This window comes from Rhinopithecus roxellana, chromosome 5 (genome assembly GCF_007565055.1).
Source record: "Rhinopithecus roxellana isolate Shanxi Qingling chromosome 5, ASM756505v1, whole genome shotgun sequence".
Taxonomy (NCBI): domain Eukaryota; kingdom Metazoa; phylum Chordata; class Mammalia; order Primates; family Cercopithecidae; genus Rhinopithecus; species Rhinopithecus roxellana.
This window is the reverse complement of record NC_044553.1, coordinates 10,851,632-10,923,720: the sequence shown is the minus strand read 5'-3', so window position 1 is coordinate 10,923,720 and position 72,089 is coordinate 10,851,632. Positions and strand designations below refer to the sequence as shown.

The following is a 72,089-nucleotide window of genomic DNA, read 5'->3' as shown; positions in this document are numbered from 1 at the left end:
GGGACCCTTGAGGAATCTGTTTTCATTTTTCACTAAAGTTCTTACTATTTTGAGGATAGTTTTCAAATTGTCTTCAGTTTCTCAATTTAGAGAATTTTTTCCAGTAAAAAAGACTCCTTAAACCCAGTTTTAAGTAAATAGAATGCCACTACCCAAAGGCCATGAGCAATTTTGGTTTGTTTTTTTGAGACGGAGTTTCGCTCTTTTTGCCCAGGCTGGAGTGCAATGGCATGATCTCAGTTCACTGCAATCTCCGCCTCCTGGATTCAAGCAGTTCTCCTGCCTCAGCCTCCCGTGTGGCTGGGATTATAGGTGAGAACCACCAGGCCCATCTAATTTTATATTTTTATTTTTTTTTACTTTATTTATTTATTTATTTTTGAGACGGAGTCTTGCTCTGCCACCCGAGAACCACCAGGCCCATCTAATTTTATATATATATATATTTTTTTACTTTATTTATTTATTTATTTTTGAGACGGAGTCTTGCTCTGCCACCCAGGCTGGAGTGCAGTGGCCAGATCTCAGCTCACTGCAAGCTCCGCCTCCCGGGTTTACGCCATTCTCCTGCCTCAGCCTCCCGAGTAGCTGGGACTACAGGCGCCCGCCTCGTCGCCCGGCTAGTTTTTTGTATTTTTAAGTAGAGACAGGGTTTCACTGTATTAGCCAGGATGGTCTCGATCTCCTGAACCTCGTGATCCGCCCATCTCGGCCTCCCAAAGTGCTGGGATTACAGGCTTGAGCCACCGCGCCCGGCCTAATTTTATATTTTTAGTAGAGATGGGGTTTCACTGTGTTGGTCAGTCTGGTCTTGAACTCCTGATCTCAGGTAATCCGTCTGCCTCAGCCTCCCAAAGTGCTGGGATTACAAGTATGAGCCACCCTGCCCAGCCCTAAGCAATTGTGATTCTTATTCTTTAGGAGTTACATTGGAATGTGAATTAGACAAGCATGCTGAATCCATGAAGAAAATACATGTTTCATTGTGTTCAAATACACATAACATGAAACTTACCCTTTTCACCATTCTTAAGTATACATTCCAGTGGCATTAAGTACATTCACAATGTTGTACAATCATCACCGCAATTCACTTCCAGAACTTTTTCATCATCCCAAACGGAAACTCTGTATCCGTTAAGCAGTACCTCCCCATTCTCCCTCCTCCCAGCCCCTGACAACCACCATTCTACTTTCCGTCTCTATTAATTTGAATACTCTAGGTACCTCATGTAAGTGAAATATAATATTTGTTCTTTTGTGACTGGCTTCTTATTTCACTTCTCATAAAGTCTTCAAGGTTCATCTATGTTGTAACATGTATCAGTACCTCATTTCTTTTTCTTGTTTTTTTGAGGCAAGGTCTTGCTCTGTCACCCAGACTGGAGTGCAGTGGTACAATCATGGTTCACCGCAGCCTCGACCTCCCTGGCTCAAGCGATCCTCCCACCTCAGCCTCCCAAGTAACTAGGACTACAGGTGCATACTACTACACTCAGCTAATTATTTTTATTTTTATTTTTTGTAGAGACAAGGTCTCACTATGTTGCCCAGTCTGTCTCAAACTCCTGGCCTCAAGAAATCCTCCTACCTTAGCCTCCCAAAGTTCTGGGATGACAGGCGTGAGCCACTGTGCCTGGCCATCTTTTTTGTTTCCCCCTTTTTTAAAGAGATGGATTCTCACTGTGTTGCCCAGACTGGACTCAACTCCTGGACTCAAGTTATTCTCCCACCTCAGCCTCCTAAGTAACTGGGATTACAGGTGTGAGCCACCACACCTGGTTCCTTTTGTTGTTGTTATTGTTGTTGTCTGTATCACTTGGCCCAGTGAGTGGCACATAGAAGATACTCAATAAACTCAATTAAGTAAATGAAGACGTGCTCACCCCCCATGCAGTAATAAGCAGTGTCTGGCTGCAGGGAGTACTTCAGTCCTTTTTAAGGCAGAGTAATATTCCATGAAGAAAATTTTCGAGGCAGCTTTCTCTGGAATGGAGTCAGATGACAGAGGCTAACTAATTTTTTGGACTTGCTTTAGTCAGGGACACTGTATTTTTGACTGATTTTTAAATCAAAATTTAAATAATCAAAATAACTCAAACCAATTAACTGACACAGTTATTCAAATACAATGTAAATATAAAATGAACTACAATTTCAAACAGAAATGCAGATGGGTTCTCACTTTTTAAAAATAAGCAAATGTGTGAAGTATTAATTATGGGGTTTTTGTTTTTACAGTAGAATGTCTCATAAAGTATCATAGATAAATTTTCAAGTAAATACATTCAGAAAGTTAAATAAAAGCATTGCAAAACCACTCCTATGTAGAGGATTTATACAGGTCAGGATTACAAAAGTGGGACTTCAGATCTTGTGCAGAGATAACCTGCTCCCAGGCTGACATGAGAGAAATGAAATAAAAGTTGCTTAGACTGGAAGTCATCAAATACCTATTCTTACCTTGGTTATTGATCCAAGAATTGCTTATATCTTTTTCAACTGAAGGTGAAATGGAAATGTATCCACAGGTTGAAATAATTTAAATGCAAACAAGTACCAATCCAACATCAAGTTTTTGTAACCTAAACAAAGACCAGAATCCCCTTCCCCGAGATTTTTTTAAAAGCAACTTCTGTATGATGAGAGCATCCCACAACAGCTGGCACCGTCAGGTTTCTCCTAACCAGGCACTACTATTGGACAGGACACATGAGATTTGATATTGTTTAACTCCCATTTCCACATCCTTGGGATGTTCCCAGTCAGGACATTTATAAGAAACTGAGAGCAAATTTAAATTTTATTCCAAGATTTCTTGGAGGCTTTCTTATGCTAATGTTCATTGTGACTCTTCCGAAGAGTACACCGTGTGATCATTCTTAAGCTGACTTGAGTCCAGAATCTACATTTCACAGGTCTTCTTGTAGTGCTATTGTCACTTGGGATATATTTTGGGAAATGCTGAGTCTGATAATAGGTTATAGAAAAGCAATAAAAATGATGAAAGAATTTGGAAATTATACCTACAGTTTGATGTTTAAAAACCATGTATTTTTCAGGCAATGTAGGAAGGTGACTAGTTTTTAGAGCACAAGCTTCAGGCAAAACAAAACTGGATTCAAATCCCAACTCTGCCACCTTGTAGCTCTGTAATATGAGCTAATTATTTAACCTCATTTGGTTTCAATTTTCTGTCTACTTTAGGAAATTGTGCCAGAATTATAGGAGATAATATCTAATTATATTGATTGAAATCCAGCCAGGAGACAAAAAACACACCAATTATTTTATCAGAGATTAACACAAAGAGTTGTTAACTGAAAAGTCAAAAGGAAAACACTAAGTTATGACACTAGTAGCAATTGCAGGAAGCGGCTACCATCCACAGAGCTGGGGAAACAAAGTGAAGTTGGAATAACAAAAATGTAGAAGTTTGGAGGAGCCCGACGGATCTGAAACACTGAAACCTCTGAAGAGGGGGTGCTGCTGGGCCTGGGGTGATTGCTCACAGGAATGAGAAGCAAACAGGAAGCTCGTGGGAAACAAACAGGAAAGAGCAAATCCCTCCTTCCTCCTATCTATCTTCCAGTCTCCCTCCATTGCTCTGATTTGTAAAGCTTCATCGGAGCAGCTGGGAAAGCATAAATGTGGTTTGCAGAGTCCTAGTCCCAGCATCACTAAGCAAAGTATAGAAGGGTGGGTTTGGGGCTGACAGGTGGGTTTGGAGCTGCGCCACTGGCACAAACACAAAGTGCTTAGAGCAGAGAAAACATATGATGTCTGTTCCCCCTCCTCCTCCTAATCTGACTCATTAACTCAGTCTTACGCCTGGTACGTATCCGCAGAATTGTAGAGGACCTAGCTATGATAAAGACAGAAGAAATTAAATGCCTGGAAGTTCAACTAGTTAAATAAACGAGGTAAGCTCAACATTGCATCTCACATTTAACATGTCTGAAACTGAACACTTGATTCCTCCAAATACATTTCTTTCTCAGTCTTTTAAAAGTGGAATTCAGAAAAGGTCACTTCCAGCTTCAACTCTCCGATGTCTTCCCACTGTATAGAAGACAATGTCGACTCCTACCCACAGCCAGTAAGACCTGTCCTCTCTCCAACTCCATCCATGTTGCTCCTCCTTGTTTATTCAGTTCCAGTCACACAGGCCTCTTTTATGTTCCTCTAACACCTCAAGATCTTTTCCACTTTGCACCACTGTGCTTTATGTTCCTTCCACCCAAAATACTACAGACAGGCTCTTGACAAAGCTAGGTTTCTGTTAATCCTGAGGGCTGAGCTCAACTGAAGGCTTTTCAGAGATACCTTCCCTGACACTCTCCTATCTACAACTACTCCCTGACTTGTCTGTTTCCTTCATGGTGTCTTCATGATATTTTTTGCTTACTGTTTATTGCTAGTCTCCCCTCACCCTTACCCATCCATGTGAGTTGCTCGAGGTCCGGGACCTCTGGTATCTTGTTCATCCTCTCTCTAGCACCAAGGACAGCAGCTCATTCAAAGTAGACCTTCAAAGTATTTTCTGAATGAATGAATGAATGAGTGCTTGAATGAATGAATGAAGGGTGTTCTCAGGAGAGAGGCACAAATATGACTAAGACAGTCTTACCTTCAGGGAGCAACACTCTAATGGAAAAAGTGTACATGTGCTCCAAGGTTCACTGACTGTTATCATTCACCTTACCCAAGTCAGAAGCATAAGAATTATCCTAAGTCACTCCTCTCCATTATCAAAAATCAAGTCCTTCGGCCCTACTGTTCTTCAAGTGTATTACTGTAGTGTCATCTTGATCCTAATTTTCCTACCTCTAGTGTCCCCCAATTCAAACACTAAATTATCCTCCAAATTTGTATATTTATTTCTAAGTATTCCCCCAATTCAAATACTAAACTATCCTCCAAATTTGTACATTTGTTTATAAATGATTGACATGTCCTAAAGCTAATTGAATATTAGTAAAATTTAATTTTCTATGTAGCTAAAAATAAATATGAGTTCCAATACTTTTCCTACACATCACTTTGTAGACTGTTACACTTCAAACCACTTCCCATACTGATATTTTAAGAATACAAATCTGATTATATTGCTGTATTTAAAATTACTGCAGTGATTCCTCAATACTTTTAAGATTCATTTATTCATTTCACAAATATTTGTTAAATGGTAAACTCTGTACAAAGCAATGGGAATACATGGAGAAACAAGTCAGCTCCTAACCTAAGTAGTTTCTAGTCTACTGAGAGACAGAGAGAATTAAACAAGCAAATAACACACAATGTGATAAGTGCTAAGATGGTTTAAGCATGTTATGTTGGCCAGGCACAGTAGCTCACGCCTATAATCCCAGAACTTAGGGAGGCCAAGGCAAGAGGATCACTTGAGGCCGGGAGTCTAAGACCATCCTGGGCAACACAGCGAGATTCTGTCTCTACTAAAAAAAAAAAAAAATTAAAATAGCCAGGTGACCAGGCATGGTAGCTCACACCTGTAATCCCAGCACTTTGGGAGGCCAAGGCAGGTGGATCACCTGAGGTCAGGAGTTCAAGACCAGCCTGGCCAAAATGGTGAAACCCCATCTCTACTACAAATACAAAAATTAGCCAGGCATGGTAGCACGTGCCTGTAATTCCAGCCACTCTGGAGGCTAAGGCAGGAGAATCGCTTGAACCCGGGAGGCGGAGCTTGCAGTGAACCAAGATTGCGCCATTGCACTCCAGCCTAGGCAACAAAGTGAGACTTTGTCTCAAAAAAAAAAGAAAAAAAAAAGAAAAAAAAAAAAGCCAGGCATGGTAGCACATGCCTGTAGTCCTAGCCACTCGGGAGGCTGAGGCAGAATGATCACCTGAGCCCAGGAATTCGAGGCTGCAGTGAGCCATGACTATGACACTGCACTCCAGCCTGGGTGATAGCGCAAGACCCTGTCTCTAAAAAAAAGAAAAAAACAAATAAAAACCACGGTATGTTATGGCACATGGAAATGGTACAGACTAGCTGGAGTGTGGAGTGTGAAAGGGGAAAACAAAGGTAACGAGGCTGCAAACATAGACTGAGGCAAAATCAGAAAAGGGCTTGATAAGATTTAAACTTTTATCCAGACAGTAAATGGGAGTCACTGAAGGGTTTTAATCAGAAATAACTTGATTAGTTTTTTTATAAAGAGCTACCTGGTTGGATGTGGAGAATGAATGGGTATGATGGGAAGACTCAAACAGGAGGCCAAGAGACTGCTAGGAGATGGCTACAAAGTCATCTAATGGTGGTAGTGAGAAGCCTAGCATGGAAGTGGGGAGAGAGGCAGGGGTGAAGATAAGACTTGAAAGATATTTAGAAGAGGGTACGAAAGAGGAGTGATAAGAAATGATGGCCATGCTTCTGGTTTGGCCAACAGGGTTGGGGATGGTATCATTCATCAAGATGAGGGACTCAGGAAGCAAAACAGAGTTATGGGGAATGTGCTGAGTTGAGCTTTGGACATGTAGAGGGTTGAGGAACCTGTAAGACAGAGTGGAGATACATGGGTCTAGGGTCCAAAAGAAAGTTCTAGCCTGAAGATAGAGAGTTTAGGAATTGCCAACATGGGAATGGATGGAATCAGCCAAAGGATGGCTGGTAAAAAGATATTGCTGAGGCCTGAGCATTGAGGTACACCTACCTTTAAAGAACCAGGCTGAGGAAGGTGTAATGGACTCTAGGAGTATGGGGTAAGTCAGGTTTAGCAGGCAGGGAAAGGGGACAGACAAAGAAACTAATAATACAGGAGTGGAATCAAGATTTGCTGACTGATCGAATATTGGGGGAGAGACGAGAGGCCAGAAGAAGGGGAATGTGGGATTTTGGAAAGATAGCAATATCACTAACTCAGGAGGGCAAAGTGAGATACACAGGTTTTGTAGGACGATGTGTTCTACTTTGGACATGGTGGAGGGGCCTGTGGGAAACATGAGTGGAAACATCCACTAGCCACTTAGCAATGAAAGTTTCAAACTCAGCAGAAAGACCAAAAATAGATAAATTGATTTGAGAAGAATCAGTCTAGAAGTAAGGGCTGATTGCAATAAATAAGATACAGCATAGACAGCGCACTCTTTGAGAATAGCAGGTTTTTGCTTGACTCCTCAGTGTCTATTCCATGCACTGCCACTCTGTGGAAATGGTCCTTAACAAGGCATCCCATGAATGATGCATGAGGGGAGGCCTGTAGAGACCTAGGGAAAGATTCAATTCATGGCAGTGAGATCTGTGGACCACCTGCTTCGGGCACTTGTAATCCCAGCACTTTGGGAGGCCAAGGCAGGTAGATCACCTGAGGTTGGGAGTTCGAGACCTGCCTGACCAACATGGAGAAACCCCGTCTCTACTAAAAATACAAAATTAGCTGGCATGGTGGTGCATGCCTGTAATCCCAGCTACTCTACTCAGGAGGCTGAGGCAGGAGAATCGCTTGAACCTGGGAGGTGGTGGTTGCAGTGAGCAAAGATCGCGCCATTGCACTCCAGCCTGGGCAATAAGACTGAAACTCCATGTACAAAAAAAAAAAAAAAAAAAAAAAAAAAAAAAATCATCTGAAGGCTTGTTAGAGGGGTGATTCCTGGGTGAGATCCTAAACATATTAAATCAGAATTTTAAGATAGATAGATCTGGGGATCTGCACTTTTACCTCTCCCCTAAAAGCAGTTCTTAAGCACCATTGAAATGCAGTGGAACATGGTGACTCAGAGGCCGGGAAAAGTAACTTTCTAGGAGGAGAAAAATAGTTATGTGTAGAATCTTTCAAAGAGGGGCCATGAAGAAATGAGGAGCAAGGAAAGGTCATGGCATGGGGTAAACAGGAGCTTACTGGGCACCCTTGGGAAATCACTTTAAGTCAAATAATCAGAATATAAAAGAGGGGGCATAATTGAGAATAAGAAACAAGAAAACAAAAATGACCATAGTGTAGGGTTCAGAGGGTCCCAGACTCAGTAGTATTAGAATTACCTAGGGAACTTCTGATTCAATATGTCTAAGATCTGAGTTGTGATTCTGCTAATTACCAGCACTGGGGAATCATTGTTGCAGAATTTCTCAAGATGTCTGGAACTAAGAGAAACAGTAATAGGATGGAAGCTAAATAGGAATTATAGGGTGGAATAAGAAACAGGGTTGGGGTGGGGGAGTTCTTTAGTACTGGTAAAATCTAGCATAATTTGAAGCAGAAGGAAATAAGTTAGACTGAAGATACAAGAGAAAGGAGATATGCTAATATTCTTTTGTTCTCTCAAAGACATCACTCCTGCAATTTCTCCTAGTATCCCAGCATTATCATTCTTTCCCTCTCCACTGATTTGTTCTCATGGGCATTCAAACATGCTGCTATTTTCTCTCATCTTAAAACTAAACACTGGTAAACCCATATTGACAGTTACCACACTATTTCTGTGTTTCTCCTTATAACAAAATTCTCAAGAGAGTTGATTCTATCTTCTGCTTCCCATTCCTCTCTGCCCATACTCACTTGACTTCATTCCAAATGGGTTTTCACCACAGACATAACCAAAACTGGGCTTATCCAGGCCACACGTGACCTCTGCTGTTGCTGAATCCAATGGCTGATTCTCATATTTCACATAATCTAATGGTATCATTTGACATAGATCACTCTCTCCTCTCTGAAATACATTATTCACTTGGTGTCTAAGAAACTAAATAGTGCTGGTTTTAAAATATGGGTGAAGATTCATTTGTACTTCTTTGATCAAGAGGTGGAGTCTGTATCTGCTTTCCTTGAATCTGCATGGGCTTGTGACTGTTTGACTAACAGGGTACAATAGAAATCACACTGTGTGACTTCCAAGGGTGGGTCATTAAAGGGCCATGACCCCTTAAGATCAGGCACAAGACAAGGATGTCTATTCTGCCTATGTCTATTCAACACTGACATGTGTAAATGACATATAAGGGTAATGGAGACGAGGAGGAAAGAGTTTGACAGGAAGTTCTAGCCAGGCAAATTAGGCAAGAAAAACAAATAAAAGGTATTCAGACTGGAAAGGAAAAAGTAAAATTACTTCTGCTTGCGTATGACATGATCTTGCATATAAGTCTAAGGAATCCACTAAAAAAGTATTAAAACTAATAAACAAGTTCTAAAATTTGAAGAGTACAATATCAATATCCAAAAATCAATAATCAAAAATAAAATTATTTTTATATGCCAGTAACAGATAATTCGAAAATGAAATTAAAATAATTCTATTTACAATAGCATCAAAAAGAACAAAATGCTTTGAAATAAATTTAATAAAACGAGTAAAACTTATACTCCGAAAACTTTAAAACATTATTTTAAAAGATTAAAGAAGAGCTAAATAAACAAAAAGATATCCCATATTCATAGATTGGAAGACTTAATATTGTTAATATGGCAATATTCCCCAAATTGATCTAAAGGTTCAGTGTAATTGCTATCAAAATCCCAGTTGGCTTTTTTTTTTTTTTTGCAGACATTGACAAGCTGATCCTAAAATTCATACTAAAATTCAAAGGACCCCACATAGCCAAAACAATCTTAAAAAAGAATGAAGTTGGAGGATTTTTGCTTACCCATTTTGAAACCACAAAGCTTCTATAAGTGAGAAACTACAGTACAAGCATAAACATAGCCATATAGATCAATAGAATAGAATTGAGAGTCCCGAAATAAACCTTCAAATTTACAGTCAATTCAACAAGGGTACCAAGACAATTCAATGAAGAAAGAGTAGTCTTTTCAGCAAACAGTACTGGGATAATTAGATATCCACATGTTAAAGAATGAAGTAGAATTCACTTTCTTGCACCAAATTTAAAAATTAACTCAAAACCGATCAAAATGTAAAAGCTAAGACTATAAAACCCTTATAAAAAATACAGGTGTAAATTTTGTGACCTTGAGTTAGGCAAAGCCTTCTTAGATATGACCCCCAAAACACAAGTAACAAAAGAAATAATAGATAAGTTGGATTTCATCAAAATTGAAAACTTTTGTGCTTCAAAGGACACTATCAAGAAAGTGAAAAGATAGCTCACAGAATAGGAGAAAAATACTTGTAGATCATGTACCAAAAGGGACTTGTGTCTAGAATATATAAAGAACTCTTACAATTCAATAATAGAGAACTGTTACAACCTAATTTAAAAATGGGTTGGCCGGGTGCAGTGGCTCATGCCTGTAATCCCAGAACTTTGGGAGGCCGAGGAGGGCGGATAACGAGGTCAGGAGATCGAGACCATCCTGGCTAACACGGTGAAACCCCGTCTCTACTAAAAAATACAAAAAATTAGCCAGGCGTGGTGGCGGGCGCCTGTAGTCCCAGCTACTTGGGAGGCTGAGGCAGGAGAATGGCGTGAACCCAGGAGGCGGAGCTTGCAGTGAGTCGAGATGACGCCACTGCACTCCAGCCTGGGTGAAAAAGCGAGACTCCGTCTGAAAAACAAAAGGGTTAAAGAACTAAGTAGATCTACAAACGGTTAATAAAAACATGAAAAGATGTTCAATATCATTAACCATTAGGGAAATGCAAGTCAAAATCACAGTTATACCATAAAATGGTGGTTGTCAGGGGCTGGGGAAGAAATGGGGAGTTAATAGATACAGATTTTAGTTTGGCAAGATGAAAAACTTCTGAAGATCTATTGCACAAGAATGTGAATACACTACTGAACTGTATACTTAAAAGTGAGATGGTAACTTCTGTTATGTGTGTTTTTTCTAACCACAATTTTAAAAATACACCACAATTATACCACTTCAAGGGTATTCAAGTGTGAAGTGAGGTGGTATAGGTATCCTATCCCACTAGGATAGGATAGCTATGATTAAAAGATAGTAACAAGTGTTGGGGAGGATGTGGAGAAACTGGAACCCTCATGCATTGCTAGTAAGAACGTAAAATGGTACAGCTGCTTTGGAAAACAATTGGGAATTTCCTCAAAAGCTTCAACATAGAGTTTCCATATGAGCCAGTAATTCCACTTGTAGGTATTGAATAGGTCTGGAATAAACCGCTGTGACATAAAAATTATTTTAAGCAGAAGGTATTTGAGTTCCTGAAATCTCTTTTCTGCCTAAAAGAAGAGTCTCCCAAAAGAAGTCAAAATAACTGAAACGTCATAAATCCCCATCTCAGGAACAACCAGGGAAGATTAACTATTATCACCAGAGATAAGATGTCTCCATATCACACCTAAATAGACGTTTGTCATGAAAACTATCATATCTTCCATGTAATCTCCCAAGGGCCCATTTATCTTTCCTGAAAGTCACTGTTTTCCCACAAGTGCCCTTCTCCCTTTTGCCTTCCCCTATTATGACTATATATAAGCCCCAAATAATCACCCCTTTGAGTACCATTCCATTGTGAACTCCTGTTTGTATGTGATTAAAATGTCTTTTCTTTTGCTAATCTTTCATTTGTCAGTTTAATTTGCAGGCCTCCAATGACTGAATCTAAAAAATAGATTAAAAGTTTTTCCTTCCCCAAAATATATACCCAGAGAAATGAAAACATATGTCTCTACTAAAACTTGTACCCAAATCTTCATAGCATTATTCATAATGGCCCAAAAGTGGAAAACCCCAAGAGCCCATCAAATGCTGACTGGATAAACACACATGGTACAGCTACACAATGAAGTCTCATCCAGCAATAAAAAGGAATAAAATACTGATTCACACTACAACATGGATGAACTTTGAAAACATGCTAAGTGAAAGAAACCAGTCACAAAAATCTTATATTGTGTGATTCAATTTATGATTCTGCATTTGATTCCATTCCATGAACTATCCAGAATAGGCAAATCTATAAAGTAGGTTAGTGCTTACCTAGGGCTGGGAGGATGGAGGGCTTGGAGATGATTGCTAATAGGCACAGGGTTGCTTTTGGGGGTAATAAAAATGTTCAAAATTGATTGCGGTGATGATTATAAAATTCTGTGAGCACATTAAAACTATTGAATGGTACACTTTGAGTGGGGGAATTGTATGGTATGTAAATTAGATCTCCACAAAGCTGTTTTTAAAAAAGACAAACAAAAATGGCCATGCAGCTTTTGTTTTGTTCACTGCAAACACTTGATCTTAGAGCCCCGAGCCTCCATTAAAGAAGCCTGACTACCCTAAAGCCACCAGACTGTCACAAAACCCAAGCCACATGTAAAGGCCATGTGTTGTCCTAGCTCAGCCCAGCTTTTTCATCGTCACAGCCCAGGCACCAAATACCTGAGTAAAGAAGCCTTCAGATAATTCCAGCCTTCAGGCCTTTGGGTTACCGCACTAGCCATTCAAGTCTTCCCAAATAAGGTTCCAGACAAGCCGATCTGCACCAAAGCCTGTCCCAATACCTGACCACAGAATATCTGAGCACAATAAAATGGTGGTTGTTTTACCTATTCAATTCTGTTAAGAAATACATCACTGTAAAGACCACTCTTCTAGTTTTTCTCCTATCTCACTGTCTACTCCTCAGTCTATTGGTTCTTCCCTAATATCCCTGAATGTTGGAGTATCCCGTGTCAATCCATGGGCCACTTCTGTTCCTATGCTCACTCCCTTGGCGCTCTCACGTGGTCTTTTGCCTTTAAGTACCATGCTAATGACCCTCAAATTTACATCTTCAGCCTGGACCCCTTTTCTGAACTCTAGATTAGTATATTCACCTGCTTATTGGACATTTCTACTGGATTTCTAACTGGCATCTAAAACTTAACAAAAACACAGTTGTTCTTTTCCTCCAAACTTGCTTTTTCCAATCATCCCCATCTCAGTAAACTCCAATGCCCAGCTTTGCAGTCATTATAAGACCTCTTCACTGCAAACTGGCTTACTCCCTGGCCCCCTTCAGGTCTCCACCAAAATTCCTAAAAAGGCCTTCAAATACAGAGTAACCCAGTCTGTGTCCCTCACATTCCCTACCTACCCATCCCAGCTTTGATCTCCTCCAAAGCACTTCCACCTGATCTTTTACTAATTGGTCTCTTTCTCTCTCTACTAGAATGTAAGCTCCATGAAGGCAAGTTTTGCCTATTTTATTCATTCCTTTATCCCCAATGACCAAAGATGTGTAATATCTTTGGCACTCAATAATTATTTATTTAGTCACTGACTGAGTAATCAAATGAGTTCAGGGGCAAGCAGGGATGAAACCAAGACCATAAGTAAAGTGTTAGCCTCAAAAGGAGATATAATACATCTCTTCTCTTGGGGAAGAGAAAAAAAATGTCTACTGATTTTGAACATCTAAGCAAAGAAATGACAGTAGAACCAATCTTACATGGGGCTTACTATGGAGGTCACAAGTGTAAGCACTTTACACATATTCATGGGTGTAATCCTCTCAACTGCCTGTAGGCAGGTTATCATCATTTTATAAATAAGGAAACTGAGGCAGAGTGAGGTTAAGTAACTTCTCCAAGGTGACTAGCTATTAAGTGACGGAGCTGGAATAAAAATCGAGTTATCTGACTTCAGGGTCCATCATAACCTCCACACTGTACTATATCTTGAAGGTCCTTTACTGAGGGTGATATAATAGTGGTGGGATACAGAACTTGAAAAAAGTAGAAGAGGTCTGAAATAACTATTTGGGAGTTCAGTAGGAGTCCATTAAACTAAAGAATTGTTGAGAAGCACTGAAGACCTGGTGGAATTAAACTATATGGTTTTGCAATGGACTCCATTAAGTTGGGAAGAAAGGGCCACAGAAAGAGGAGGTGGCTACTCACCTGTCAAGTCTGCTTAGATGTTGCCCTGGTTCCAAAAGCTGCTACTTTTGAAAAATAGCATCTATATAAAGCAAACATTTTATCTAATAATCCATTGAAATAAATTTATAGTTGTTCTCACAAAATGTCACTACTCACATCTGACAAATTCTGATACAAGACCCTAGGAATCAGTATACTTATTTTTACTTGACGACCTACCAAATCCTTCGTATTTACAATTACTTCAGCTGCAACAAGAACTAAAGGCAAGTTATCTTTAAGTTATGAAAACGATGGATAAATCGATAAACAAAATGTGGCATTCACATCCAGTGGAATATTATTCAGCCTTAAAAGGAATGAAATTCTGATGTAAGCTATGACATGGATGAATGTTTAAGAAATGCTAAGTTTAGACAGACACAAAAGGATATTGTATGATTCTACTTACATGAAGTACCTAGAATAGTCAAATTCATAGGGGCAGAAAATAGAATGGTGGTTGCCAGAGACTGGCGCGGAGGGAGAATGGGTAGTTATTGTTTAATGGGCATGGGTTTCAGTTTGGGATGATGAAAAAATTCTGGAGATGGATACTGGTGAATGTTGCGAAACAATGCGAATGTAATTAATGTCAACTAATTTTACACTTAAAAATGGTTGAAAAGGAAAGTTTTATATATTTTACTACAAAAGTAGTTATGAAACATGGAATAAGAATGCAGGCTTGGTGGAATCTACTTCTGATGAGAAACCAACTATGTGTCTAGGACAGTTAAGGTACAAAGAGATCTATAGAGAGGCAGCAGAGCTAGGATGGAGTCTGAATATTCCCCCAATTTACGTGACAAAGAGAGTTTTCAAGATTGTTATACTGCTAGTTAAGAGCAGCAGGAACTGCAGGTTTGGACTACCCTGCTTCCAGTGGCAGGGTTGGAACAGTCTTAGGAACTTCTGGGTTGGGGGCGGGGGAGGCCGCAAGGCGGGGTGGAGGGGGGGTTCTAATTAGCCAGCAATGCTCTTTTTATGCTCAAATACTTGACATCAGGAGTCTTGACTGATTCTTTGTAGCCCAGACTTTCAACAAGTATCTGGCTCCTACAAGGTATTTATTACATAGCTAGTGAATGTAGATGAAAGTTTGATTTGGTTTATAAAATGGAGAAAAGATAACATCTTCTTCAGAGTGCTATACCTGGTTGGAATAGAACTATATAAAAATACAGATATAAAAGCAAGGCATTATCCTTAATACAAATAGGACAAAAAGAGGCTTGAAAAATCTCCCTGAAGGTCACAGTTTATTTGCCATGGGGATCTGCTTTCTTGGTGAGTTAGGATAATTCTCACTGAAAACATGGAAGGCTCTGATTTACCTTTTTCTTTTAGTCATCTTGGAAAGAGAAGAGGGTGGAGTCTTTCTGCCTACCAAGTTTTTCAATTCTTACAAAGACAGAACAATGGATGAACAAAGTAATTTACTATTCAGAAGGATACAGGGTTTATTTGGAATAAAAATACACTAGAAAAAATAGTTATTTGTTTTAGTGATTTTTCTAGCTCTCTAACCTTCCCCCTCCCACCTCAGTTCTGGATGGATTTGCTGTGCAGGCAGAAACCTAAGGTAAGACATGAAAGGTCTCGCAGGTCTTCCCTGGTAGATCACATTCTGCTAATCTAATCGCACTTGACTATCAACTTAATAAATTTAATTATCCAAAAAATCTCATTATCCAAATTTTATATATCTGCCTCCTATAGATGAGTACCATTTTATAATTCACTGAGAACAGTCAAGAATTATATCTTGTATTTATGATTTAAGAACGAGTATTTAAAAACTATGACCTGTATTTATGTAACTATAAGGGACATTAGATCTTAAGACTTTAACCTCCTCAAATTTTCAATGGATTGCCTTTCAGAATGATTTTTCTAATTAACGTGAGAGGAAATCTAGCTAATAAAAGGCCAAACTCAGATTCTTTTCAAGAGTTGAATGAATTTTTATGTATCAACACAGATGAATTTCAGTATTCATTTACTAAGCAGAAAGGAATAATCAATTTTTATCATCCATGTACCATACAAATATGAAGTTAAAATAGAATTTTCATTGATGGCCAATACTGTAGATTCCATGTTATAATGAATTCCAAGATCATCAATTTCTGCATCTTTAGTAGAAAGTGTACTTTTCAGTGTTACAATGTCTTCAAAGAGTCTTCGGTTTGTCTTTATCTTGCTCTTTTTGACTGCAAAGTGCAAAAGATTCCTGAACAAACTGCCTGCACATTGGGCACTGCTGAAAATACTTCACGCAGCCATCACACAGGCAGGTGTGTCTGCATGGTAAGAGCACCCAGTTCACAGTCCCATTCTGGCAAACAACACAGTCCTTGCTGTTCTCCTCCGATGGCTCAACTTCACTTTCAGAGAGTCCCACCTTTTCCAACAAACTTCTGTCTGTGTTTTTTTCTTCTGAAGAGGAATTGTTGGAGGGAGTGAAATTATTATTTGCAGACATGAAAAGTTGCTGAAAATCAAAGACATAAGTTTAAAGATTATTATAAATAACAATTACTCTTTAAAACTGGGAGTCATAAGATGCTCAAAATTTATGAGCTAGCAAATCCAATTGCAAAGAATAGTTATCTTCTATAATTATTAACTGAAAAATATAATCATCTTTTCATAAATGGCCATTCTTTGAAACTCTGTAAACAAAAGAGACAGAGATAAGACTACAGAGTACGACTTACCTTAAGATCATGAAATTGACCTTGAGCCAAGAGTAAATATTGATACAATATTCTGCAGGATAGTTTATAAGTCCTATCAGGAATATGAATCACTGACACCATGGAAATCTAAAATAAAAATTGAACACTGGTCAGTACTTAAAATCTTTACATTATTTCACAAATATGTGAAAAATGATTTTCAACTGCTTCTAGACACTTTGTCTTCTGCCAAAAAAAAAAAATGCTTCTCAAAAATAAAAGGCTGATAAATTAGAAAACTTGCATCGATCTGATTACATTATAATCACTGCAGAGGAATCGGTTACTGACATATTTTTGGTAGAGTTATTTTAATTGTACTCAAATTTACAAATTTAATGTGATCACAATGGACAAAGGAATCTTTGAGAGGACTAAAAAAGGAAATGAAGGAGAGGAATTAAAGTCAGTATTAAACAGTCTTTTAAGAAGCTTGGACGTACGGGGACCAGAGAAAACACTTTTGTTTAGAGAGCTACATGCAATGACTCTAAAATTCTCATATAGAGAAATGAATAAAAAAGAACAGCTAGAAAAATACTGAAAAGAGAGAGCTATGAGGGCGACTAGCCCCATCAGATAATAAAACAGACTACAAAGCCTTTAAAATTAAAACAGTATGGTACTGGCACATGAATAGACAGATGGATGAAACAGGATAAAGAGTCCAGAAACAGACCTAATTATGTATAAAAATATAATAAAGGTGTCATGTCAAATCACCAAAGAGCTTTTTTTTTTTTTTTTTTTTTTGTTGAGACGGAGTCTCGCTCTGTCGCCCGGGCTGGAGTGCAGTGGCCGGATCTCAGCTCACTGCAAGCTCCGCCTCCCGGGTTTATGCCATTCTCCTGCCTCAGCCTCCCGAGTAGCTGGGACTACAGGCGCCCGCCACCTCAACCGGCTAGTTTTTTGTATTTTTAGTAGAGACGGGGTTTCACCGTGTTAGCCAGGATGGTCTCCATCTCCTGACCTCGTGATCCACCCGTCTCGGCCTCCCAAAGTGCTGGGATTACAGGCTTGAGCCACCGCGCCCGGCCACCAAAGAGCTTTTTTAATAAACAGTATTGGGACAACCGGATAGCTATGGGATAATATATATAATTAGAAGCATTCCTCATAAGAATAAACTCCAGATGCATAAGAGATCTAAATGTAAAAAATAAAACTGTACAAGTACTAGAAGAAAATGAATAAATTCCATTTTAGTCTTAGTGTAAGGAAAGACATTAACTATGACTCAAAACCCAGAGTAAATACACTTGACTATATAAGAATTAAAAATATATATGATAAAAAGCACCATAAACAAAGTCAAAACACATGACGAACTAGAATATTCACAAGGTGTGTCACAGATTAAAGGTTAATATTCCTAATTTATGAAGAACTTTTAAAAACTGAAGAAAAATGGCCAAAATCCTATAGAAAACTGGGCAAAAGACATGAACAGACAATTCATAAAAAGATATAAATATGAAGCATGACCATATTAAAAGATATTTAATTAAAATTAATACTGCACCACTGTTCACTCATCAGAGTGACAAAAATTCAAAAGCTTGTCAATGAACTCTGTGGAAATACACTCTCATATATTGTTGGTGGAAATTTTTTTTACAAAAAGGTACAATTCCAATGGCAATATCTAACAAAACAACATGCATTTACACTTCAACCATACAATTCCAACAATATTAAGATATGTATATACGGATTATTCAGCATAAGATTATTTGTTACTACAGAATACTAGAAACTACCCGAATGTCCAAGCACAGGAGATTGGCAGAATAACTATGGAATATGCATAGCATACACACAGTGAGGTGCTATGCAGCTATTTAAAAAAAAAAAAGTGAAGATAATCTCTGCAAACTGGTGTGCAGTGATTTCCAGATTTTCTGAAGTGAAAAAAAGCAAAGTACAAAACAGCATACATAGCATAGAGAATGTGCTATCTTTTGTGTAAGAAAAAAGAGAAAATAAAAAATGGCGGATAAATCGGAAAACAACAATTATCTCTAAGGACTGGGGTGTGTGGGAATGGAGTGGAAGGGATACGGAAGAAAACAACATGAGTATATTTCTTGGTAAGGTTTTCTGACTTTTGAGAGAATCCAAGTAATCTATGGACACAGTTTGACTACAAACCCTCAGTTTTGGCAGGAAGCACAGGGAAATGGCAGTTTGAACACCAAAATAATTAAATTCAGTCATGAGTTATAAAACACTGGGGGAAAAATTCATGAGGCCATAGAGACAACAGATAAGCAAACAAACAAATGGGAGAGACAGGAAGTCTCTTGCTTGTTGTAGAATGCCAAGAACTGACTGGAGGGAGGGCTGGAGTTGGAAAATAATTATTTTGCAACCATCACAGTAAAGATGAAATCTGGCAAGAATCATCAATGGATGTTAAATCTAGGACAAAATTTCTTTTTTAATAAAAAGCAGGATATTTACATGATCTTACAATGCCTCCTCACAGACCAAGGGGGAGAAAAAAACAGAAGAGTGTAGAAAGCAGATAACACCTTGACTAAGAGATCAAAATTAACATGAATAATTAGAGAAAAGAGCATTGCATGCTTCTAGAGGTGGCACTCTGAAAACGACACATCACCCGGGCAGCTCACTGGCTGCAGCTGCATAATTTTGATCTGATCATAAGAAAAATCAGACAAACAAAATGAGAATCTTTTAATTTACAAAAAGGGTATGTGTGTGTGTGTGACTATACCCTTCAAAAATGCTCATGTCATAAAAGACAGAGTATGGAAATGTTCCAGGCTAAAGGAAGCTAAAGATCCATGACAAATACAAAGTCTGGCTCTAGACTAGAACCTGAACTGGAGAAGAAAATTGGTTGTGAATTGGATAAAATACTGTATCAATGTTAAATTTATAAAGAAGATGACTATACTGTGTTTATATAAGAAAGCATCCTTATTTTTAGGAAATATGCATTGAAGTATTTAGGGGTAAAGAATCATCATGTATGCAACTTATTCTCAAATCATTGATTTAAAATATATATACAATCATATATATGTGTATGTATAAACATATGGGCAGGCTGGGTGTGGTGGCTCAAGCCTGTAATCTCAGCCCTTTGGAAGATCACGGTGGGAGGACTGCTTGAGCTCAGGAGTTTGAGACCAGCCGGGGCAACACAGTAAGACCCTGTCTTTACAAAAAAAATTTTTTTTTAAATTTAGCCTGGCACAGTGGTGCATTCCTGTAATCCCAGTTGCTTAGGAGGCTGAGGCAGGATGATCACTTGAGCTGTTAATGACTGTGCCACTATATTCCAGCCTGGTGATAGAGCAAGACCCTCTCTCCCTCAATCAATCAATCAACACATACATACATACATACATACATACATACATACATACATACATAAATGGGCAAACAATAATGCAAAGGACAGAAATGTTAACAATAGGAGATCCAGGTACAGGGTATATGGGTGTTCTTTTCTTTATTTTTGCAACTTTTTGAAATTATGTACAAATAAAAAGTTTTAAAACCCTACATTAGTTGCAAAAACACAATATTCTTTACAAGCTTATAAAGATTTATTAATTTAGTAATGACATCAGAGGCTTTTAATACTAAATCAAAATGACAGGGTTAGTAGAAAATAGTAGTTACCACTTCATACTAACAATTTTGTTGGCTGGGAGCAGTGGCTCACACCTGTAATCCCAGCACTTTGGGAGGCCGAGTTGGGTGGATCACGAGGTCAGGGGTTCAAGACCAACCTGGCCAACATGGTGAAACCCCATCTCTACTAAATATACAAAAATTAGCCAGGCATGCTGGTGCGTGCCTGTAATCCCAGCTACTCAGGAGGCTGAGGCAGGAGAATTGCTTGAACCCAGGAGGCAGAGGTTGCAGAGAGCTGAGATCGCGCCACTGCACACCAGCCTGGGCGAAAGAGCAATATTCTGTCTCAAAACAAAAAAAACAAAACAAAAAACAAGCCAATTTTGTCATTTGATTTAATATTAAAAGCCTCTGAAGCTATTATCATACTAGTTATATATGTAGCTATGGGTAAATATTTGATATGAAAAAAATGTTTGAATATACTATTAAGTGAAAGCAGGTCACAAAATAGTATAAAATGTATCATTTTAGCCTGTTTTTTAAAAAATTATATATATAAAGATTTGGAAAGATACAAATATTCACAGTTATTATTTTTGGATGATAGAATACAGATTATTATATTTCTCTCCTTTTGGCTTATCTACACTTTCTAATTTTTTTTCCTGACACAAATGTATTATCTGAATAATACAGAAAAAAAGCCAATGTAATTAAGTAAAAATGAAAAAATGTTAAAGTCAAAATTTTGTAGTAACAATTCCTGCTTTCCTTTTTTTAACCTAAAACAACAAACTGGTTCCTAATTGTACTACCTAAATATAATTCTTTGCTGTTAAAATAAAAATGATATTTTAGTAATAAGTTTTTTAAAAAATATATAGTCCCTGACCCACAGATAAAATACTCAAAAAACACATGTGAAAAAGAAATAGGAAATGGTCCATTTGCTTTTAAAATTATAAACAGAGAACATTAATACAAAATACACTAATAAATATATTTGAGTGCCAATATTACCCCCAATCTGAGAAATGAGAGACAAGAGAAGCAAGGATTAACAGAAAAAAAGGAGGGAGCCCACAGATGACAATAAAAGACATTCAAAAGGACCCAGACACAGAGACATACACAAAGTACAAGAGAAGACGGCTGTTAACCCTTGGGAGACACTCAGGCTCCCCTATGGGAATAAGCCTCCCATAACTATAGCTGGGCCACACAGTCTTCATCCAGTGTGATCAGGGACCTGATAGCAAACCCTTCTCTGGCCTACAAGGCCACTGAACTGAAAACACACATACACAAAAATGGTTAAAATGGCAAACTTTATGTTATATATATTTTACCACACAGATACACAATCACTCCCTGTTTGGACAGGGGGGAAAAGTTAGAAAAAAAAAAGACCCTGAGCACCTAGAGTAGACAGCACTATCAGTGAAGGGAAAAGGAATGCAAGGGGGAAGCTGGGAGGGAAAATGACTGCGATATGATCCTTTGGTGTTGAACCAAAGGAAAAAGGAGAACAGAACCCAAGAAACTTAGAAGAGAGGGCACATACAGTGGGGGCAGAAGGGCTTCCTTACCCAAGCACACAGGGTCAAGAACAAAGAAGCTGGAAATAGGAGACACCAACTTAACATGTTTTATTTATCTCTAACTGAAACGGAGAGAAAGGAGGGAGGAAGCCAGAAGGCCTGTCATGCACACTAAGGTACATGCAATGTACAGCTAAGGTGTTTTGCTGTCAAGCTCTGTGAGGTTCATTAACACTGCCTAGTATGATTTTTTTTTTCTTTTACTTATTAAACATTTATTGAACCCCTATTATGCCCTAGGCACTGTACTAGGTTCTGGAAATACACTACTGCTGGTATGACTTTTGTATTTTTATTGTATATATTTAAGGTATACAACAGGATGTTATGATATATATATATCTAGTGAAATGGTTATATAATAATGCAAATTAATATATGCATCATCTTACATAGTTACTTCCACTTTTTTTGCATGTGGCAAGAGCACCAAAAATCCCAAAAGCAATATCATATTAACTATAGTCCTTGTGCTGTACATTAGATCTCTAGACCTGTTCATTTTATATATCTGCAACTTTGTCTCTAGTGACCTACATATCGCCATTTCCTTCCCCTCTGCTCCCCATGACTTGGAAAAAAATAAGCTGACCTCAGCTCAATGGAACTTCAGTTTGAAAATATTAAAAACCAAAAACCTAGATGCTTAACTGCAAATGAGTAAGGAGGGTCTAGATTTCCGAAAGAGTCTGCACCTTCCAAAGCTCAATGTACACTTGTTGCAGGAAGATATTCCTGCTAAAAATAAATACACTCAAAAAACAAAAACAAACAAACAAACAAAAAATGCTCAGAGTCAAGCCCTTGTTCCACATCTTACTGCCTGAATGACTGGGATTTTTCTTGACTCTGTTTCAGTCTGTAAAAGGAGAATATTTGCCTTGTCCTAAGAAACCAGGTTGTTGGAAGAAAAAAATAAGTTAATGTTTGTGAACGTACTTTGCATATTACGAAGTATCACAAAACAATGTTACCATATGTTTATTAATGAATAATCTATACTAAACACTTTAAAAAAATAGTCAATTGTGTGTAAGGACATTTTTACCATGATACAATTTCATTAAAAGTTTATTTCATGTCTAAGTTTCTATTATACTCGGATGATTGTCGAAGTTTCAGTCCTCTTAGATCTCTAAGATACTTTTAACTTCCTAATAGGAATCAACTACCAGACTGAAAAACTACTTAGCACATAATGAGAAAAGGAGATTATTATAATTACTGAAAATACAGGGACCAGACATGTAAGATATACGTGTAGCAGGGACTTTGATGGAAACAAGGTGACTGCAAGCAGGCAAAAAAAAAAAAAAAAAAAAAAAAAAGAGTGGATACTATCTTAAAATTGAGCCCTTTAGATCATTATTATGCTTATTTATTCAGTGCTAAACATGTTCAGAATAAATATGCTTCCCAACAGACTGTTTCTACACAGCAAATATGACAGAATACAGAATGATGAAATTAACTTAATTCAACCATTATATATCTTTTATTTTCCAAATAAAGTCATATTACTGTGATCCATAAGGCAAAAAATGAGTCATACTCTGAAGGTACTGTTACACATATAAAAACTAAATAGGTATATAGTTTCTAAGCCAAATGCACATCCTCAGAAATTAAAACAAAACTTTTTCTATTTATCAAATAATGAAGAACCACCATTCAAATCACTTAAAGGTAATGCTTCCAAATTTTTCAGTTACTTACAATATCATAAATTTCCCGGTCATCCTCATCAGCTAAGGTCAATAGCGCTACCAATGGATAGCGAGATCTGGGCACTGTGCCAAAGTCTTCAATTTTAGTATCTCTTGGTAACTGGCAATATATTTCTTCTTTGCTGTCCTTTTTAATACTTTTTGAAAATGTAAAGGCAAATTGCCACTATAACCATAAGAACAAAAATATACCAAAAATGATCAGTAAGTTAGCACACTTTATCCATAAGAAGTCTAAGTTTCAGTGCTGATGGGTATATCAGATAAAAGGATACAAATACTGTTCCTGATAGAGATATTCACTATACAGAGCATCTTCTAATGCTTGGGGAGTGCTTATTCTGAAGCAATAAACATGCTTCTGCAGAGCTTCATATAATTTTTGAACACTGCACCCCCAGTAGCATGTAAGACGACTGTCTTCAAGGCAATCTGTTGTCAAGGTTATGCCAGCTGTAAAATACAAAGGAGAAAAAATGAAAGTGATTTAATGTAACTTCTAATACAATCATACAGGGTGAGTAACAAAAGCTTCCTTTTCGATGCTGGCCAGGATGATGGCAGTTAAAAGAACTTGTTAAAGGGTATGCCTCCTATAAATGTCTGAGAGTCTCAGTAGCATTGATACATGACCACTTCTAATCATACTTAAGCAAAAATTTTAATTGGTAGGAACTTTGCATAGGTAACTGGAGCAGGTTTTAATGTCAAATTAGAGTAGAGTACTATATTTTATTCATTTAATCCTCATTGATGAACATTTGGGTTTATTCCAGCATTTTGCTATGATAACTAATAGTGCTACAATGAATAGCCTTATACATACATCTTTTCACATTTTTGCTGGCAATACAATAATAAATAATCATTTTGTGTTTGTTTTTTCTTTTTCAACGTTTTAAAATATGCATTTTCTGTTTTTTCCTTTCCTGTCTACCTCCAGCTTTTTTAGTACTCTACAATAAAGTACTAAGGAGCTATTAAAAGTGAATAGGGAGGCAGAGGTTGCAGTGAGGCAGAGGTTGCAGTGAGCCAAGATCGTGCCACTGCACTACAACCTGCGCGACAGGGTGAGACTCTGTCTCTTTAAAAAAAAAAAAAAAAAAAAAGAACTGAGGCATATCAGAATATCTGCACATACTATTATGAAATGATCTTCAGAATATATTAGTAAATGAAAAAAAAGCAAGGTAGAGAAAATTAAATATATATGCTACTGTTTATTTCACAAGAATGGATACCCATATATGTGTTTGTTTACATTAAAAAAGAACAGGCTGGGTGTGGTGTTTCATGCCAGTAATTCCAGCACTTTGGGAGGCCAAGATGGGCGGATCGCTTGAGCCAGGAGTTTGAGACCAGCCTGGGCCAACATGGCAAAACTATGTCTCTACAAAACACACAAAAATTAGCTGGGCATGGTGGCATGCACCTGTGGTCCTAGCTTCTTGGGAGGCTGAGGTAGCAGGATCACGGCTGCAGTAAGCCAGGATCACGCCACTACACTCCCACCTGGATGACAGAGTGAGAACCTGCTTCAAGAAAAAAAAAAAAAAAGAACAATGGAAGGATAAGCCTTTTAAAACTCAACTTACAGCTTACAGAACATACAAAACTACCCTGTTTACTTGCTTTGTAAAAAGAAAAAAAAGCCAGAGTTACTTAAAAGACTTGTTTATAGACTTTGTATACTTAATTAAAGTGGGAAGAGTATCAGAGACCTTTGACAATTGGAGATTAATCAGATTTTAAAATGTCTCTGAAATTAATTTAAAAAAACTACAGAATCTACAAAATTATACTCTCCATAATCTTTTACAAACTTGTCCATTACATAAACTGAGGGGAGAATGTAATGATTTCCACTATCAGAAGATAATGTCAGTACCCCATCAAAACTATTCTCCCTTTACTTTTTCTACTTTTTTTTTTGCAAAGAGTTTCCATTTTTATGTATTTTTTTTTTTTTGGCTTCTAAAACTCAGTACACACACAACATCATTTGAGATCAATAGATGAATAGCCTTAACAAAATTGGGACACAGCTGTAAACCAGAAAATTCAGAATCAAAATAAGTGAAGCACCTGGGTGTGGCATCTCTCAAACTGTCCTCACCCAGACTATCTATAACAAGCAAATAAAGCGGTGTTTAAGAGACAGCCTTGCAAAAAAGTGAAAAAATAAGGACTGTAGAAAATGTGCTACGCCACTAAAAAGGGAGAAACGATGGGGCGGAAAAGCCACAAACCTTCTTGAGGAAGGATCCCTGTGAGAGAAGAAGATCCCTGTGTGTAAAAACAAGGAGATCATTCATGAGAATAATAAAGCCAGAGTATTGGGAGATGAAAGTGTTAGGTTGTAGGGAATGGAGGTTCACAAACGCCTCCAAACATGCCTTGTACATTGTGTTTTTTTCCTAACCCTTTTGCTTTAATGTTAAAAAAAAAGGGTAAATAAGCTAAAATATAAGGAAGCTATTTACAAAAAGATAGCAGAATTTCTGAATCAAATTCAACTCAACTAATATATACTGAGTACCTAATTTACAATTTCATTAAAGACTCTATATTGCAGACATGGAAACACAAATCCAAATATATCATTACATAATAACAACAACAACAAAATCCCAACAACCCACCCCTAGGTAAACAGAACTAAATGACTAAGATTAAAATGGATTCTCTGGTTTTCTTTTTTTTTAAATTATAAATTTTAAAGTATGGCCAGGGCGCGGTGGCTCACGCCTGTAATCGCAGCACTTTGGGAGGCCAAGGCCGGCGGATCATGAGGTCAAGAGATTGAGACCATCCTGGGTAACAGAGTGAAATGCTGTCTCTACTAAAAATACAAAAAATTAGCTGGGCATGGTGGCAGGCGCCTGTAGTCCTAGCTACTCAGGAGGCTGAAGCAGGAGAACTGCTTGAACCCGGGAGGCAGACGTTGCAGTGAGCCAAGATTGCACCACTGCAATCCAGCCTGGGCAAGAGAGCGAGACTCCGTCTCAAAAACAAATAAATAAATAAAAATAAAAATCTTAAATATAAATAAAAAGCACGTGTGTTGTTTTTGTTTTTTGAGACAGGGTCTTACTCTGTTGCCCAGGCTGAAGTGCAGTGGCGTTAGCTCACTGCAGTCTTAACCTGCCAGACTTAAGCAATCCCCCAGCCTAAGCCTCCTGAGTAGCTGGCACTAACAGGTATGTGCAACCACGCCCAGCTAATTTTTGTATTTTTAGTAGAGATGAGGTTTTGTCACGTTGGCCAGCTGGTCTTGAACTCCTGGACTCGAGGATCCACCCGTCTCAGCCTCCCAGAGTACTAGGATTACAAGCATGAGCCACCACGTGCCGCCTCTGGTTGATTTTCAAGTTAAATCAGGTCCCTAGATTATTCACTCTTCTCTGCTATATGTCAGTTTGGGTACAGTGGTGAAAAAAAGATTTTTAAACTATCTATACACCAAATGAAATAACTTTTTTAAGTGTCACAAATATTGTTACAGTATTATTTTAATGTTCTGTGTAGACATCTTTAATGATACCCACTATTCCACAGTTTAAACAAATGAATTTTACTCTGCTAAGTATAATTCCTATCAAAATCCTTCTCTTTATTTCCCCATACGAGGAAGATAATAAATGATATGCATTGGTATTTTAAAAATTAAAATATTTCAGTATTCATGCTGTACGTCCGCACATTTAAAGAATTTTTCATGACTTCAGTAACGCCACTGTTGGTTAGCACCTAGTGTGCAGGCATAGCTAAGAGGGCTACTTACTGGCTAACTTTTCATTTGCCTCAAACATTTGCAGGACTGGCTCTATTTGTGACTATTTCTGCCTGAAAAGCAGATTGATGGATTTCCTCACACTTTCTGCCTCACAAGTGCCCTGTGTTTTGCTCATAATGTATCAGCTCTTCTTAGTTTTTCAGTGTAGTTTCAGACCTGTGGAACTGTACTGCAGGAAGGAAGGCCTTGCAGTGGGTAGGTGTTTCATTGTGGGTCCTGCTCAAGAGCCAGATGTGACATTGTAGCAGGTTCTAGCCTATGGCCACAGAGGTGGGAGGTTATTGAACCACCACTATTCTGTACACTTTATTTTTTATTTTATTTTTTGAGACAGAGTCTCACTCTATCACCCAGGCTGAAGTGAAGTGGTGTGATCACAGCTTACTGCAACTTCGACCTTGCGGACTCAAGCGATCCTCCCACCTTATCCTCTTGAGCAGCAGGTGTACACTTTAATCAGTAATCAGGCATGCACAACCAACTACCTTTTAAACAAATTAGTTTTCTCTGTGTCATATCTTAAAATTTGGTTTTCCCACGTGAAAAAATGTCAGAATGAACTGTTATCTATTACAGGGATGGAGTGGGGAGAGGAGTGGCCGAGATCCTAGTTTCCATCAATTCACAGGGTAATAGTATTTACAGCTTAAGAGGATGAATAAGAAATTCTGTAATTTTGGGGGCCAAGAACAGTGGGTCACGCCTGTAATCCCAGCACTTTGTGAGCCTGGGGCAGAAGGACTGCTTGAGGCCAGGAGTTTGAGACCAGCCTGGGTAACACAGCAAGACCCCATCCCCACAAAAAAAATTTTTTTTTTTTTAAATTTAGCCAGGCATGGTCATGCACACCTGTAGTCCCAGCTACTCGGGAGGCTGAGGCAGGAGGACCACTTGAGTCCAGGGTGTTGGGGCTGCAGTGAACTATGATCACACTACTGCATTCCAGCCTGGGTGGAAGAGCAAGATCCTGACTCAAAAAACAAACAAACAAACAAACAAACAAGAAAACCAACATATATTTTTCCTTACAAATCAAGATTTACTTAAGCCTGATGATCTATATTGACTAAGTAAACTGACTTCTGACCAGTTATTAGATTCTGAGAGTTAGAGGCAGGAAGGATGAATAGACAAGAATGGTCCATAGACGCAAGGGAGCAGGATATTGCAAAGGAAGGTCAGCTCTGTAAAATACTAGAGAGAGAGCATTAACTCAGCCCTGAAAGACTCCCACTGGATTTTATGACTGCTGGGGGTCGAAAGTGCAGGGCAGAAGTCGTAGAAAGCCATTTCAGTAAAGGGATACAGGGAAAAGTCAGACTGCACTGCACTGCACTGAAGAGTAAGAAAGAAGCAGGCTAACAGAAGGCAAATGCAAACAGCTTCTAAGAAGCTGGCTGTGAGGGGAAGAAGAGAAATACGGCAGTAGCTAGAATAGGATGAAAAGCAGAGAAAGATCTGGTTTATTTGTTTTCAAGAAACCTGAAATGTAAGCAAGTATAGAAGGGACAGGGTCTCGGTCCAGAAAAAAAGCTACAGAACTGTATCTAGAACTGCCTACTCTTTATTTCTATTGAACTGTCACAAAAGAATTTCAAAGTCCAAAAGTCCAAAACTGAATTCATTGCCTTTCTTCTGAAACTTGCTATTCTTTCCGTACTCTTCATTTTGTAAAAGGATCTGGCTATGGAGTACCCACAGGAAGAACCTGAGTCTTCTTAGACTCCTCTCTTACCTGTCCCATCCTATGCTTTAGCCATAACTACTGTTTCTTTAATGTATCACTCCACTTCTCACCCAAGAGGTAAACACTTATCTTTCAAGATTCTACTTACTCAAAAAAAAAAGAAAAAAAAAAAAAAAAGGAGGAATGAAGAAAAAAAAATAAGACAGATCCAGCATATTCTTTTTTATGAAGGCTTTCCTGAATATGCCTCTTCACCTTAACAAATTTAACCATCTCTTTCTTTACAATTCTAATGGTTCCTATATGGTCCTGCAGACAACTTATTTTTCCAAGCAAGTACAAAAGCAAACAACTGCCATCTACAGAATAACATGTTATATCAAAATATTTTTACCAAAATACCATAGTTTCAGATTAAATGACAATCATTCTGGCCACGTGCAGTGGCTTACAACTGTAAACCCAGCACTTTGGGAGGCCGAGGTGGGTGGATCATCTAAGGTCAGCAGTTTGAAACCAGCCTGATCAACATGGTAAAACACAGTCTCTACTAAAAAAACAAAAATTAGCCAGGCATGGTGGCACACGCCTGTAATCTCAGCGACTTGGGAGGCTGAGGCAGGAGAAACGCTTGAACCTGGGAGGTGGAAGCTGTAGTGAGCCGACATTGTGCCATTGCACTCCAGCCTGGATGACAGAGTAAGACTGTCTCAAAAAAAAAAAAAAAAGGCAATTGTTCTTCAAAAGGTTTGCAACCTTACATTAACTGTATTTAGAGATAACACATCATTTCTCACTTTACTACACACCAATAAAAATGGCATAGTGTCCTAACAGACTTCACTATTAACACCTGTAATACTTCATTCTGCTCCTTTGTATACACATCTACCTCTGTTTACTAGGTGATAAATTCTTCAGGAGTAAAGTTTGTAACTTCTTAATCTTATCTTTATATCTGTCATATACAGTACAGCACCTGAAACAAAATAGTTGCCCAACAAATGTTTGTTAAAAGTCTAATGAAGGAAAAGAAATAGAGAAAGAAAATAAAAGGGCTAAAAAAAGAGGGCAAACAATGAGAGAAAATCTTTGGAAAATAGCCACCAACTTGTAATTGAAGCTGAAGATGGATTAGTGATCTCTAAGCCAAAAGGATTCTTGACTTGTCTCATTTGCTTTTTGAAAACTCTTGTGCTGAACTGAGTCTCTTCTGAATTTCTCAGAATTACTGGAACATCCCAACCAAACCTAAAAAAAGGTAAAAAATAAAATTATTTTAACAAATGTTGAAACTTTGTTATGTGTAAAATCTGTTGTGCTTCATTGGCTATTCCTTTTAGCATTAAGTGTCAGAAAAAGAGGTTAAATTTCTCAATTTATGTTATTTTAGAGATCCCACAGAACTGCAAAACAGTTGGCCCTCTGTATCAACCAACTGCACATCAAAAATATTTGGGGACAGGGGGAAAAATAAAAAATAACAATAAAAAATAATACAAATTCAAAAGCAATACAGTATAACAACTATTTACACAGTATTACATTTTATTAGGTATAAGTAATCTAGAGATAATTTTTACTATGTAATGTTATATAAGGGACATAGGCATCCTAGAATATGGGGGTAGGAACCTTAGAATGAATCCCCCTTGGATATCAAGGAAGGACTATGTATTGTTCAGCTGGCTGAATCAACATATTCTTGAAAACAAAGAGTTCTATTGTTAACACTGTTGATAACAACAAAGGAGAATGGAGATTATACATAAATTATACTTAATATAATAGCAAACACATGAACTTACTGAATTTTTTTAAATGTGAAAAAGAAATATATATTCAAGAGGCAGACTATTGGCCGGGTGTGGTGGCTCATGCCTGTAATCCCAGCACTTTGGGAGGCCAAGGCAGGAGGATCACTTGAGGTCAGGAGTTCGAGACCAGCCTGGCCAAAACATAGTGAAACTCCATCATTAATAAAAATACAAAAATTAGCTGGGCATGGTGGCGTGGACCTGTAGACCCAGCTACTTGGGAAGCTGAGGCAGGAGACTCGCTTGAACCCGGGAGGCAGAGGTTGCAGTGAGCCAAGATCGTGCTACTGGACTCCAGCCTGGGCAACAGAGCAAGATTCCATCTGTTAAAAAAATAAAACGAAAAAAACGCAGACTAATATGACTTATGGGACAACAGAACTTTTTTTTTTTTTTTTTGAGATGGAGTTTCTCACTTATTGCCTAGGCTGGAGTGCAATGGCGCGATCTTGGCTCACTACAACCTCTGTCTCCCGGATTCAAATGATTCTCCTGCCTCAGCCTCTCAAGTAACTGGGATTACAGGCGCCCATCACCAAGCCTGGCTAATTTTTGTATTTTTAGTAGAGATGGGGTTTCGCCATATTGACCAGGCTGTTCTTGAACTCCTGACCTCAGGTGATCTGCCCGCCTCAGCCTCCCAAAGTGCTAGGATTACAGGCATGAGCCACCACGCCCAGCCAGGATAATGGAACTTTTAAAACACCAACTATAGCTCTTCATTTCTATAGCTTCTACTTTTAAATTTCATGTAAAAATGTAAACTCTGACAATGCACATGGAACAGAATTCAAAGGAAAATGAAAGGGGCTGAATTCAATTCCTAAAAAAATTAAAAAACAGCTAGTTTACTCAATTTACATAAAATAATCTAAAATTAATATACACCAGTTAAACTAGGAAACTTTAGTTTAAGACAGCACAGTTAGGGGCCTATTTGATGCACTCCCTTCTCTCCAAACACATATCAGTGATAGACAAAAAATAAAAAGAAAAACTAAAGAGACCCCACAGATACCTGAGTCCCATATGCTTTAAGAAAAAAAAGACCCCGCTGAAATGAGTAAACAAACTGTGGTATATTTAAACGAAAGAATAGAAGTATTCAGCACTGAAAAGGAACAACTTATTGCTACAACCAAATGGATAAATTTCAGAAACATCGTGCTATGCATAAAGAAGCCTTACACAAAAGAATAAATGCTGTATGCTTCTCTAATACAAAATTCTAGATCAGGCACAACAAATTTATGGTAGAAATAAAAATAAGAACAATGGTTGCTTCTGGAAGTACAGGAGTAGGACTGACTGGGAAAGAGCATAAGAAAATTGATGGTAATGTTCAGTATCTTGACAGAGGCTTAAGTTGTATAGATGATGTGTTTGGTAACACTTGGTAAATGGTACACTGAAGATTTGTACATCTTGGCCAGGTGCGGTGGCTCACACCTGTAATCCCAGCACTTTGGGAGGCCGAGGCGGACAGATCACAAGGTCAGGAGATCGAGACCGTCCTGGCTAACATGCTGAAACCCCGTCTCTAAAATACACATACACACAAAAATTAGCCAGATGTGGTGGTGGGTGCCTGCAGTCCCAGCTACTTGAGAGGCTGAGGCAGGAGAATGGCGTGAACCTGGGAGGCAGAGCTTGCAGTGAGCCGAGATTACACTATTGCACTCCAGCCTGAGCGACAGAGTGAGACTCCATCTCAAAATAAATAAATAAATAAATAAATAAATAAATAAATAAAAAGATTTGTATATCTTATATGTAAATGTTACTTCAAGAAACTATAAACAAAAACAAACACTGAACTCTAGTCAGTAATATGTAATGTTTTAGAACTTACAGGTGAAGAGTACAACTTACTTTGAAGGGCATCATGAAAGAAGATAGACCAATGTGTGGATACACGAGTGGATTAATGTGGACAGATATGTAACGGAGAAATTACAATAAAATGCTGATGGTAGAATCTAAGTGATGGGCACATGTGTGTTCACTGTGTAATTCTTTCTAGTATTCTGTATGTTTGAAAATTTTTATAATAAAATGCTGGGAACGAATACCTTTATGGATCCAAAAAAAGCAAAGAAACATAAAGTAATGAGTAAGGCTATGCCATGGTTTCATGGTTCTCAGTCTGGCAGCAGACAGTGGCAATAAAGCCTTCATGTATTAAGGAGACCAGCATAGGCTGTCTACTCCAGACAAGGGCCAGAGCTAGGTTTATAACTTGGAACCAGGAGCTGGATTAGGTCGATACTAATATAGGCAGAATTGTCATTATAAGACTTGGTCCTAGGCTGGGTGCACTGGCTCCTGCTTATAATCCTAGAATTTTCGGAGGCTGAGGAGGGAGGAATGCTTGAGCCCAGGAGTTTGACACCAGCCTGGGCAACAATAGTGAGACTCCATCTCTACAAAAAAAAAAGAAAATAGAAAATTAACCAGGCATGGTGGTATACACCTGTGGTCCCAGCTACGTAAGAGGCTGAGGTGGAAGGATTGCTTGAGCCTGGGAGGTCAAGACTGCAGTAAGCAGAGACTGTGCCACTGCACTCCAGCCCGGGCTACACAGAGAGATTCTGTCTCAAAAAAAAAAAAAAAATAATAGGCCAGGCACAATAGCTCACGCCTGTAATCCCAACACTTTGGGAGGCTGAGTGGGCCGATCACCTGAGGTCGGGAGTTCAAGACCAGCTTGAACAACATGGAGAAACCCCATCTCTACTAAAAATACAAAAAAACTAGCCAGGCGTGGTGGTACATGCCTGTAATCCCAGCTACTTGGGAGGCTGAGGCAGGAGAATCGCTTGAACCTAGGAGGCAGAGGTTGCAGTGAGCCAAGATCATGCCATTGTACTTCAGCCTGGGCAACAAGAGTGAAACTCTGTCTCAAAAACAAAACAAAACAAAAAACAAAAACCTAGTCCTGTACTGGAGGTCTAGGAATCTGGGTATAAATAACTATAAAATGTTTTTGCAATCTATCCATCTGACAAAGGTCTAATATCCAGAGTCTATAAGGAACTCAAACAAATTTACGAGAAAAAAACAACCCCATTAAAAAGTGGGCAAAGGACATGAACAGACACTTTTCAAAAGAAGACATTCATGCAGTCAACAAACAGATGAAAAACAGCTCAACATCACTCTGATCATTAGAGAAATGCAAATCAAAACCACAATGAGATACAATTTCATGCCAGTCAGAATGACGATTATTTTTCAAAAATCTAGAAACAACAGATTCTGGCAAAGTTATGGAGAAAAATAAATACCTTTTTTTTTTTTTCTGAGACCGAGTTTCGCTCTTGTTGCCCAGGATGGAGTGCAATGGCACGATCTCAGCTCACCGCAACCTCCACCTCTCAGGTTCAAGCAATTCTCCTGCCTCAGCCTCCCAAGTAGCTGGGATTCCAGGCATGTACCACCACGCCTGGCTAGTTTTTTTTTTTTATATATATTTTTAGTAGCGACTGGGTTTCTCCATGTTGGTCAGGCTGGTCTCAAACTCCCAACCTCAGGTGATCTGCCTGCCTTGGCCTCCCAAAGTGCTGGGATTACAGGCATGAGCCACTGCATCTGGCCTAAAAGAAACACTTTTGCACTGTTGGTGGGAATATAAATTAGTTCAACTATTGTGGAAGACAGTATGGCAATTCCTCAAAGATCTAGAGGCAGAAATACCATTTGACCCAGCAATCCCATTACTGAGTATATACCCAAAGGAATATAAATCATTCTATTATAAAGATACATGCATGCATATATTTATTGCAGCACTATTCACAATAGCAAAGACATGGAATCAACCCAAATGCCCATCAGTGATAGACTGAATTAAGAAAATGTGGTACATAAACACCACGGAATACTATGCAGCCATAAAAAGGAACAAGGTCATGTCCTTTGCAGGAAAATGGATGAAGCTGGGAGTCGTTATCCTCAGCAAACTAACGCAAGAACAGAAAACCAAACATTGCACGTTCTCACTTATAAGTGGGAGCTGAACAGTGAGAACACATGGACACATGGAGGGGAAACAACACAGACTGGGGCCCGTCAGGGTGGGAGTTGGGGGAGGGAGAGCATCAAGAATAGCTAATGGATGCTGGGCTTAATATCAAGGTGACTGTTTGATCTGTGCAGCAAACCACCATGGCACACATTTACCTATGTAACAAACCTGCACACCCTGCACATGTACCCCAGAACTTAAAAGTTGAAGGAAAAAATAAAATAAAATAAAATGCTCAACTAAAAAAAAATAATAATAATTGTAAAGTGGATACACAGTGAGGGTGATAACAAAGGGAGAAAAATAACAAAACAAAACAAATCTTCCACTAAAATTTAGGTTGAAAACTAAAGTTTCAAAACACACAAGTCTAACACTGAGAGACAACCAATAAAATTAACAAATGGAATAAAAATTCACTTTCGATGACTCTGATTTTATAAGAGTTGGGTAAGACTGCTCTGTCCTGCCTAACAAAGCTGAAAAGCAAGCCTCTAACAGACTAAACTATTTCTGAGTAACTTAACAGTGACCCAGAATAAAGCTCAAGAATATTTAGAGGAATACAAAAATATCCAGCACCTAGTAAGGTAAAATTCACAATGTATAGCATCTGATTAAAAAAAAATTAACAGGCATGCAAAGAAGCAGGAAAATATTACCCACAATGAGGAGTAAAACTCTATAGAAATAGATCCAGAAATCATACAGATACTTGAATTAGTAGACAAGGATATAAAAATAGCTCCTAGAACTATATTCTATATGTTTCAGAAGAAAAGTAATGACTGCACATATGATATAGAGGCATGGAAGATATTTAAAAGGCCTAAATCAATATTTAGAGATGAAAAAGATAATGTTTTAGATTAAAAATATAGTGGATGAGATTAACAGCAGATTAGATAATGCACAACAAAAGATTAGTAATCTTGAAGACAACATAATAAAAAGTACTGAAATTGAAACACAGAAAGGAAAAAGACTGAACAACAACAACAAAAAGCATCAGTAAGCCAACTTTTAGGCAGCCATGTAACTTAAGTCTTAACATATCACTGAAGTTTGCAGAGGACAGATAAAGTATTTGAACACATAATGGCCAAAACCTTCCCCAACATGTTGAAAACTGAAAACCTACAGACCCAAGAATCTCAATGAGCTCCAAGCACAAGAAACAAAGAAAATTACCTAAGGTACATAATAATCAAATTGCTTAAAACCAGTAATAAAGAGAAAATCCTAAGAAAAAGAAAGAAGATACGCTACAGTAGCCAAAGAAAAGGAAAAAAAGATATACTACACATAGCGGAACAAAGATAAGAATGACAGCTTTTAAATATTAATAAGAAGTAATGGAAGGCAGAATATCTTTAAAGAACTAAAAGGAAAAAAACTTGTCAGTCTAGAATTCTACACCTATATTTTTCCAAAGCAAAATAAAGACTTTGTCAAACATAACAAAAGCTAAAAGAATTCATCACCAACAGACTTGGACAACAAGAAAAATTAAAGTATGCCTTGGGAAGAAAAATGATACCAAACAAAAATCTGGATTGATACAAAGAAATAAATAGCAGTGAAATGGTAACTACGTGAGGAATTATAATGCTTTTCTTATATCTCTTTAAAATATGACCTGAAGGTAGATGGTGATAAGTTAGAGACACATAATAAACTTTAAAGCAACCACTAAAAAAAGTTATTGCTAATAAACCAACAAAGGAGATAAAAATGGAATCACATAAATTATGTAACTAATGCAAATGAGGGCTGAACAAAGGGGAAAAAGAAACAAAAAACAGACTAGCAAAATAAAAGAGGGGAAAAGAAACAAAGAACAGACAAAACAAACAAAAAACGAATAGCAAGATGGTGGAATCAAATCTAACAATATCAATAATCACATTAAATGTAAATGTTTTAAACTCCCTAGTTAAAAGGCAAAGATTATCAGATTGGATAAAAACATAAGACCTAGCTATATGGTGCATACAAGAAACCCACTTTAAATAAAAAGACAAAAAGTGTTTACAAGTAAAAGGATGAAAAAAAGATGTATCTGCTAACACTAATCAAAAGAAAGCTGAAGTGGCTTCATTAATACCAAACTAGATCTCAGAGCAAAGACTATTACCAGGATCAAAGAGGTCCATTTCAGAGTGATATAAGGGTCAATTCATCATGCACACAAAATAATCCTAAATGTTTATGAACCTATTAATAGAACTTCAAAATATAAAGCAAAAACTGATACAACTGCCAAGAGAAACAGATAAATCCACAATTATAGTCAGAAATTATAATACTCCCCACCACTTCAATAATTGATAGCTCCAATATATAGAAAATCATTAAGGACATCAAAAACTTGAATAACACTATCAACCAATTTGACTTAATTGACACTTATAAAACATCTCGCCCGGCTGGGCACGTTGACTCACACCTGTAATCCCAGCACTTCGGGAGGCCATGGGCGGATCGTGGAGGTCAAGTGATCGAGACCATCCTGGCCAACATGATGAAACCCTATCTCTACTAAAAATTAAAAAAAAAAAAATAGTTGGGCACGGTGGTGCGCACCTGTAGTCCCAGCTACTCTGGAGGCTGAGGCAGAAGAATTGCTGGAATCCAGGAGGCGGAGGTTGCAGTGAGCCAAGATCGTGCCACTGCACTCTAGCCTAGTGACAGAGCGAGACTCCATCTCAAAAAAAAAAAAAAAGTCTCACCCAAAAATAGCAGAATATATGTTATTTTTAAGTGCACTAGCACATTTACCAAAGAGAGAATATATTTGGATTATAAAACAAGCCTCAATAAATTTACAAGATGTCAAATCATAAAAAGTATGCTAACCACAATGGAATCAAATTATAAATCAATAAGATATATTTTTAAAATTTCCAAATATTTGGAAACTAAATAACAAACTTCTAAATAACTTAGAGGTCAAGAAAAAAATCAAAAGGGAAATTATTTTAAATCATGGCCCAAATAAAAATGAAGACGTGTCAAAATGTGGGGAATGCTGATAAAGCAGTACTCACAGGGAAATTGGAAGGCACTAAACATTTCTGTTCCATCTCCTAGAAGAGATGGCCAAATACGGCATGTTCTCACTTTTAAGTGGGAGCTAAATGATGAGAACTCATGAGCCCAAAGAAGGGAACGACAGATACTGGGATCTACTTGAGGGTGGAAGTTGGGAGGAGGAAGAGGAGCAGAAAAGATAACTATTGGGTACTGGGATTAATACCTGGGTGATGAAATAATCTGTACAACAAACCCATGACACGAGTTTACCTATGTAACAAACCTTCACATGTACCTCTGAACCTAAATGTTTAAAAACAACAACAACAACAGAAATCTCAACATTACAAAATACAGATCACCGATGAGTCCAAGTTTCAAGCAACCAAACAAGTATGAGTTAATGCTTTAGATGCAGAATTTCTTGAGAATATACCCAGATCAATAAATATGATCTGATCTAGAGTTACATTCTATTCTCTGGCTTACAATCCATCCTCACATATATTCCCCAGGATACCACAGATATAAGTTAGCAAAATTTTGCAATTCTTTTCAAGGACAGACTATTTCCAGTCAGATCAGATTTTGTCCCTATACTAGGCAGCATGCAGAGATCTGGGCCTCATGACAAGATAATAGAGGCAGGTCTTAAGTGTGGATAGCCCTTTGCAAAGCAACTGCCCTAGGTGAGGTTATTACAGGATCTTCAAGCAAGAGAAGGCTAATTTTCTCACACATGGAAAGTAAGCAGCTTCTATCAACAATGGAAGCTCAGAGTGACTGGAGTTTTTTCAAGATTCTCAGCTCTGTCCACGTCTACGTAGATGTCCCCATTCCAAGTCTCAGGGTTCTACTTCTTTCCAATCAATATTCTAAATGAGACACTGACAAAGGTCAGGTAATTTTATTACTAGTGCAGTTAAAACTGTGTTCAGGCACCTGTCACCATGCCTGGCTAATTTTTGTATTTTTTGTAGAGACCGAGTTTTGCCATATTTCCCAGGCTGGTCTCGAACTTCTGGGCTCAAGCAGTCCTCCTGCCTCAGCCTCCCGAAGTGCTGGGATTATAGGCAGTGAGCCAAGATCATGCCACTGCACTCCAGCTCAGACGACAGAGCAAGACTGTCTCAAAAATAAAATAAAATAAAACTATATTCAATTTTTAGCAAGTCTTTCTGTGGCTACACAAAATAAAGTGCTTTAGAACCACAGAAACTTTCTGATTCTCTAAGATTTGACCGATCTAATGCTTTGAAGACCTGAGTTTGACATTTTCTTTCTGTTAGTGCTCCAGTGAACACAGAGGCACCCATCTCACTTCTTTCTCAGTCCCTGTAGTCATTACTGCCGTAACAGTCAAGCACTTTAGCCACTTGGTCCTCCAGCACACAGCTTCAGAAATAATTTTGTCACAGTCAACCAAATGTATTAATTTGATTGTGATGCCACTACATGTTGTGGGTTACTTAGATGATTTCCCATTGGCAAAGAGCTAAAGAAATTACCAAACCAACCCCCAAATTCTATCTTTGAAAGTTTTCTCACCAGGATCCCATTCTTAGTGACAATTTCTTTATCAGTCAGGGTCCATGCAAGAATCTGAAAATGCATCCATTATTTTAACAGAGAGATTTGATTTGATTTTTAAAGTTGCCAGCATCAACATCAAGAGAATTTTCATATGAAAAATGTTAACCATATGTTGAAGAACTGAAAAGGCAAAAACTGGACACTGAGTTACTACTTATGTGATAAGACGTAGTAACAGCAAGAAGCAGCTATCACTCCTAGGACAAGGGAACAGAGAAAAGAGAATAAAGATAATTTACTATAGTTTAGAAATGTGGAGGCGAGACTCTGTGGAGCTCAGGACTCAGATCTGAGGAAAGGATACTGGTATCTTTAAGGGAGTGCATAAGGCTGATTCTAGCAGAGTAGGAAAGCATAAACTGGAACAAGTGGGACCAAGTATTAATGCCAGAGTGAGGCACTATCGTGGCAAGTGACAGACAAGAAAAGGAATCAACAGGAAGCAGCAAGTCCCTTCATCCTCTTCCAGCCTTCCAGCCTCCCTCCCTTGTTGGCAAAGCCCCATAGGCGGTCAGTTTGCAAAGAAGAAATGTAGTTTAGAGTTCTGCCCTAGATTCACAAAGCAGAGGGGTGGTATGAAGTTGAGGTCAACAGCTTAATAAACTGTAGTCAAGAGCAGGCCAGGAGTAGCTACTGGAGTCATGGTCCCTGATTATTTGAAACTGTTAAAGGATGTAAATGGACTTTTGGGCTTCTTTGTGCTCAGTGCCTGACAAAAGCTATCAGAGATCACAGAAACCACTACATGGTGAAAGAAAAATACTATATTTCTAGTTGCATGCTTCTTTGCTATTGCTATTGGAATTTCAATAATCATATGCTCCTGTTCTTTCTCCACTCCCACACAGTGCAGGCGGACATAGCCAACAGTGGAAGGAAGCAAACAGTGAAAAACTCAAGAGCAGTACTAAGGGAAAAACGATGACAGAAAACACATGAACAGTAGGGATGGTATTATGGGAGGTTAAAACAAAACAAAACAATGACAAGGGTGAAAAACATGCATAGTAACTAGTTTACCCTTCTGATGGGGTACTATTAGAAAGACGTTTTTAATAGATTTAGATGGTGTCCAAGTTTTCATCATTTCTAGTCAATAAATATGTGGCCTTGGCTTAAGTTCACAAAAAAACATAGTAAAAAGTTTATCTACATGGGCAAAGCTAACTCAGATGGAGAAAAGGGTTGTGTTAGGCACATGATGACTGGTTAGGCCTAAATTAGGATGGAAGTGACTGGTATTTACATGGTCTTGTGGCCTTAGCAGTGCTTAGCTCAGACTTCCAAACGTTCTATGATTACATGGGCTTCCACTCTTGTAAAAGTCTTACCTAAATGGGGTGATTTGGCAATTATTAAATGTTCAAACCAAGTCTTAAAGCTGGCTGAGCCAGGATTTAAACCTATGTCTGTCTGACTCCAAAATCTGTCTGTTAACCACTACAAACATGAGGCTCCTGACTATCCTCTTCCCAGTACTAAAGACTGATATCTAAGATATCTAACTAGTTGGCCTATTTAAAATAAAATTTAAAGCACATAAGGCAATTATCAACTAGCTACTATTTTCCTTAGTGGAGGAAAATTATGCTTCATTAAGAGAATAACACTAACATTATAGTCATTTAAAAATCTTGTGTTAAGACTGCTTTTTCCACATGGGCAACACCTTCCTAATTTCAATTACAAACTTTTGTGTAATGAACATTAGCAATGAAATCTGACAGGTCAAGAATAACCAACTGTGTTAAGATTGGTCTTTGTTTTCCAATCTTACCCCCACATGTAAGGAACGGGTATTTCCAATCCTCATCCACATACAAGGCAAGGAATTCTACGCTGTATTGCTGGTAGGGTGAGGAGCAGTGTGGTCCTGTTAAAACTTCGATCACTTCCTAAAGATGGCATATATTTTCAGAAACTGACACGGGCCTGTGTTCTTTAAGGCAATCACATATATGTGACCAAAGGCTATTTTAAAACTCGTTTTACATAGCCTTCTTTATTCACTAACATGTTCTCTGCCCCTCTGTTGATGCTGTCTTCTCTGAAATGCCTTTTATTCCCTACTATAAACATTTGACTCCATTTATTTTTCAAGATGCTCATTCTCCAAAATCCAGCTCATGTCTCTCTTCAACTGAGTCCTCTCTGACCTCAGACCATGGCAGTTATCCACTTAGAACTGCTGTTTGATCTTTTTGTAACTATTATCTTCTCAAAGGGACTTTGGAGGCTGCGGCCTAGAAAAACTGTTGTGGGCTAGTTACACGGTTTCGACTCGCTGTTATTTACAAGGCTTGTCTAAACATGATACAATAGCATCTCCTCAAAATAGAAATTGAACCTCTAGGCTAGAAGAATCGCTCAGCGGTTATCTAACAGACCATTCTCTTGTCTCCAATAGGCAACTGTCTACCTTCGGTGTAACTTATTTCTAAGGTCTCTTCCAGCTCTAAAATTATGATTTTACAATTCTATCGACAAAATATTACTTCAAAACGTGTGCAATGTATATAGAAACCATTAAATTCTCAAACGGTAACAGTTCAGTTACAAGTTACTCTGAAGGATCTGAGGCTAAGGGCTCCATTCAGGTCAGAATCACAACCATTAACCTCGCTTACTATCCAGTCTGTGCACTGTAGCACAGGTGACTGACTCATCCTGGACACACAGTAGGCCCGAATCCAGCACAGAAGCCTACTAGAGAAGCACTTTCTCCCAACACCAGGCCCAAGCCCTTCCTGGCTGCTTTATCGCCTAGAAACAAAGCTGAGTAAAACACTCCAATGCGGTACCACCCCAAGATGCCCCAGCGACGCGGACCACACGGTGATGCAGGGCAGTGACGCAGGTGCAGGGTCCACTTTGTTTTCCTTCCAGAGAAAGTCGGAGTCCTAGGCACCTGGGGACACCGAATCCCCGACGTCCTCCGGCCCGCGGCCCTCCAGCTCCTGTGCCCACTGCAGGTCGTCGCGACCCCACTCCCGGGGTGTTCGCCCCTTCGTCTCTCACCCCTGGGACACTTACCATCCCAATACCAGACCGGTGGTCACGACGAAGCAAGTAAAGACCACCGCGATGTAGAAAAGTGGCGAGTATTCATAAAGCGTTACCAGAAACACCGCAGCCATCAGGGTCTCGCTCTGGACAGAGCCAGGCTCAAGCCGCGTAGCCCAGCCCAGCCCACCCCGGCAGAGCCCAGCCCGCCCGGCCAGGGTAAAAGCCACTACGGTGCGTCGGAGCGGACAAACTTTGTAGGTCCGCACTCGCCTGGAGTTCTCGCAAGCTATAGACTTTAGGGCACCCTCGCCGGCAGCGGGAGCCGGCGTGCCAATCACGGCACCGCCTGCATGACACGCCACGCCCCTCCCGCTCCCGTCCCGAGCTATTGGCTACGCAGACCGGGGGTGGGGGTCCCGACTCGCACCGCCCCTGACTCCCAGGATTGGTACCCAGGGGGCATCCTAGGCTCTGTGGCCCAGTGGTCATTGCTGTGCCGCGGGCAAATTCTAAGTAGACTTTGGGGCCAACTCTGTCCCAGCCTTAGGCAATGTAGGTTTTCTGATGTCAGAGAGAGGCACAGTCTGAAATCACGTGCACCGTTTCTAAATCCTGAAACCCTGCCTATTATATAGTAGGCAAATTTGGGAGGAGGTGGAGGAGGAAGAGGAGAAGGAGAAGGGGGAGCATCTTGGGTTGCACAAAATGAAATAACCATAGGCACAGTGAAAACACAAAAGAAGGAGTCTCTACCACAAGCAATTTATACGAGACTTGTCAGCCTTTTCAGATTGGACTTAATCTTAGAGGAAAATCAGCATTGCTTATCCAAGATTCTCGTAGAAATAAAGCATCCGCTTCCTCCCATATCCCCCTCTTTTTCTCCACTTCTTGTAATCCTCAAATTAGAATTAGCCAAACATTTGAACCTATATTTGTTTCCACTTTAAGAATAATTTTTAAAAAACTTTTTTAACTGCACAGAAACTTTTTTAAAAGTACAGAAAGTAGCTAAAAGGTCACTCCCTTGTCTCAACCCTGTGAGTCAGCTCCATCAAGGTGGCCTCCCTGAAAGTCTTTCATAACACTTCATTGACACCTCATTGGTTTGCATTTAATCCTAAAGCCACATCTAGTCACATTGGAGAATGGGGATATGTAGTCTTATTATTCGTGAGCAGCAACACACCCTGCTACAAATCAAGAGTTTTGTTACTGAGGAAGAAAGAGAATGGACATTGGGACAGGTAACTAGTAGCCTCTGTCACACTCCCAAATCACCAATAAAATTCGTGCTTGAGAAAGATGAACTAAGTTTGTCCTATGGCCTCACATATTCCTTGGCAAATGACCACGTATTCTCTGGAGTAGCACTGTTTGAGAAGTTTGCTTCCACAATACAATTTTTAATTACTACATATCGGATTTGTGAAAGTGTATAGTTTAATCAGCCTTCAATTGTTGGACAATTTTTTCATTGCTATAAGTAACACTGCAGTGAACATCCCTACAGCTAAAGTATTTCCTTAGGATAAATTACTAGAGGTGGAACTGAGAGGTGAAACAGGGTGGGCCTCTGGGTCAGGTGGAGACTTGGAGAACTTTTCTGTCTAGCTAGAGAATTTAAACGCACCAATCAGTGCTCTTTGTCTAGCTAAAGGTTTGTAAATGCACCAATCTGCACTCTGTAAAAATGCACCAATCAGCACTCTGTAAAATAGACCAATCAGCGCTCTGTAAAATGGACCAATCAGCAGGATGTGGGCGGGGCCAAATAAGGGACTAAACGCTAGCCGCTGGCTCTAGCAGTGGCAACCCATTTAGGTTCCCTTCCGTGCTGTGGAAGCTGTGTTCTTTCGTTCTCCACAATGAATCTTGCTGCTCTTCAGTCTTTGGGTCTGCATTACCTTTATGAGCTGTAACACTCACCGCAAGGGTCTGTGGCTTCAGTTATTAAGACCATGAACCCACCAGGAGGAAAAAACGACTCTGGATGTGCCACCTTTAAGAGCTATAACACTTACTGCGAAGGTCTGCCACTTCATTCCTAAAGTCAGCGAGACCACGAACCGAAACTCTGGACACATCTGAACATCTGAAGGAACAAACGCTGGACACGCCATCTTTAAGAGCTGTGACACCACAAGGGTCTGCGACTTCATTCTTGAATTCAGTGAGACCAAGAACCCACCGGAAGGTACCAATTCCAGACACATTTTGGCGACCACAAAGGGACTATCGACCATCACCAAGCGGTGAGCACCATCATACCGCTTTCGCTTGCTCTTCTGTCCTATTTTTCCTTAGAATTCGGGGGCTAAATACCGGGCACCTGTCGGCCAGTTAAAAGCGACTAGCGTGGCCGTCGGACTCAAGACATGGGTATCAGGCTTTATGGGAAAGGGCTCTCTAACTACCCCTGTGACCATGAGCAGAACTCTGAAAGTCATGTTGCCCAAGCCAGACTGGCCCATCTATCCTATCTATCCTGACCCTTGTCTCCTGGGTCCTAATGCCTGTCAGACAAACTTCCTCTTGCCTCTTCTCCAAGGCTCGTCCCGCTTCTAAAAACCATTCCCTGTCTCTGGTGATTTTCTAGTTTCTCCTATAAGAATGATTTCTAGTATAAACTTTAGGACTCTGTTACCTTCTTTAGGCACCCAGGCTTGCCAATCAGAAAGACATAATTTTTGCCCAAAGCCCCATTGTAGGTGGGATTTTAGGATCTGGAATTTTAGGATCCCTCCTCAGACAAGCAGGCCTAACAAAAGCTATTCCTGAAGCTAGGATATGGGGAGCCTCAAAAATTGTATACTTCGTATTCATGTAAGTGAGGACAAAAGGCATCACTCTTCCAACACCGGAGATTCCTTCCCTCCCTCAGGGTATGGCCCTCCACTTCATTTTTGGGTGACACAGGTAAAGTCCCAATACTAACAGGAGAATGCTTAGGACTCTAACAGGTTTTCGAGAATGCGTCGGGAAGGGCCACTAAATGCGATTTTTCTTGGTCCTCCTTGTGGTCTAGGGTTCTTGGGCAGGGGGAGAAATAAACAAAGCAAAACCACAGGCGGTTTTGCCTTTCAGATGGGAAACACTCAGGCATCAACAGGTGCACCCTTGAAATGCATCCTAAGGCACTGGGACCAATATGACCCGAAAACCCCGAAAAAAGGGCGGCTCATTTTTTTTTTTCTGCACTATGGCTTGGCCCCAATATTCTTTCTCTGATGGGGAAAAATGGCCACCTGAGGGAAGTAGAAATTACAATACTATCCTGCAGCTTGACCTTTTCTGTAAGAAGGAAGGCAAATGGAGTGAAATACCTTATGTCCAAGCTTTCTTTTCATTGAAGGAGAACACACAGCTATGCACAGCTTGCAATTTACATTCTACAGGAGGACCTTTCAGCTTACCCCCATATCCTAGCATCCTTATAGCTCTCATTCCTATTAATGATAAGCCTCTTCTAGTCTCCCCCGCCCACAAGGAAATCAGCAAAAAAATCTCCAAAGGACCACAAAAACCCCCCAGCTATCAGTTATGTCCCCTTCAAGCTGTAGGGGCAGGGGAATTTGGCCCAACCCGGTACGTGTCCTTTTCTCCCTCTCTGATTTAAAGCAGATCAGGGCAGACCTGGGGAAGTTTTCAGATGATCCTGATAGGTACATAGATGTCCTACAGGGTCTAGGGCAAACCTTCTATCTCACTTGGAGAGATGTCATGCTATTGGTAAGTCAAACCCTGGCCTTTAATGAAAAGAATGTGGTTTTAGCTGCAGCCCGAGAGTTTGGAGATACCTGTTATCTTAAGTAAATGATAGAATGACAGCTGAAGAAAGGGACAAATTCCCTACCAGTCAGCAAGCCATCCCCAGTATGGATCCCCACTGGGACCTCAACTCAGATCATGGGGACTGGAGTCGTAAACATCTGTTGACCTGTGTTCTAGAATGATTAAGGAGAATTAGGAAAAAGCCCATGAATTATTCAATGATATCTGTCATAACTCAGGGAAAGGAAGATAATCCTTCTGCCTTCCTCAACCGGCTATGGGAGGCCTTAAGAAAACATACTCCCCTGTCACCCAACTCACTAGAGGGTCAACTGATCCTAAAAGATAAGTTTATTACCCAAGCAGCCGCAGATATCAGGAGAAAGCTCCAAAAGCAACCCCTGGGCCCTGAACAACATCTAGAGGCATTATTAAACCTGGCAACCTCGGTGTTCTATAATAGGGACCAAGAGGAACAGGCCCAAAAGGAAAGGAAAGATCAGGAAAAGGCTGCAGCCTTAGTCATGGCGCTCAGACAAACAAACCTTGGGGTTCAGAGAGGACAGAAAATGGAGCAGGCCAATCACCCGGTCGGGCTTGTTATCAGTGTGGTTTGCAAGGACACTTTTAAAAAAACAGGAAACAAGCTGCCCCCTTGTCCATGTCTGCTATGCTGAGGCAATCACTGGAAGGTGCACTGCCCCAGAGTGCAATGGTTCTCTGGGTCAGAAACCCCCAACCGGATGATCCAACAACAGGACTGAGGGTGCCCGGGGCAAGCACCAGCTCATGTCATCACCCTCACTGAGCCCCGAGTACGTTTAACCATTGAAGGCCAGGAAATTGACTTCCTCCTGGACACTGGCGCGGCCTTCTCAGTGTTAATCTCCTGTCCCGGACGACTGTCCTTAAGGTCTGTTACCATCCGAGGAATCCTGGCACAGCCTGTAACCAGGTATTTCTCCCGCCACCTCAGTTGTAATTGGGAGACTTTGCTCTTTCCACATGCCTTTCTTGTTATGCCTAAAAGTCCCACACCCTTATTAGGGAGGGACATATTAGCCAAAGCTTGAGCTATTATCTACATGAATATGGGGAACAAGTTACCCATTTGTTGTCCCCTACTGGAGGAGTGAAACAACCCTGAAGTCTGGGCACTGGAGGGAACAAACTCAAGCTCCGGCCTTAAACCTTCCCATAGGATGAAACTTTTCTTTGTATGTCACAGAGAGAGCAGGGATAGCTCTTGGAGTCCTTACTCAGACTCGCAGGACAACCCCACAACCAGTGGCATACATAAGCAAGGAAATTGATGTAGTAGCAAAAGGCTGGCCTCACTGTTTTAAGGGTAGTTGCGACAGTGTCCATCTTACTGTCAGAGGCTATCAAAATAATATAAGGAAATGATCTCGATCTCTGGACTACTCATGTTGTAAATGGCATACTAGGTGCCAAAGGCAGTTTATGGCTATCAGACAACCGCCTGTTTAGATACCAGGCACTACTCCTTGGGGACCGGTGCTTCAAATATGTATGTGCATGGCCCTCAACCCTGCCACTTTTCTCCCAGAGGATGGGGAACCAATCAAGCATGTCTGCCAACAAATTATAGCAGACTTATGCCGCTTGAGATGATCTCTTAGAAGTCCCCTTAGCTAATCCTGACCTTAACCTATATACCGATGGAAGTTGATTTGTGGAGAATGGGATACAAAGGGCAGGTTATGCCGTAGTTAGTGATGTAACCGTACTTGAAAGTAAGCCTCTTCCTCCAGGGCCAAGTGTCCAGTTACCAGAACTAGTGGTGCTTACCCGAGCCTTAGAACTGGGAAAGGGAAAAAGAATAAATGTGTATACAGATAGCAAGTATGCTTATCTTGTCCTACATGCCCATGCTGCAGTATGGAAAGAAAGGGAGTTCCTAACCTCTGGGGGAACCCCCATTAAATACCACAAGGAAATCATGGAGTTATTGCACTCGGTGCAAAAACCCAAGGAGGTGGCTGTCTTACACTGCCAAAGCCATCAGAAAGGGGAAGGAGAGGAGAGAACAGCAGCATAAGCGGCTAGCAAGGCAGGGAAAGACCAGCAGAAAGGAAAGAGACAGAGACAAAGAGGGAGTCAGAAAGAGGGAGGCAAAGAAGTCAGAGAAAGAGATGGAAGTAGTAAAGAAAAAAGTGTACCCTATTCCCTTAAAAGCCAGGGTAAATTTAAAACCTATAATTGATAATTGAAGATCTTCTCCATGACCCTATAACACTCCAATACCCCCTTGTCAGTGTGAACAAGGGCATAGCCCAGAAGCACTGAGGACACTGACAACCCATAGCCTTCTTATCAAAAATCCTTAACCCAGCATGTTTCCTAACAGGGGATCTAAATCTTAATTACCATATAAAGGTTTGACCACTTCTAGGAGGAACTCCCTTCAGGACAGGAGGATAGATGGTTCCTCCTAGGCAATTAAGGAGAGAAAAAAAAAAAAGACACAATGGGTATTCAGTAAGTGATAAGGGAACACTTGTAGAAGCAGTTAGGAAAATTGCCTAATAATTGGTCTGCTCAAACATGGGAGTTGTTTGCACTCAGCCAAATCTTAAAGTACTTACAGAATCAGGAAGGAGCCATCTATACCAATTCTAAGTTAATATGTACTGAATGAGGTTTTATTAATAGCAAAGAAAAATTGAAATCGCAAACCTATAAGGTTTTCAACTAAAGTTTGCTAAAAGTTAACAGTATAACATACATTATCCCACTACCACACAGTCTCAAAGGGTTTCTCAGACAGTTTGCAAGAAATAACAAAATCTATCCTGTAAGAATAGTAACATAGACTCTTTAGCAGCAGTGACTCTCCAAAACCACCTAGGCCTAGACCTCCTCACTGCTGAGAAAGGAGGATTTTGCACATTCTTAGGGGAAGAATATTGCTTTTACACTAACCAGTCAGGGATAGTACGAGATGCCACCCAGCATTTACAGGAAAAGTCTTCTGAAATCAGACAAACTCTTATACCAACCTCTGGAGTTGGGCAACATGGCTTCTCCCCTTTCTAGGTCCCGTGACAGTCATCTTGCTATTACTCGCCTTCGGGCCCTGTATTTTTAACCTCCTTGTCAAATTTGTTTATTCTAGAATCGAGGCCATCAAGCTGGTCTTACAAATGGAACCCCAAATGAGCTCAACTAACAACTTCTACCAAGGACCCCTGGACCCACCCGCTGGCCCTTTCACTGGCCTAAAGAGTTCCCCTCTGGAGGACACTATAACAGCAGTGGCCCTTTTTCACCCCATCCAGCAGGATGTAGCTAGAGCAGTCATCGCCCAATTCCTAACAGCAGTTGGGTTGTCCTGTTTAGAGCGGGTATTGAGAGGTGAAGCAGGCTGGGCTTCTGGGTCAGGTGGGGATGTTATGCCCAGACCTTTTATTCCCCGAAGAAGACCACCAGAGACCAGAGTCAAAGCCAAGCGGCAAGGATCTTTAATGCAAGTTCGAACTTGGTCCCTCCGTTTTACAACATACAAGAGGGCCCTGAACAATGCGTGCGCTTGCCTTTTATAGCCTAATGTAAACAGGACTTGTAAAGTTGCAGAGGAACGAGGGAATTCTCTAGGTTACAGCATTACAATTGGTTAACATTTTAAGTCTATACATTTAGCAGTTTTTTTATTGGTTCCCGTGCTCTCACAAACGACTGTGCTCTTATCGGGGACTTTCCAGGTGGTGTCTTTCTAAAGTTGAGATATATGGAAGTCTTTGAATTGAGAGATATATGGTGGGGAGACATGTAGTGGGATGAGCCCAGTAAGTTGAGAGATATATGGAGGGATATGTTTATAGTGGGCTCAGGAAGTTTGAGAGATATATGGCAAACACTAGTAATTTAGAACAGAAAAAGAACAAGACAGGGACTTTCACAATGCTTGTCTATACAACATCTGAAATCTATAGATAACATTATCGGTTGGGTCCGGGGTCAACTTGTTAACCAGGCTCAAGGCGCCACCCGGGCTGTCTGCCTTTAGGGTCAACTTTTAGTTAGGCTCAAGGCGCCGCCCGGGCTGTCTGCCTGTGGATTTCATTATTTCATTTGATCTCTTTCAGGGACTTGGAGAACTTTGCTGTCTAGCTAGAGGATTGTAAATGTACCAATCAGCACTCTGTGTCTAGCTAAAGTTTTGTAAACATACCAATTAGCACTCTGTAAAATGGACCAATTAGCAGGATGTGGGTGGGGCCAAATAAGGGAATAAAAGCTGGCCACCCAAGCCAGCAGCGACAACCCGCTCTGGTCCCCTTCCACACTGTGGAAGCTTTGTTCTTTTGCTCTTCACAGTAAATCTTGCAACTGCTCACTTTTTGGGTCTGTACTACCTTTATGAGCTGTAACATTCACCATGAGGGTCTGCAGCTTCATTCCTGAAGTCAGCGAGACCATGAACCCACCAGGAGGAACAAACAACTCCAGACACGCCACCTGTAAGAGCTGTAACACTAACTATGAAGGTCTGTGGCTTCATTCCTGAAGTCAGCAAGACCATGAACCCCCACCAGAATGAAGAAACTCTGGATATATCTGAACATCTGAAGGAACAAACACCAGATACACCATCTTTAAGAACTGTAACACCACAAGGGTCTGCGGCTTCATTCTTGAAGTCAGTGAGACCAAGAACCCACCAGAAAGAACCAATTCCAGACACAGAACTATGGTTTAAAAAAAAATGTATGTTTTAAAGACTTTGTAGAGATACTGAAATGTACCAATTTGTATTCCACTCTTTCATCCACAGTTTTGCCATCATTTGATATTGTCATTTAACAAAAATATTGGCCAATCTGAAAGGCAGTTTTATGATAACAACGAAGAAAAAAACCCAAAGTTTGTATAATGAAATGAAAATGTAGGAATTTCCAAGTTAAAGTGGCATTAAACACATACATTTAATTTTTCTTCCTCCGCAAGTCCACTAAAACTGCAGTGAAAAGATTAAAAACATAAATCTACAAAAACAAGAACAGGAAATATAGCAACATATTGGGATGATGAATAAGGATAATTCACTAACCAATACATGAAAGCCAAATCCCAAACCCTCTGTGGAGAAAACTGAGACCCAAACTGATTTACTTTGAATAATTCTCAAAAAGAGCAAGACCTAATACAAACTTAACTAGAGTCTTTATCATTTCCCACTGGGATATCTGCTATGGCCACTGAAACTTGTCTCTCTAGTTCCAGCATAGATTTTCCAATGTATTCTTCACAGTGATACACAAAAATGATTTTTCCACAGCACGTACTTTACTCCATTGCCAAAAACCCTTGATTGTCATGTTTTATTTCCTTGAGGACAAAGTTCCCAAGGTCCTTGTTTGGTATACTCGCTTCTTCATGACTCAACTTCTAATTTTCCCTCATTTACTCAGAAAATGTTTGAGTGTCAGATATATGCCAGACACTCTAGAATACAATTAGGGATACAATAATAATCAGAAAATGACATATCCCTGTTTTTATGGAGCTTAGTATCTCAGGGAAGAGCTAAATGTTAACCAAAGAATCGTGAACAAAATATAAAGGCCGAATTATGACAAGTGTTTTTAAAAAGAGAAACATGGGCAGCCAGGCATGATGGCTCACGCCAGTAATCCCAGCACTTTGCGACACTGAAGCAGGCTGATCACTTGAAGCCGGAGTTTGAGACCAGCCTGGGGAACATGGCAAAACCCTGTCTCTACTAAAAATACAAAAATTAGCTGGGTGTGGTGGTGCACACCTGTAGTTACAACTACTTGGGTGGCTGAGGCTCGAGAACTGCTTGAACCTGGGAGGTGGTGGTTGGAGTGAGCTGAGACTCGCTGCACCACTGCACTCCAGCCTGGGCGACAGAGTGAGACTCTGTCTCAGAGAGAAAGAGAGAGAGAAATATGGAGCTCTGAGAGCATATAATGGGGAGAATGAGGAGAATATAATGTAGAACAAGGAAACCTTCCCTGAAAAACAGATAGTTGAGATGAGGTCTGATGGAGAGAGGCAAAGGAGCAGGAGGGGAGGAAGAGCATTTAGGGCAAAAGCTGCAGCACATGCAAAGGTCCTGAGGTGAGAAACTGAAAGACTAGTATGGCTAAAGCATAGTGAGTGAGAAGGAACAGGGTATGTGATGAAGATGGAGAGATAGGTAGGGCCCAGACCATACAGGAGTCATGCCATTTTAACTACATAAATTTATAATAAGAACAATGAGACTCCAGTGACAAGATTGAAGGGGTCATGTGTGGCAATCTTTGCATTTTGTAGCAATCACTTTGGCTATTGTATAAAAAACTAATTGGAAAGAGGCTGAGCAGATATGAGTGAATATAGGGACATCAATTAATAGATTCTTTCAAAAGGTCAGGCAAGAAATATTACTAACTCTGATTGGCAAAGTCATCAGGACTTGCAGCAAAGTGAATTATTAATTAGAAATGGTTTTCTTTGTGAGTGACAGAAAACAATAATAGTATCTTAATGAAGATAAAAGTGTGTTTCTCTCTCAAGTGAAAGTCCACAAGTAGGCAATACAGGGCCAATATAGTTCAAGGGACCCAGGCTTCTATTTTGCTCTACCATGTGCAGTTTCCATTCCTAAGATCACCTCATGATCCAAGATGGCTGCTCCAGCTCCAGCCATCAGGTTCATATTCCTGTTAGCAGGGAGGTAGAAGGGGAGGGAAAATAAGACACCATTTCCATTTAAGGATGATACTCTAGGGACACACCGTACATCCGAACTCCACATCTTGCCCGCATTTAACTGCAAGAGAGGCTGGAAAACAGTCTTTGTTCAAGATAGTCATGTGCTTGGCTACACTAGAGAGTCCTATTACTGATAGAAGGAGGAAAAAAATTAAAAGGGAAATAGGAGTCTCTGGCATAGAAGTATATAAGATTTCATGCTTGATTGGACATGGCATATGGGATAGAGGCAGGAGTTGAGGTTTCTGGCTTCTTTCCCGAGATGTCCCAATGGATGTCTATCTTTCACTAAAACTGGATTCTAAATCTCCAGTCTCTCACCATTGATCCTTGTTCCCCTTCCCGCATCCTCTCCTCCTTATTACAAACACTAACCTTAGCCCAACTGAATTACCAGTCTTCTAAAACACACTAGAGATATTGCAGATGTAGATTTTCAAGGCCTGAAACTCATACCATTTAGGGGACCCATTCCAAGAAGGTGAACATAAAATTACAATTACAAAATTAAGCATAAGGCCTCGGAAAGGCCCCAGGCAAATGAGGGGCCCCCAAACTTAAATAAACTTCATTCACACTAGGATATTTTAAGCTGCATCTTTACTTTATACCCAAGATTAAACATTTTAAGATGGATTTTTAGGTGCATCCTGACTTCAGAGAAGTTAAAATTTGGGGTTTGGGGATGGGAAGAGGACACCAATCTTTAACTTAGTGAAATAAGCCATTTGCAGATCTCAGAACTGGCCATGCATGTTTCTTCCCATGTCTGGAAAGCCCTTCTTTCCTCCCCTTCCTTCTCCTGGCTACCTTTTAGTTACCTTTAAGGACTCAGTTCTGAAGCTCCCTTCTCCAGCAAGCCTTCCTGGATGCTTCCAAACCCTTGGGGAGATGCCTCTCCCAAAGGACCCAGTATGTAACTGTATGGGATCCCTCTTATTTCTGGGTGAGCATCTGCTCACTAGTGTATTTAGCCTGCTAGGTACCCAGCTCTATGAGCACAGGAATGACACCTAATTGATGTTTGTGCCACCGGTACCTAGCATATGTTGGGTAGTCACATTACTGAATTAATAAATGAAATAAGCTTTTCTCCATGAGATTACTTGGAAGCACAAAGTATCTATATTAGGGTTTTTGTTTTTTTTTTAATTTGACTCAGATGAACAGGAAGAATGGCTGTTCTTTGTTATCTATAACTGATCTAGTTTAGCTTGAAACCCCACTCTAGACCCAGCATGGTGGCTCATACCTGTAATGCCAGCACTTTGGGAGACCAAGGCAGGGAGATGGCTTGAGCCCAGGAATTGAGATCAGCGTGAGCAACATAGTGGGACCCTGTCTCTACAAAAAATTAAAAAGTTAACTGGGTGAGGCAGGAGGTTTGCTTGAGCAAGGGAGGTTGAGGCTGCAGTGAGCCATGATTGTGCTACTACACTCCAGCCTGAGTGACACAGCAAGATGCTGTCTCAAAAAAAAAAAAAAAAGAAGCAAAGCAAGACCCTGTCTCAAAAAAGAAGTAAAAGAAAGAAGCCCCACCCTACTATTAGATGGGGTAAGAAGACAATGTGAGCTTAAATTTATCAATAAAAAGTATCTTAGGCCAGTCATGGTGGCTCACATCTGTAATCCCAGCACTTTGGGAGGCCGAGGCGGGCAGAGAACTGAGGTCAGGAGTTCGAGACCAGCCTGGCCAACATGGCAAAACCCTGTCTCTACTAAAAATACAAAACTTAGCCCAGCGTGATGGTGGGCGCCTGTACTCCTAGCTATTTGGGAGGCTGAGGCAGGAGAATTGCTTGAACCTGGGAGGTGGAGGTTGCAGTGGGCTGAAATTGTATAACTGCACTCCAGCCTGGCCAATAGAGTGAGATTCCGGCTCAAAAAAAAAAAAACTATCTTAGACTCTTCAAGTTTAATTGTGCCTTTTAGGAAGCTGGTCTCCTTTAGGAAAACGTTTAGTCTCTTCTCTCTCTTATGATTCTTCCCAAGACAATATCTGATTGTACAAGGTGTTCATATGACCTAATGGTGGAGGTCAGGAAAATGAGACCTCGGCTCTGCATGACACCTGTAGGTCCTCACTAAGGTGAAGCGGGTTTCATCTGGCTTTTTGTGGTACCAGGCCAGCCTTCACTGCAGAGATCCAGGGTTCCAGCCATTTACCTCTGGTTGTAAAACCCTCATAAGCTATGGCTCCTTAGCTCTACTAGTTCACCAGACTGCTCACCATCTCCAGTGTTATTTACAGGGGCAATATGTAAACATGTAGATTCTCGCATACGTCACATGCAGGCTACTGAGAAGCAGTGATCTTAGGATGCCCAATCAGGCTACCTCTTCCACTGAAGGCCATTGCTCTAGCACCATGGTGAAGGTGGTACGAAGTCAAATGCAAGGCCTTTCCTCCTTTCCTAGAGGGAAAGTGGACTACCAGCTCCAATCTCTTCAGTTTCTCCAGTACCCTACCTATTTCTTTTTTTCTTTTTTTCTTTTTTTGGAGATGGAGGCTCGTTCTGTCACCCAGGCTGGTGTGCAGTGGGGCAATCTTGGCTCACTGCAACCTCCACTTCCTGGGTTCAAGTGATTCTCCTGCCTCAGTCTCCCAAGTAGCTGGGACTACAGGCACCCACCATTATGCCCGGCTAATTTTTGTATTTTTAGTAGAAACAGGGTTTCACCACGTTGGCCAGGCTAGTCTCAAACTCCTGACCTCAAGTGATCTGCCTGCCTTGGCCTCCCAAAGTGCTGGGATTACAGGTGTGAGCCACTGCACCTGGCCCCAATACCCCACCTATTTGGATGCTTCCACTACAACCACCTGCTTCCCTGAGATTCTAGCTTGGAGGGATGTGGGGACAAAACTGCGTTTATTTTATTTTAATTTTTGAAACAGGGTCTCACTCTTTCACCCAGGCTGGAGTACAGTGGCGTGATCATGGCTCACTGTAGCCTCAGCCTTCTGGGCTCAAGTGATTCTCCTGCCATTGCCTCTCAAAGTGCTGGGATTACAGAGGTGATTACCACGCCCAGTCAAGTGACTTTATTTTAAATGTTAATCTGCCATGTAACTTCTGACTAACCCTGAGACAGGAATGCCTTCAAAATGGGTCTCGTTGATGTATTACTCTTTATGTAGAAACATTGCTGGAAAATCCAGACCCCAAGAGCGAGTTCTTGGATCTCATGTATGGAAAGATTTTGAGGTGAGTCAGAAAGAACAGTGAAATAAGCAAGTTTATTGGAAACTACTCTGTTACAAAGTAGGAGTCTTCAGCAGAAGGAACATTCCATCCTTTGTTAGTGCCTCTATACTTACATGAAACTACAAGGATCAATAATGAACTTGAAACATGCAGATATGCTCGCTAAAGTAGGGGCTATTGGTGTTACAGATGACCATTAATCCTTCAACCTAAGGCTCCTAGTTAATGGTATCTTTAAGTAAAGTGGGCTGCACTCTTAGGACATCTGGACATTTGGAAGGTTTGGTGGGAGATGTATGGTTATAAATACTTTGCATTTATAAGTGGTGGTCAGCTTGAGATGCGACTATTTTCAGACCAGAAGAATTAACCTTATAGGTGCCTTGTGAGTGCTTAGTTACTCACTCAAGATGGAGTCCCTCTGTTCATGCTTTATTAAACCAGAGGCCTGAAAAGCAGGGGTTTCTCTAACAGGAACACCTATTCATTTTAAGTTTCCTCCAAAACAACCCACGTTGTTGCAGAAATCACAGGCTCTGCTCTGACACCCATAGCCACCTATACATTCCTTCAAGAGCACATATGCTCTTTTCCCAAGATATAAGCCCTGGGTCTGGGGTGTTGTAGTGTAGAGATCTAATTGTCTTGCAGCTGCCCAAGACAACATTTCTATCTGTAAGTTTCCCTAATAAATCACAGAAAACAAACAAACTCGATTTGTCTGCCTCCTTTGGTTTCTCTGCTCCTTCGGCTTTTGGGAGCTGCTTTGCCTATACTGCCATTTCATGGAACAAGGCAGAAACCAGAATGGGTGGATATGATGCTGCACCTGCTCTAGCCCTTTCTCCTCCCCACACTCCAGCAGATCACAAGCAGAAGACTTTCCTTCCCTCCCACCCTGCAGGTACTTTCCTTATGTCATAGCCTCACTTTCCCTGCCGTATGGCATACATTAAATACCACTCTTACTGTTGCCAAGGTCTCAATTTTGAAACGTTAACTGAACTTTAAAAGTTTATAAAGCCTTTCCTTCTTGGTAGTGTCAGGCTTTTTCAAGATGACTGTGTTTCTCGAGATTCAAACATCTTATTTTAGAAGTCAAAAGCTGCTTTTTTTTTTTTTTTTTTTTTTTTTTTTTTTGAGACAGTCTCGCTCTGTCACCCAGGCTGGAGTACAGTGGCATGATCTCAGCTCACTGCAATCTCTGCCTCCTGGGTTCAAGAGATTCTTCTCCCTCAGCCTCCCAAGTAGCTGGGACTACAGGCGCCCGCCACCATGTCCAGTTAATTTTTATATTAGCAATTAACAATTAGTTTCACCATATTGACCAGGCTGGTCTGGAACTCCTAACCTTGTGATCCACCCACCTCAGCCTCCCAAAGTGCTGGGATAACAGTCATGAACCACTGCGCCCAGCCTAGCTTTTTCTTTTTAATTTCTGACATCACAGTTCTATTTATCCTTTGATGCTGATAGATACTTCTGACTGACCAAGGAGAAGGTCTCATAAGAGAAATGCAAAAAATATATATATATATATTTTGAGACGGAGTCTCTCTCTGTCACCCAGGCTGGAGTGCAGTGGTACGATCTTGGCTCACCACAACTTCTGCCTCCCAGGTTGAAGCGATCCTCCTGCCTCAGCTTCCCAAGTAGCTGGGGCTACAGGTGCGAGCCACCATGCCCGGCTAATTTTTGTATTTTTTGTAGAGGTGGGGTTTCACCATGTTGGCCAGGCTGGTGTCAAACTCCTGACCTCAGGTGATCCACCCGCCTTGGCCTCCCAAAATGCTGGGATTACAGGTGTGAGTCACCATGCCCAGCCAAGAAATGCAAAAATATTAACATGTTTTTGAAAGTTATAATCTCTCTTATGTATTTGTCTTGGAGCTGCCAACCCTTTCATTTATATTGTCTTTCTATAGTCCACATGCTTTCCTGGAAGGTCAGATTTATCTCAATTTGGAAATATAAATAGGTAGGAATATAAATAATAAGTGTCCTAACTTTAAGTTTCAAACTTGAGAAACTGGCAAACGGAACTGAACGTGCAATTTTGATATGAGGTCATAGATAACAGGAATTGTGAAAAATCTTATAGTACTTTGGCAGAACCTAACAGCTTAACTCTTTATAGCCCATTGAACTTCCAAGTTCCTGAAACTCTCATGGTTTCAGATGTTGGGCTTCTATTGTGTATACATACTAAGTGGTAGGAGGCTACCTAAAGCCTGCGCCAACTGAGCTGACACTGATGATTAATGTGGTATTTAGTCTATGGGCCAAAGCTTAGGACATCATCTAGAACAGTGGTTCTCAACTGGAAGTGTTCCTCCCTACCACTTCAACATTTGGCAATGTCTGGAGACATTTTTGTTTGTCACAACTAAGAAGTTGCTACTGGTCTCTAGTGGGTAGAGGCCAGGAATGCTGCTAAACATTCTACAATGCACAGTGCTGCCTACTCACAACAAAAAATTATCCAATTATCCAACGTCAATGTTGCTGAGGTTGAGAAACCCTGGTACAGAAAATTCTATTGACCCTGGGCACTTCTCACCAAATCACTGTTTCCACCTTGGTCCAGGCCATGTCTTTTCCTGGGTTACCACAGTAGCCTCCTGAATAGTGTCCCTCTTCTGCCTCTGCTCTCCACAGTCTATTCTTTTTCTTTCTAAAAAATACTTATTTAAGGCTGGGCATGGTGGCTCATGCCTGTAATCACAGCACTTTGGGAGGCCAAGGTGGGTGGATCATGAGGTCAGGAGTTCGAGACCAGCTGGGACTATATGGTGAAACCCTGTGTCTACTAAAAATACAAAAATTAGCTGGGCATGGTGGTGCGTGCCTGTAATCCCAGCTACTCAGGAGGCTGAGGTCAGAGAATCGCTTGAACCTGGGAGGCGGAGCTCACAGTGGGCTGAGATCGCGCCATTGCACTCCAGCCTGGGTGACAGAGCAAGACTCCGTCTCCACAAAAAAAACAAAAAGCAAAAATCCTTATTTAAAATTTAATTTTTCATTTATATATAGTAATGTTCACCATGTTTGGTGTACATATCTATGAGTTTTCACAGATGTATAGAGGTCATGTAACTGTAATCACAATCAAGATACAGAAGGGCAGCTCAGTTTTCAGTCTCTACTCTGCTGAGTCAGCTTCTCTGATTCAGCCTGCTTAGGTCAGAATCAGACAGTAAAGGAGAAAAAAATAACTAGGAAATTTGAGTGTCATTCTAGTCATTCTGCAAGTTTTGACTTCCTGTGGTGCAAGCCCTGAAGTTAAGATCTAATATTATGTGCTGTCTTGACATCTGGTGAAATTGGGAAAGGCTTAACCTCAAGTTCCTTTCCCCACTCTGCTCCCATGGATAAAGTCCCTAGCCAAACAGCTGTCCTTATCAGGAGGACCAGGCACAGTGCCTGCTTATCCCTGAGTAGTGGGTTTCAGTTCCCTACCAGCCCACGGGATTATTCAAACAAGCCCATCACACCCTACTGCAGGAACCAAAGAGCTGCAGGGGAGAGAAAAATAGCTTCCCTTTACCCTTCTAGGTTCTTTGGCTGGCCTCAAATTAAATTGACATGCAACAGATTAACAGGAGAAACAAATAACTAGGAAATTTGAGTGTCATTCTAGTCATTCTGCAAGTTTTGACTTCCTGTGGTGCAAGCCCTGAAGTTAAGATCTAATATTATGTGCTGTCTTGACATCTGGATGTGTGCATGAGAATCCCACAAAATATGAGACTCGAAGAAGAGTCAGATGATTGAAGCTTATATAGCGTCCTGAGCTACAGAAAGGAATAGTGGGTTAGGGCTTCTGAGGGGTGATGGTGATATAAGTTATGGAAAAGTGAGGGGAGGAAATTTTGCTGAATAAAGGTTGTCTTGTTATACAGATAAATAGTCCCTTGGGTAATAAAAGTTGTCTTAAAGCAGTCTTCAAAAAAATAGGTGATAGTCTGTCTGAGCATGGGTAAACCTCTAGTCTCCTCCCTGTAATCCAAGTTCATCTTCCCTGATTGATATGGTTAATAAGATTCCCAGAAAGGGGATTCATGACAATCAAATTCCTTTTGGAGGATTCATCTTCAGGCAGACTGGGGGATGCTCAGAGAAAGCCTCTGCCTGCGACACTTGTTCCCCATGTGTCCTCAGTTCAAAGTAATCAGCATACCAAGGCATCATATTTGGGGGTGGCATTCCCTGAACTCCTTTGGAGTATCCCACCCTCTTGAGTATCCCACACACTACAAAGCCTGCCTTCCACAGCTCCTGATTGTTCATTCTGTTCCCAAGTGCAGCACCCTTGGGCCATGCTGTGTCCTCTTCCCCTGTGCTGGAAATATATAAGACCAATAAACTGCTGTTGATCTCACCTGTCCAGTGTCAGGTAGGGTGTGTTCAGCCATCCCCATAACCGTAGGATGGGCAAAGTCCTTGTGATCACTTAAGGAGGCCCTACATGATCCAGCTCTCCAATCCCAATATGACCTCATGTCCTGCAGCTCATCCCCAGCTCATTCCGCTCCAGTCATTTGACTACCTTCTTACTCCCTAAAACGTACATGCTTCTGCCTCATGGCCTTTGCAGTGCAGTTCCCTCTGCATAGGATGTTCCTCCAGATATCCATATGGCTAATTACCAAGGTTTCAAAATCTCTCTCTTTTTAAAAAATTTTTTTTAAATTTTTGAGACAGGATCTTTCTCTGTCACTCAGGCTGGAGTGCAGTGGCACAGTCTTGGCTCACCGCAAGCAGCCTCGACCTCCTGGGGTCAAGCAGTTCTCCCACCTCAGCCTTCTGAGTAGCTGCAACTACAGCCACATACCACCATGCTCAGATAATTTTGTTCTTTTTTTGTAGGGACAGAATCTAACAATGTTGCTCAGGCTGATCTCAAACACCTGGACTCCAGGGATCCTGCTGCCTTGGCCTCCCTAAGTGCTGGGATTACAGGTATGAACCATTGCACCCAGTCCCCCGTTTTTTATTCTCAGTTTCAAATATTTGCTCAGACATAGCCTTCCTGGTGAGGACTACGACTATCCTATTTAAAATCGCAAATCCCTCCTTCTTTGCACTCCCAACCTCCCTTTTCCTATTTTTTCTCCCATAGCACTAATCACCTTCTAACATACAATATTGTTTACTATGCTCTTGTCTGTCACTTCCTCATTTCCACTAGAATGTTACTTCCAGGAGAAAAGGACTTTGGACCTTAGCATCCAGGAAGGATATATAATGGGCCCTCAAAAACTATTTGTTGGCCAGGCACGGTGGCTCATGCCTGCAATCCCAGCACTTTGGGAGGCCAAGGCAAGTTGATCACTTGAGCTCACGAGTTAGAGACCAGCCTGAGCAACATGGTGAAACCCTGCCTCTACTAAAAATACAAAAAAATTAGCCGGGAGTGGTGGCACACGCCTATAATCTCAGCTACTCAGGAGGTTGAGGTGGGAGGATCACTTGAGTCCAGGAGGCGAAGGTTGCAGTGAGCTGAGATCACACCACTGCACTCCAGCCTGTACAACAAAGCCAGACCCTGTCTCAAAACAAAACAAAATCAAAAACAAAACAAAACGAAACAAAAAAACTATTTGTTGAACTAATGAATGTGTGGCAATATGTAAAGAAAACTGTGAAAAGAAAAGAAAATTTCAGGACTTTCCAAATTTATTATGCCAAAGGGAAAAGCTCAGCCCTGGAAACTGAGTCACATAACATGCTGTTTTTCTTCTTTAGTGCATGACTGTTGCTTCCTAACCTTTGTGTTGGATTGTTATATATTAACCAGAATTCCTATTCTGCATTCAAACCTAGACTAAATGACATTGGAGATAGACAGCTTTGTGATTGTTACCTCTTTCCAGTAGAATGTTAAGGAACCCCTTTAGAGAGTAATCAGTAGTAGCCAATCAAATCTTATGTCTGTATGCTAGCCTTTTTATGGAACATGTTATAATTCTGTTCAGCACATCCTTTTTTGCCTAAGCAAACAATCTTCACTTTCCCCCACATAGGAGCACTAATCACCATTCTTCGGTGTCTGTGTGCCCATGGCCAGCCTGCTACCCTCATACCTTGCACTCGAATAAACTCTTAACCGGATCCTGATCTTTCAAATTATTTTAGGTTGATAATACAAACATACAAACAAGGCTGCTAATTCAGAGAATGAAGAACTTAGAAAAATCCAAGTCAGAAATGATTAATCTAATTCTGATCTTTCCCCAGTTTTTAATGAGAATGCTCCTTTCTTTCTACCCTGATCTCGTCTTACATCAAATCTTTTCATAGATAAAGCACATTTCGGTGACCTTGACATAGCTTAATACTGTTGGATTCTTGAGCTTGTTACAGAGGTGACCTAGGGCTATTTCCATGGCAGAAAAGTGCTCGAAAACATTCTGGAACTTGCTCCTTATCCTACAATAACCCAAGCCAGAATGACATTCCCTAACCTCATTGTAAATAGAAATATTGTTTTTCTAATTAAATATATTGTATAGACTGAGTTCAAATAGTATATATTCATTTCACACCTCTCATACACTAAATCACATTTTCATCAATTTGGCCCCCTTGTCAATATATCAGTCTCTGCAGCCTGTTTCGGGTCTGTATGAGACCAGACATTGTATAGCTTATACTGTTAGGAAAACTTTTTTTATTTTTTGAGATGGAGTCTTGCTCTGTCACCCAGGCTGGGGTGCAGTGGTGCGATCTCGGCTCACTGCAAGCTCCACCTCCTGGGTACATGCCGTTCTCCTACCTCAGCCTCCCAAGTAGCTGGGACTACAGGTGCCCGGTACTGCGCCCAGCTAATTTTTTGTATTTTTAGTAGAGACGGGGTTTCACTGTATTAGCCAGGATGGTCTTGATCTGCTGACCTCGTGATCCGCCCGCCTCGGCCTCCCAAAGTGTTGGGATTACAGGCATGAGCCACGGCCCCTGGCCTGGAAAACATTAAAAATAAAAAACAAAAACAAAAACCAAAAAACCGAAGGAAAAGGGTATTTGAGCCAAGGGGAAACTTCCCCTTTGCCCTCTGAAGTTTTGCTGAAAAATCAGCTGACAAAAGGCAAATTAATTGGAGATAGGCTATATAAATGTATTTAGTATTGCCTAATAAAAAAACCCTACCAGCTCTTTTCAGAGGTTGAGTCAGGAAATTCTCTATCTTGTGCTGCCTCTATTATGCCTGGGCATAAACTCCAATGAAGCCTTGTCTGAGGAAACTATTTTGGCCTCATGTCAATTCCTATTGCATTGAGAGCCCCAAAACTCGTGGTCAGTAACATATTCTTTGGGGGCTCATCCAAGATCATAGGATGTGGAGAGCCTTTCTCTATCTGAGAGGGTGACTTGTGAGGTGACAGGACTGCTGGAAAAGATCCCCTTATGGCTGACAAGCAGCTGCCTGAAGTTTTGATTCAGTGTGACCACGATGGGTGAGTCTTTTTCCTGCCTCCTGGAACTCCTCACCTTCCCACACAGACAATGCCTTTCTCCCTTCCCTTTTCTCCCTCTGTCTTCTTTCCTCTTCCTGTCTTTTCTGTCACTCAGGGTGTTTTGCCTCTCCTCTCCTAATCCTTAGTGGTTTGGGTTGCTTGAATAAACATCTGTGAGGGACAGGTTGAAATGGCCTCCCTATTTTACTGGTCTGGGTCACCTGAATAGACATCCATGCAGGAAGGATGAAAACAGTTGACTATCCAGGTCTGATCAACTCAGCAGGCACTGGGATAGGTCACACCCCTCCCCTGGCCTAAGTTGTTGTGAGTTCAAATCCCAAGAAAAAAATTCTCTTTCTCTGTTTTCCTCTCTCCCTCTCTGGCATCCTGAACTTTGATCCTGTAACTATTTGAAACCCCTCATTATGTCACTTCCCTAGGCCTGTTATCTTTTAGAATGTCTGCCTGTACAAATGTGTAGTCCTGTTGGTTTGGGGACACTGCCTGAAACAGTGCTGGGGACACCCATCTAGCCTTCAGGAAGGCACCAGGGATGCCTGGGTGCGACTGCCAGTATTGGTTCTCTGCATAATAGGAAAAGTTCAGAGCTCAAATGGTTAGCCTGCAACTATAGAGATAAGTAAAATTAACTCCATAAATTTAAATTCAAGAGGCTTTTGCCCATGGTTCCATAAAACAGAAAAGATGATTTTCTTTCATAGGCACCTTGGCACAGGTATGGCACACAGGTAACCCACAGGTATGGCACAGAGAGCAGGGTCACCTGAGCCATTCAGAGAAAGATAACCCAAACCTCTGGCATGCCAGTAAAAGGGTAAGGATTCCTGACTAGCCAGGCCTCTGGCCTCTCTCTCTCTGTGCAAACCAGTTAAGTGAATAGTGAAAATCACTGTTTGTCTTTTCTGCAAGGTTTTAATTAATGGGAACAGGGATTTGTGTGACAAGTTTTAGATTGTAGTGAATCTGGTGTTCTTTGTGCTATGAATTTGTCTTTCTATGTCATTCTGCCAAGGAGAAGGATACCACAGCATAGAATGCAGGCTTAGAACTTACAAAAGCCCGCTGCCCTGGCAAACTGGTTAGTTACAAACTTTGCCCGCTGCTTTCAGCAGCCTGGCAAACTGGTTAGTTACAAACTTTGCTGTGGATCCCTGAACCAAAAAGTGGATGAAGTTTCTCTCTCATCTCGTTTGATGTCCTTGGGAGTATTACCTTGTGACCATGTGGGGGTACTCTCTTGTGGTCTCTTCCATCCAGAGGGCAGGAATTTTTGGGTTCATGCCAGGAGGCCAGTCTGAAAGGACTGGGAGTTTGAGATGAGTCAGCACACTCTTGGTCCAAAAGTGTCAAGCCCTGGGGTGAGTTTTGTCTTAAAATGGCCCATCCATATGGGACTTTTGTCATCTTTTGCTATCTTAAGCTCATTTCTGAGAGTGAATTGTTGGGGACCATGAAGATGCCTCCTTTACCATGTCTCTAGAAATACCTTTTGCTTATATGATTAAAAAAAAAAAAAAAAAACGGAAAGATTACCATCTGGGCTCTAAAAGGCTTTTGGGTTGAGTCTCTGTCGGAACTAAGTACACCATTCAGGGAAAAAGGACTTTAGAGATCATGTATTCTGAACAATTTTTGAAAAAGATTTAAATTAAAAGAAGAATACATAATAATGTCATGATTAGCCTTAAAAATCATGTCAAGCAGTAACCGGGCACGGTGACTCACGCCTGTAATCCCAGCACTTTGGGAGGCTGAGGGGGACAGATCACGAGGTCAGGAGATCGAGACCATTCTGGCTAACACGGTGAAACCCTGTCTCTACTAAAAAATACAAAAATATTAGCTGGGCATGGTGGCGGGTGCCTGTAGTCCCAGCTACTGGGGAGGCTGAGGCAGGAGACTGGCGTGAACCCAGGAGGCGGAGCTTGCAGTGAGCCGAGATCGTGCTACTGCACTCCAGCCTGGGGGACAGAGCAAGACTCTGTTCAAAAAAAAAAAAAGTCATGTCAAACAGTTAAAATCCTATGTAGGCTTGAAAATGACTGCTCTAGGCTCCGTCAGAGAAGAGCATGGTAACTACCCCATGCGTTAGCTCAGTAGCTAAGGCTTTCCCCCTTCACAGGGGCCGCTTGGGTTCAATTCCCAGGGAATGAGTCCTTTCTGGTTTGTTATTTGTCTGATCTTTGCTATTTATTGATTCTTTTCCCCTCCATAAACAACTTCTGACTCTCTGTCTTGAATTTTCCTTTCTCTAAGCTACCTTTGGGGTGATTCTAGATCATGTAAAAAACCACTTGACATCTTTTTGAAGACACCTCATACACTCATGGTTAAGTCACAGCTTTAGTTAAGGCTTATTGGTTTCACTAGGGAAAATACCTTTGCAGGGACTGGAGAAGGGGGAGTAGGGGCTGGGAGACATATACATATATATAAAAGGTTTAAAAGACAGAGGTGACCAGGCACAGTGGCTCACACCTGTAATCCCAGCACTTTGGGAGGCCAAGGCGGGTGGATCACTTGAGGCCAGGAGTTCCAGACCAGCCTGACCAACGTGGCAAAACCCCATCTCTACAAAAATACAAAAACTTAGCCGGGTGTGGTGATGTGCACCTGTAATCCCAGCTACTCAGGAGGCTGAGGCAGGAGAATCGCTTGAACCCAGGCGGCAGAGATTGCAGTGAGCCCAGATCACGCCACTGCACTCCAGCCTGGGTGACAGAGTGAGACTCCTTCTCAAGAAGTATTAAGTATATTTTTAAATCTTTTGTTATCTAGGACAAACAGCTGACACCTCTGACGTTTTTTGTTTTGTTTTGTTTTGTTTTGTTTTTTTGAGACAGAGTCTCACTCTGTTACCCAGGCTGGAATGCAATGGCATGATCTCGGCTCACTGCAACCTAAGTCTCCCGGGTTCAAGTGATTCTTCTGTCTCATTTTCCTGAGTAGCTGGGACTAAAGGTGCACGCCACCATGTCCAGGTAATTTTTGTATTTTTAGTAGAGACAGGGTGTTGCCACGTTGGCCAGGCTGGTCTCCAACTCCTGGGCTCAAGCGATCTGCCCATCTGGGCTTCCCAAAGTGCTGGGATTACAGTCATCAGCCACCACACCTGGCCAAGTTTTTTGTTTTGTTCTTAAGAGTTCTATGGTTAAAAGTCAGCTTAATTTTATAAGGCTTTTAGGCTTTTTTCTCTTCTTGGGTCTTGTTTTTTGGAAAAAAACAATGTATTTTTTCTTCTCAGTTGACTGAATCGTTTCTCCATTTACTTCTATCTTCTTGCCACCCTGTATATCCACATGAGAGGACCTAAGGTAATTTCCGACAGCCTGGGACTCCTTGGGAAAAACATGGGAGGTGCCACAGACTGTGTTTTGGTAGAAAATTTTTTGTCTTCGTGGAACCTCAAGAATTGTAAACAGACAGGTTCCTCTTAAAATCGAAGGCTTTGCTCTGTTTTGCATTGTGTTACCTGACCTGTTTTACTGTTGGGGGCATCAAAAATTATTTTGCTTTATGAGAAAACTTTTAGCTTTTGTATGTAATAGGTAGGAAATACACTTTTAGGGATGGCTAATGACAGTTGCTTACAGTGAACAGTTATTATTACAGGGTAATACTCCTTTCTTTGCACATTTCGATGAGAAAAACAGGCTCTTGTGCACCTGGAAGGTATGGAATGTGACATGGGCTGATTGCAGAGCTGGCTGATAGGCATTTGGTTGTCCAGCAGCTTCAGAAAATGTCCTTACAATGAAATACACTGTGGGCTGGGTACGGTGGCTCACGCCTGTAATCCCAGCACTTTGGGAGGCTGAGGTGGGTGGATCACTTGAGGTCAGGAGTTGACGAGCCTAGCCTACATGGTGAAACCTCACCTCTACTAAAAATACAAAAAAGTTAGCCGAGCATGGTGACATATGCCTGTAATCCCAGTTACTAGGGAGGCTAAGGCAGGAGAATTGCTTGAACCTGCGAGGTGGAGGTTGCAGTGATCCAAGATTGTGCCACTGCACTCCAGCCTGGGAACAGAGGGAGACTCCATCTCAAAACAAACAAAACAAAACAAAAAGCAATGAAATACGCTGTGAAAGCATTACACTGTCGCATCCTGTAGTGGTTTCTTCTTTTTGAGAACCCAAAATTTAGTATAAAAATGAGCTCCTTGACTTCTGGGGTTCTGTTCTGCCTTTCAGCCATGCTCACCTATTAGGTCTTAGAAACTGCATGCTTTCTTGGCCCTGTTCCTTAAAAGGCTCCACTCTAAATCCAGTAATCCAACTTTCAAAACTTACATCTTTAAGGAAATCTCGATGTGTAAGAATGTCTTCTTTTCTTGGCCATCTTAACTTTTACTCATGCCATTTTTTCTTGGTTTGAGTAAAAGGTGAATTCTGTATCTTGTTTCACCTAAGAGTTGTCTTTTGAAAAATGCAAATTTAGAGTTGCCTAGCTGACAATTGTTTAAGGCAGAAAACAGGTAATCAAGAGACTGATAGTCTAAAATGGGAAAGAAAAACTTAAACTGGCAAATGAAAAATGTATAACCCTACTAGACCTGCTTCTGTCTGTCTGTGTCTGTGCTTACATGTGGTGTGTGTAATGTTTATATAAAAGAGCTCTAATCAATTGGCTTAAAGAAAATTTAGTGCTTAAATAAAATATTCGGTCAAAAAAATAAAAGCCTTAATGCATTTTAGTCCACATTATTTTAGTAATCGATGGTAAATACAGACAGTTTTACAAATTATTAATAAAATAAAAAATCTTCAAAATTTAGGCATTTGGTCTAAATTAGGCAGGTCAGACACTGTCTTTACTAGATGCTTTAAAGTCATGAACTCCTTCTATTGTTACAGGTAGTCAGGCATGGGTGGGGCAGGAGAGGGCTCTCGCCCACCCACCAGGAACTTGGAGTGATGGTTTGACAATTATCACATTGCCTCTTAAAAGTGATAAATTGGGCGCTGATGCCAGGGAGAGACTATTTCCTAATGGTCCACACTGTTCCACTAAAGCGTTAACTGAATGCAGGCGCCAGGGAGAAACAACTTCTTAGGCATGCCCATTACAAGACAAAATGGCGGCCAGGCATGGGCAGCCCACACCTGTAATCCCAGCACTTTGGGAGGCCAAGGCAGGTGGATCACGAGGTCAGGAGATTGAGATCATCCTGGCCAACATGGTGGAACCCTGTCTCTACTAAAAGTACAAAAATTAACTGTCTGTGGTGGTGCATGCCTGTAATCACAACTACTCAAGAGGCTGAGGCAGTAGAATTGCTTGAACCAGGCAGTCGGAGGTTGCAGTGAGCTGAGATAGCGCCACTGCACTTCTGCCTGGCAACAGAGCCAGACTCCATCTCAAAAAAAGAAAGAAAGAAAGAAAGAAAGAAAAACGAGACAAAATGTTAGAGTATTACTTTGTATTACTTTGGGAGGAGGGGGGACTCCACCGGAAAAAAGAAGAAAGCCTCAGTTGGGCATGCATACAACATCCTAAACACACCATGTGTGTGCACTTCCCGGGGTAAGGGGAACACTGCAGGTGTAGGCAGCCCACCCTAAAGGAAGAATCATGGTGAAAGGAGCCAGCCTATAAAGGCCCTAGGATCAACATTAGACACTGCTCTTGGTTTCTCAAGGTGCCTGCTTGGCCCTCTTCCAAGTTGTACGTGCCTTCTTTTCTTTCCTTTCCTCACTGTTCTAAAGCTTTTTAATAAAATTTCACTCCTGCTCTGAAACTTGCCTTGGTCTCTACTTCTGCCTCTGCCCCTCAGTTGAATTCTTTCTTCTGGTCTTGGCCTCCCAAAGTACTGGAACTACAGGCTTGAGCCACCTCACTTGGCCTGTTACCTTATTTTGATCCTTTTCAAAAGGCAGTTTATAATCAGCTATAAGACTGATGGATACTCTTAAATATAGTTCTCTGATAACTTTGGAGACTGGGTCATTAGAATAGAGGGAAAAACTTCCAAGGCTCTCCTGGAGAGCTAAGGTGTCAAATATCAAGAACAGAAGTTAATTACGTGGACGGAAGTAATAAAAGATTAAAACAATCATTTTATGAGTTTTTGCTTGAACTGTTGCTGATCCTTTCTGTTTTGTGGAGTCAAGAAAACTTTTTTTTTCTTTTGAGCTTTTTATGGCTTTTAACAATTGAGTAAGGTATAATCCTGTGAACAAAAACTGGACCACATTTTTTTTTTTTTTTTTTTTTGAGATGGAGTCTCGCTCTGTCGCCCAGGTTGGAATGCAGTGGCACAATCTTGGCTCACTGCAAGCTCCGCCTCCCGGGTTCACGCCATTCTCCTGCCTAAGCCTCCCCAGTAGCTGGGACTACAGGTACCCGCCACCACGCCCAAGCATATTTCTTTCTATCTGACTTCTCCAGAATTTGGAAACTATTCCTGAGTATTCTTAACTTATGGCAATATAGTTATTTGCATAATTGCAATAAGAATCTGTTTCTTTGATAACAGAACACAATTGGAAACACTGGTTGTTTTACCAAGGTTTTCACTGAAATGACATGCTTTCAAATATAAATAGACTAGGGAATCAAAGTTGACTTATAGAGCCCATAGGAGTCCCTTAGGAAAACTGGCCTCATAGTCTATGCAGAGTTCCCAACCTGTGGTATGTACAGAATGTCACCTTCTTTTTATTTTTTATTATATTTATTTTGAGACAGGGGATCTTGCTCTGTCACCTAGTCACTGCAACCTCTGCATCCCAGGCTCATGCAATTCTCCCACTTCAGTCTCCTGAGTAGCTGGGATAACAGGTGCACACCACCATGCCCCACTATTTTTTTTTTGTAATTTTTGTAGAGACAGGGTTTCACCATGTTGCCCATGCTGGTCCCGAATTCCTGGGCTCAAGTGATCTGTCTGCCTCGGCCTCCCAAAGTGCTGGGATTACAAGTGTGAGCCACTGCACCCATGCAATAATGTCATTTTCTAACAGGCCCAGAATCTCCAAGTAATCTTGGGATGTCCAGAGGAGAGGAATTCACCCAGTTTATACAGCCTGCTCAAGGCTTTAAAAAGTCTCATCTGAGATTCCTTATGGAAAAAGTTCCAACAAAGTCAATTTAAAAGAGAGCCTGTATGGCAAATAATTATTCTTGCTGCACTTTATACAAATAATAAGGCCAAGTGTAATAAAACTAAAACTTATTTTACAAATTGGTCCTACCTTGATTTGTCTCTGATAAAAATGAGAGACTGAAGAGAGAAATATTATAATATACCTGCTGGTAGACTCTAGTCTTGTCTGTTGTTTTTGAGTATTTTTAAAATACTATTTTCTACTGGGTGTGTGTAGGGAAAGAAAGAGAGATCAAACTGTTACTGTGTCTATGTAGAAAGGGAAGACATAAGAAACTCCATTTTGACCTGTACCTTGAACAATTGCTTTGCTGAGATGCTGTTAATTTGTAACTTTGCCCCAGCCACTTTGCCCCAAATTTGAGTTCACAAAAACATGTGTTGTATGGAATCAAGGTTTAAGGGGATCTAGGGCTGTGCAGGATGTGCCTTGTTAACAAAATGTTTACAAGCAGTATGCTTGGTAAAAGTCATCGCCATTCTCTAGTCTCAATAAACCAGGGGCACAATGCACTGCAAAAAGCCACAGGGACCTCTGCCTTGCAAAGCCGGTTATTGTCCAAGGTTTCTCCCCATGTGATAGTCTGAAATATGGCCTCGTGGGATGAGAAAGACCTGACTGTCTCCCAGCCCGACACCAGTAAAGGATCTGTGCTGAGGTGGATTAGTGAAAGGGGAAAGCCTCTTGCAGTTGAGATAGAGGAAGGCCACTGTCTTCTGCCTGCCCCTGGGAACTGAATGTCTTGGTATAAAACCCGATTGTACATTTGTTCAATTCTGAGATAGGAGAAAAACCGCCCTATGGTGGGATGTGAGACATGTTGGCAGCAATGCTGCTTTGTTACTCTTTACTCCACTGAGATGTTTGGGTGGAGAGAAGTATAAATTTGGCCTATGTGCACATCCAGGCATAGTACCTTCTCCTGAACTTATTTGTGACACAGATTCCTTTGCTCACATGTTTTCTTGCTGACCTTCTCCCCACTATCACCCTGCTCTCCTGATGCATTCTTCTTGCTGAGATAGTGAAAATAGTAATCAATAAATACTGAGGAAACTCAGAGACCGGTGCTGGTGCAGGTCCTTGGTATGCTGAGTGCCGGTCTCCTGGGCCCAGTGTTCTTTCTCTATACTTTGTGTCTTATTTCTTTTCTCAGTCTCTCGTCCCACCTGATGAGATATACCCATAGGTGTGGAGGGGCAGGCCACCCCATCAGTGTGGTGGCTCATGCCTCTAATCTGGTTGTTACACTAAGTCTGCTTCTGGTACAGAGACTTCTTGATGTTTACTTAGGCAGTGGCCCATAAGAGTGTTCATTGAAGCACCAATCA

General features: G+C 40.6%; 1 protein-coding gene across 1 annotated transcript; it reads right to left on the bottom strand.

The window, feature by feature from the left end:
• Positions 1–15,732: 15,732 nt before the first annotated feature.
• Positions 15,733–42,713, bottom strand: CGRRF1 (cell growth regulator with ring finger domain 1). The gene is made up of 6 exons (XM_010372050.2): positions 42,466–42,713; positions 30,071–30,210; positions 23,752–23,929; positions 23,466–23,613; positions 16,513–16,620; positions 15,733–16,286 (listed from the first exon to the last, which is right to left on the bottom strand). The coding sequence occupies exons 1-6, from the start codon at positions 42,567–42,569 to the stop codon at positions 15,966–15,968; spliced, it is 999 nt and encodes a 332-aa protein (XP_010370352.2). The 5' UTR covers positions 42,570–42,713; the 3' UTR covers positions 15,733–15,965.
• Between the last annotated feature and the right edge of the window lie 29,376 nt (positions 42,714–72,089).

Bases quoted from the DNA above. Each gene is read 5' to 3' on its own strand.
- CGRRF1 (XM_010372050.2), bottom strand. From the start codon at position 42,569: ATGGCTGCGGTGTTTCTGGTAACGCTTTATGAATACTCGCCACTTTTC. The intron at 23,614-23,751 runs GTATCCTTTTAT...ATTTTCAAAAAG, and splicing joins CTCTATCAGGAACAGTATTT to TATTAAAAAGGACAGCAAAG. The intron at 16,621-23,465 runs GTAAGTAACTGA...TTTTTATTTTAG, and splicing joins ACCGGGAAATTTATGATATT to ATTTCCATGGTGTCAGTGAT.